The sequence below is a fragment of the Solanum dulcamara genome, chromosome 5 (genome assembly GCF_947179165.1).
Source record: "Solanum dulcamara chromosome 5, daSolDulc1.2, whole genome shotgun sequence".
In the NCBI taxonomy this organism is placed as follows: Eukaryota; Viridiplantae; Streptophyta; class Magnoliopsida; order Solanales; family Solanaceae; genus Solanum; species Solanum dulcamara.
In genome coordinates, this window is record NC_077241.1 from 16,137,794 (window position 1) to 16,209,882 (window position 72,089).

General features: G+C 34.1%; 1 protein-coding gene across 4 annotated transcripts; it reads right to left on the minus strand.

Annotated features, from left to right (window-relative positions):
- Positions 1–8,844: 8,844 nt before the first annotated feature.
- LOC129889065 (probable RNA-dependent RNA polymerase 3) lies at positions 8,845–42,078 on the minus strand. Of its 4 annotated transcripts, none has more exons than XM_055964180.1 (19): positions 41,599–42,075; positions 39,956–40,190; positions 39,744–39,882; positions 34,258–34,332; positions 33,670–33,820; positions 31,243–31,450; positions 31,080–31,167; positions 30,837–30,980; positions 28,249–28,332; positions 28,097–28,153; positions 24,727–24,833; positions 12,566–12,714; positions 12,089–12,314; positions 11,501–11,726; positions 10,666–10,808; positions 10,044–10,206; positions 9,713–9,857; positions 9,217–9,380; positions 8,845–9,139 (listed from the first exon to the last, which is right to left on the minus strand). In XM_055964180.1, exons 1-19 carry the CDS (start codon positions 42,044–42,046, stop codon positions 8,906–8,908), a joined length of 3,186 nt encoding a protein of 1,061 aa, XP_055820155.1. In that variant the 5' UTR covers positions 42,047–42,075; the 3' UTR covers positions 8,845–8,905. The 4 variants fall into 4 exon arrangements, with proteins under 4 accessions (XP_055820155.1, XP_055820153.1, XP_055820154.1 ...); XM_055964178.1 differs by having other exon boundaries at positions 28,097–28,168; positions 41,599–42,074; XM_055964179.1 differs by having other exon boundaries at positions 28,097–28,168; positions 28,249–28,323; positions 41,599–42,073.
- Between the last annotated feature and the right edge of the window lie 30,011 nt (positions 42,079–72,089).

Sequence of the window (72,089 nt, forward strand, 5' to 3'; positions counted from 1 at the left end):
TTGATATGCCTATTCTTGTGGCAATAGACACATGTAATATATTTGAATTTAGACTTTGAATTGCTTCTACTTTTATCTCAGTCATTCTGACCTCTAAACTTTCTTGTCCCCGTGTCTTCAGTAAACAAAACATCGGAGTGTAAAATCGAAGAAGATGAGCCTTGAGATCTTCTTCTCATCTCTTCATTTAATACGCCACTCTTAGCATATTTCATAGTTACAACACAACTGAGAGCAGAATTAGTCAAAGAAACCTAAAGAGTTTCAAAAGAGCCTAGTAAAGTGTTAAGAAGCCAAAGTTTTTGTATTTCTTCATCAAACTTTACACCATTTCGGAAGCTAGTCAAGGACACCTTGAAAATCATTACCATCCTTATATCTGATATTCATCAATTTTTTAGCAAGAATAACTTGTTATTGTTAGTATTCGAAGCATGAAGTATTTCAAACTTATGCCATAAGGTTCAAGCATATGTATCATTCACAATTTGATTTCTAACATTATCTGCAATCCATTATCTGATATAGCCACAAACATGTAGTGCTTAAATTTTCATTCCTCAACATTCATAAACTTAGGTTTGTTAGAAGCAAATACATGTAAATGCATTTCTTGACAAACCAAAGATATTTCATCTTGTCTATCCAAATAATTGCTACCATTCAGACACACCATCTTGATCATATTTGACTTCATCATTCAAATAAACAATCACCAACAACCCAAGGCTCTTATATCACTTTATTAATAAAGATAAGCACTAACAAAGGTGCACGACAGGAAAATAGAGAAAGGATACTCAAGTCTAAACTTTTACTTCTATTTGAATCAAGAGGAGACAAACAAATTCAAGCACAAACACTACTTGGGCAGCAAGTATATCAACAAAAGCAAAGAAGACAAAGCAAGAATAAATCAATAATACGAGACACCAAATTTACGTGGAAAACCTCTTCGATGTAAAGAGTAAAAACCACAAGATTAAAGCTCCATTATAATCAACAAGAGTTACAACAATGTTCTTCAAAATGACCACCAAAGAATTGTCAAATAATGAGTAACAACAACTACAAGATAGCACCAAAAACTAGAGAAGTAAAAGGAGTAAAATTACCAAAATGTAGCTATTGTTCACAAGCTAAAATCTGGAGCTACAAGAATTTGAATCCACCTCTGCGAGTTCTCAATCAAAGATTAAGTTGAGTAAAATAATATTTTCAAAAATTAAGTCAATCCAACAAGAAATGAAGTGGGAATTGCAATTTGGAAATGGTTGTCAGAGCTTGTGGAGAAATCTGCAGTCTCTCACTTTTTTTTCGATTGTAGTTGTTAATCTCGCTCTTGTGAATGATGAAAATAAGACCTAAAGGAGTCTTACATATGCACCATAGTATCGGGCTTATGGACAAAAATGGATTGATCCAAATTGGAGTTAAGTTTACAAATGACCCTCATAAGAGTTCGCTTGATATTTTGTCCCCAATGAGGTCATGCATTTTTTCAATGAAAATTTCTTGAACAAAATTGCCCTCCAAACCTAACAAAATATAGAAAGCTTATATTTTGATAACTAAATGGAACTAATAAAAATAAAAATTCCTTTTCTCTCTCTCTTTTTGTCTTCTTTTTTTTGGTCACATTTTTCTCCCTTTTTTTTCTCTTCCTTTCTTTTTTTTCTTACATTTTTTTCCTTCTTTTTCTTTTTCTTTTATCTTTTTCTCTTTTTTTTGCTATCTTTATTTATTTTTTCTTTCTTTCTTTTTTTTTAATTATGGAATTTTTAAAAATTATATATTTAAACATTTTGTATTTATTTTAAATAAAATAATCCCTAGATTCAAGTGTCAAGGTTCAAGATATTTTTTTATATAAAAAATTACGTCTCATGGGAAAAAGTTGACATTATCTTATTGTGTCTTGATTTATGAGATGCTCTATAAGTCTTGCCTTAGAGGAAAGACTTAGACTAAGAACCTCACAAGTTATGTCTCATTGGCAAGACTTGACAATACTACATTGTGCCTTGATTCATCGTATGCTCTATAACTCTTGCCTCTTAGCCCAATGAATTTTAAAAATGAAGTTAATTAAGCCACATGGGCAAGACTTGACTATGTCATATTGTGTCTAGATTTATGAGGTACTCTATAATTATTGCCCTAAATGTAAGACTTTGTTGTCCAAAGACTTTCAAACAAGAAGTTAAGCCCTATGGGTAAGGCTTGACACTACCACATTATGTATTAATTTATTAGATTCTCTATAACTCTTGCTTTGGAGGCGAGACTTAGCTCAAGGACTTCAAAGAACAAGTTATGCCTCATAGGCAACATTTTATACCATTTTTACTAAGTCTAACTTATGGAGAATGCAATAACTTTTGTTTTAGAGGCAAAACATAGCTTAGTGAATAAAAAATAGCATATGCCTCATGGCAATAGCTTACAATATTTCACTATATCTAGCTTATGAGAACTTCAAAATAACAAGTTACTCCCCATGGACAAAGCTTGATACTGTCACGGCGCAAAATGGGTCATGAGTGGAACCCACACTTAACCTCCTAGGTGGGAGAACCAACGATATAAACCCCAATGAATAAATATGACAATAACGCTGAAGCTCAAATAAATACGTTTTTCCCAAAACCTAAAAGTCATCACATGAAGGACATCTAAATTCTAAAACTAAGTCTGAAAATATCAACACCAGAATAAACAATTAACATAGTGTATCCGAAAACTAAGGACACCATGCCATGACAAGAGATTCCATTGCCATCTAGAAGGATAGCTCACCCTGCAATCCGATGAACTGGAGACTGACTAGAGTTGAGGTTGAGTCGAAGCCGATGAAAGACTCGCTGCACTCCACAAATAAAATAAAGAAAGATACAAGTAGGGGTCAGTACAGGATAACATGTACTGAGTAGGTATCATCGGCCGACTCAAAATAGGAATCAATATGCAATAAGTAATAGCGAAAAATCAACCGTAGCACTTAACATATAGCAACCAACAAGATCAAGATCAAGTGACAACACAATGAACAATTTCATAACCAATCAACAATATTAAGATCACACATGAGGACTCAAGCCTTCACATAACACTTTTTTAGAAAATGAGTTATTGGAGAATAGGTAGTATTAAATTATTTTAATTTGTTTTCCTTTAATATTACCATGCCGGAACGTGACACCCGATCCAAATATATTATGTCGTAATGTGACACCCGATCCAAATATACTGTGTCAGAATGTGACACCCGATCCAAATATACCATGTCGGAACGTGACACCCAATCCAAATATAATTAATTTTTCATTCTTCATAATTACATTCCACTTCATTAAAAATATTTCATCAAGTCTTCTTTATTCAAGACACTATTTTTGATAGGGCAAGTTCAAGATTATGGATTTCATGGCCTCGAAATTTCAGACCAATCACAACAACATATCAACCATCCAAACCACAATAATTAAATGCGTAGTAAAATTCACACATTACTCAATGAATATCAATCACTATTAAGAGTCTATGTATGATATTGAATAAAAATCATAACCTACCTCAACCGAAGAACCGAAGTAAAGCAAGCTAATCCACCAATGTCTTTCCTTTCTTTAATGCCTCAGACCAATTTCAATCTATCAAATATATAATATTTATAAGTAAACTAATCCGTAAACACCAATATTATATATATGTTTAACCTAGACCCAACAACTCACCCAATTCTATAAACACGTTTCTAAACTTGATGCCATTTAACATGTCAACTCCCATATTTTTTTGAATTTCAAAACTAGGGTTAAACCTCAATTAAATTAAATAATTACTTTAAAATTTGAGCCTTTTGTAATGCTTCTGAATGATCAAAATCTGTTCAAATATATAATCTTCATAAGAATACAAATCCAATGACACCCATATAGCTATATTTATTTTCGGATCAAAAATTGGGTCAAAATGTCATCCTGAGTCATTGAAGTCAAATCTGAAATTTTCTTTCCGATTATGTTCACTCATGATAAAATAAACTCACATGTCAAATTTCAGCTAAAACGGATCGTTATTCGACCCCCAAATCAAGATTTTATGTGAAAAACCATATGGTCATATTTTCTTATTTCAGCGTTATTTCTCCACCAATATACCCTAAAAATATGTTCATAATCACATAAAAATTTAATGGAAAAGATGAGAATAATTACCTTGACGCTTTGGAATGGAAATCCTTATTTTTCTCTTCTCCTTTATTTTTCTTTTTCCCTTTCTTTTCTTTCTTCCTCCGTATTTTTTTTTCTTCTAGTTTCTGCGTTTTGTCGTTACATCTGATGTCTTAATGCCATCAGATTTTTTATATATATATATTTTTTATTTTCTTTTATTATTATTTATTTTCTTCTTTTTCTTTTCTACTCAATTATGTATCAACATTAATAAATCCTATCATTTTCCTTTAATAATTGGTATAGAGTGTTAAATAAACTATCAACTTAGCCCACTAATTAAATTATTTATTTAAATTTACCCCTCAACTAAATAACTATGGTTATCGAATAATCCAAAATACTCATAAAAATATGGGATGAGTCTTTTATGAAATAAAATGCTTTATTTCTCAAAATGACATAATGGGTTGTTACAGATACTACCACATTGTGTCTTGATTTATGAGATACTCTATAACTTTTGCCTTAAAGGCAAGACTTATCCAAAGGACTTTCAAATAACAAGTTGTGCCTCATAGATAACAATTTCCATCATTTTTACTAAGTCAAACTTATGAGGAACACAATAACTTTTGTTTTAGAAGTAATGATAAAAAGACAAAGAAAATAGAATCAGAGAACAAAAGAAAAAGAAAACAAAAATGAAAATGAAAATGAAAAACAAATTAAAACAAAAGAGAAAAGAAAAAAAAATAAAAAAGAAAAAAAAATAAAAAAGAGAAAAAAATTGAAAAGAAATAAAAGAGGAGAGAAAATAATAAATAAAAGAAAATAAAGAAAGAGAAAACATGAAGAAAAAAAAAGTTGAGAGGTAATTGAGAATGGAGAAACTTAAAATATATTTAAGGTGTAGAGGATAAAAATGTACTTTGACTCAACCTAAAGTGGAAGGAAAGGTATTTTTGTAAAATTTCTCTTATGAGAAACAAAAAATCAAGACCACTACATTTAGGGACACCCTATGAAATTTCCTACGAATGAGCTTTTATTTATGGGAAAACTATACAAATTAGACCCATTAGGAAAAATATTTACCCTAATTAGACTCAATCCAATATATTTACCCTTATTGGACCCACTATCTAAATGTTTTACCAGATTGCCCTCTCTTTTTAAATTGTAGCAAAATTAATTATTTTCACCTGATTTGTGGTTTATAAATTGTGCAACTAACTTCTTTTCTTATTCTTCTATTTTTTTCCCTCTTAGTTGTTTATCTTTGGATTATTATTTATTGTAAAATTATATTCTTTTTGTTTCATCTAATTTTCTTTTTATTGTTTGGTAAGATTTTCTCTTTATTTCCTATTCCTTTCTTTTCTTTTTTCTTTGTTTTCCTTTCTTTTCTTTTCTTTTCTCTCTTTTTTCTATTATTTCAATATTCTTTATTAATTTTCTTTTTCTTTTTCTTTCATTTTTTTCCTCAAATCATAACAATTTTTTTATATTTTACCACAATTTAATCTCATATTTTCGGTCATTCTATATTTTAATTCCTATTCCTTTTATTTATTTTTTCTTTTTTTTTTTGTTTGTTTCTTTATTATTTTTCTTTCTCTTTCTTTTTCTTTTTTCTTTTATTTTTTTCCTCAAATCATAACATTCTTTATTTTTTTACCATGGTTTAATTTCATAATTTTGGCCATTCTATATTTTATTTTTAAAATTTTATTTATGATTTATTTTTTCTCATTTTATTAAAAATGTTCTTTTTTTCTTTTTTTAGTTGCTTCAGTATGTAGTGATACCATCCTATTATCTATATATTGTCATGATATTATTTTTAGTATTTATTTATTTTTGTCCCTTTTTCTTTATTTTAATAATTTATCTTCTTTTTATTTTTTCTCTTTTGATATTTTATTTTTTTTAAAAAAAACACAATGATAAAAATTTAGCTAACTTCTTTTATATTAATAAAAATAAAAAAATATTAAATTCACTAATTTATTTACAAAACTACTCATTACTCAATGATATCATTTCAGTATATGATATGTTGTGATGGTATCATTGAGAAATGATTTGGTTGGACATGAATGACGGTAGGAAATTTTAATGATACCATAGTAGTATATGAACATGTTGTTAAGAAATGAGTAGTTTTGTAAATAAATGAATAATGGAAACCTTAGTGCTACCACAACAGTATATTCATAAATTGTGATGGTATCATACATACATTATCTGAAGAGTGTTATAGATTATGTGAAATAGTCTTTAATATGCTGTGATGGTATCATTGAGAAATTATGAGTTCCTCCCTTGAAGGATTGCTCATTAGTCAATGATACCATGCTATTTATATTTAATGTATTGGTATCATTGAAAAATGAGTTGATTGTACATGAATAAATGTAGAAAACCTTAACGATATCATAACAGTATATGATATCATTAATGAATGAGTAGTATTGTGAGTAAATGAAGGAAGAAAACCTTAGTGTTACCACAATAATATATATTCATATATTGTGATGGTATCATACATGATTTGAAGAGTGTTACAGATTATATGAAATAGTCCTTAATAATACCAAGTCAGTATATGATATGTTGTGATGGTATCATTGAGAAATTATGAGTTCCTCCCTTGAATGACTGACCATTAGTCAATGACACCATGCTATTATATATATAATATGTTGGTATCATTGAAGAATGAGTTGGTTGTGCATAAATGTAGGAAACCTTAATGATATCATATATATGTATGTATATATATATGTGTGTGTGTATATATATATATATATATACACACACACACTGTTATGATATCATTAATGAATGAGTAGTACTGTGAATGAATCAAGGAAGGAAACCTTAATGCTACCACAACAATATATTCATATATTGTGATGGTATCATACATGATCTGAACACATTATATGAAATAGTACTTAATGATATCATGTCGTTATATGATATGTTGTGATTGTATCATTGAGAAATTATGAGTTCCTCCCTTGAAGGACTGCTTATTAGTCAATAATATCATGTTATTATATATATCTATATATAATATCATTGAGGAATGAGTTGGCTGTGCATGAATGAATGTTGAAAACCTTAATGATACCACACATATAGGTTGTACATGAATGAATGTAGGAATCATTAATGATATCATAGCAGTATCTGTATATAGTGTTATGGTATCATTAATGAATGAATGAATGAAACTTTAGTGCTACCTCAATAGTATATTCACATATTGTCATGGTATCATACATGATATGAGAAATGATAATGATTATATGAAAAAATTCTTAATGATACTATGCAAGTATATGATGGTATCATGGAAGTGTTGCTGAATGATTGAAGTACACATCAATGATATTATGACAATATATAAATATATTGTGGTGGTATCATTACAGACCGAAGAAAATTTTAATGATATCATATTAGTGTATAGATATACTTTGATGATATCATGGAGGTCTCACTAAAGTATTGAATTATATAAAAATAATACCATGAAAGTGTATAAATATACTGTAATAGTATCATTACAGACTGAAGCAAATAAAAAAACATAAAGAAAAAAAGAAAACAAATTAAAATAAAATGAAAAAAAAACATAGAATACCTAAAAATCTGAAATTAATTACAGTGAATAAATAAATAATATTATGATTTGAGAAAAAAATAAACGAAAAAGAAAGAAAAATAATAAAGAAATAATAATTAGAAAAAAAAAGAGAAGGAGAAAAGAAAAGGAACATAAAATAAATAAATTATAAAATAAAGAGAAGAAAATAAAAAATGAAATAAATAAAAGGAACCAATAAAGGAGAAAAATAAAATTAAAAAAGAAAATAGAGAAAATAAACGAATAAAGAAATAAATGAGAAAAAAGGAAAAATAAAAAGAAGAAAAGGAGTATATAGAATAAAAATAGAGTATGAATTAAATTATAGTGTAAAAAGAAAATAAATAATAAAATAATTTGAAAAAAATAATGAACAAAAATTCATAAAAAAATAAAAAAAGAAACGAGAAAAAAAAAGAAAAAATAAACGAATAAAGAAATAAATGAGAAAAAAATAAAAATAAATAAGTATATAAAATAGATTAAGTATAATTCTAGTGTAGAAAAAACAAAGAATAAAATAATTTGAAAATGAGTTAAATAGTTAAAGCTACAAGGAAAAGGGTAATCACTTGTAAATAGTTTTCCTAATTGGGGTACAACTGTTATTTTCCCTTTATTTATCCACATGAGAAGAATAAACGATGTAAAACCCAACAATTACTTGACGCATGATTAATTAGTAGTTAATAATTAGATACGATGTATCATTCTTGATGTTGGTTGATTCCAATTTCTCATATCCCTTGATTTTCTTTACTTTTTAAGGAGCCTGAGCACTTTTCGCACTTTCTAGTTAGTTCTTATCTTTGTTAATTGTTAAATCAAAAATCATTTATTAAATATTATTTACCCTAGCTTAATTAGTAAAAATTTCTAACTAGCTTAATTGTACTAGATATAGTTTCCTATGAGAATCAACCGAGACTCATAACTAGGCTAACTATATTGTTATGCTTGTGTACACTTTCTTATACTTGAGAAGTAAATTTGGACGTCATCACATACAATGCTAAGTAGGTATTCATTCACTTCAATGTTTGTATCCTACTAAGTTACAATACGTCTACAGTATTTCCTGCAAAACAGATGGCAAAATGGGCAAGTCTTTTTCCTTCTTATACAGTGCGTGGATCTTGCAAAGAGCAGAACCAGCTACTTTCCAAGCAAAACCACATTTGTCTATGCTGTATGTGATCCTCGCATAATCATATGTTACATGATATATTGCAAGGGCCTCGTCGAAAATGTCTTCAGTCTTTCTTACTGTTTGTTCAAACTCCACAGCACCATAGAGCAACTGCATTGCAAGAAATCAACTTCATATTTGTCAATGACAATTTCTGTGACTTAAAGTTGACATTAAGGAAAACTAACCTTCTTGTACTTCTTTATAACTTCATTGCAAGAGGTGATTCTGACTTCACAACCTAAGTTCATGGCCCTTGTCATATCCTTTTTGTACTCTTCATATCTTCCTCTCCACAATGCCATGCATGTTTGAGGGATTACAACTTCAAAGCAAGGCAATTTAGAGATCTCTACACACAACAAAGAAGCAACATAATGATCATTGAACTGCTATAATTTTCAATTTGATTAATCATCAATGAATGATTCACTTGTTATTTCTTGTCAAACAATTAATAATAAACAAAAGATGTCTGGCTAAACAAGACAGCACAAAAATTATATAACCTCATCCATCAATTAATTAGTAAGCTTGTGTTTCATGAAGCACAAAGAGAACAAAAACTATAGTCTCATGGAAAACATAAGCCCAAACATTATGCAACAATAGGTCTTCTTAAACTATAAAAAACGGTTGGAAACACAGGCCCAAATCTTATGCATGAAACAGGGGAGCTATAACCTGTTATACACAAATCTTCATCTGGATATGAGTCGACATGATCATAAATCTGACCCAGAATAGAAGTTGAATGATAACTGAAGGAGTTCCCTTTTTCCATATAGTGGGGGAACTTGTTTGCCTTCAGATCACAAGGGATGCTAACCTGTCTTGCCAGAATAACATGCAATGTGTTAAACTCTGCATTCAAGCTTGAAAGGAAGGTTGGCGGGTGGTAAAACTTTTTTGGTTCAAACATAAAGATTTTGAGGTATCATAACAGGAGAGTTAGAGAAATAGATAAATAAATACAGCCACCAAGTCGAGGGCAGAATTTAAGTTAAACTATAACCTTCTTCCCGCTTTTAGGTGCATCTAATGCATCATAGTAGATGTCAATCAGGTGGAGCATCTTCCCTTTCAAGCTATGCATCTCATCCACATCATCATCTCGCAACATCAGAAGACGATCCATAAATGCCAGCCAGCTATCAGCTGCCAGAGACATATTGGCACTGAAACAGCAGAAAGAGACTACATCAGGAACAAGAACGAAGAAAAGCTATAAACAATTTTGAACAATTAATAAATGAACATGTCAGCTATGGTTAGAAGTATCACAAAAACAAGATTGTTCAAAATATTCAGATTCAATCATGAATTTTGTGTTAAAGGATGAGCAATTGACAATAAGGGTTGCATATTCAGCAGGCCATCTAGGAGGTAGTATTACTGGTCTTGTACTTCTCTCAATTCCCATTATCGACCACCTAGAATAGTTTCTCCAATCCCAGAGAATATAACTAGAAAACATGCCAGCTTGCTGGATGTCAAAAAAACATTTCTCTGCCTGTTAAGGCATTCCTCTGAAGAGAATGACACGTCAAAAGCTCTCCGGAAACAATGATGGAGTTTAGATTACTGAATTTTTTAAATTAAACATCAGAATAAAATATGCAGACTTGTAAGCATACCCTTTAGACTTTGCTTCCAGAAATTGCCTGAAAAGCTCATATTCCAATTCATCAGCTGAAAATTCACTAGGCTTTTTGCTGATTGCCTTAGGAGTTGAATGCATGCGACTCCATGGTCTACTTGTTGTATAAGAATCTACTACCTGAAAGGTAAAAACCAAATGTTGTACAACCGTATTCCTCCAAGACAGGTAGTCAGAAATTCTAGTAAACAACCAATACCCAGCATGAAACAGATGTAAGTGATAAGAAATGGATCTTGAGCCTAACTCAACCCTAAATGCTAGCTCATGAGGGGAGGATCGCCCAAGATTGTATAAGGAGACCAATTTTTAAATATCCAACTGATATAATTTTACACCCTCCGGTATACCCAGCATCGAATAAACCAAGAAATTGAGATAAACCTTGATTCTGATACCATGATAAGAAAATGGACCTTGGGCCTAACTCAACCCCAAAAACTACCTCATGTGATGAAGATTGCCTAAGACCATACAAAGAGACCAAATTGCACCTCCCACACCAATTTGGGACTCAACACACACCACAACCCCCCCCCCCCCCCCAAAGATTAGACATCTAGAGCATAGAAAATACAATATGGGATCCCAACATCGAGTACACCTCGAAACCACGAACTGGGATGGGCCTGATTTTGATGTCATCATAAGAATTGGACATTGGACATAACCCCACTGAAAAGCTACCTCATGATTGCCCAAGACTATACAAGGAAATCCATTTTTAAATTCCAATCAATGTGGGATGTAACAATAAGTATGCTCTCTTCCTTCCAGAAAGTAACTTTGAGAAAAACAAACTGAAAACCCACCTTACGGTTTATGGAAACCCAATACATATCACCATCAAAGTCACCATTGGCAATCTCAGTGGCAGCTGACCTTGGACCTTTAGTTGAAAAAAATATGCCATATTTGGCATCACCAACAACATCTGCAAGCTCTTCCACATATTGTGCTTTCATCACATGTACATCTCCAAAGTGAAGACCAGGATTTCTATAGACCAAAACACGCCCAGATACTTGGCCATTATCTCTGCATTTGCAATGCACAAATGAAAAAGGGATCAGAAGCTGAGACATTCCCCATAAAATGAGAATATTAAAATAAGCATACTAGATCAGAATCTAAACTAATTATCATGTTTCAAAGTTTAAATTCTCTTTGAAAGAAAATAATATAATTTCGAAATAATGGTAAACGACATTTTCAGCATCTCTCTGCAGTTATCATTTTTAAACTTACAAAACAAAGAATTTAAGTTGCTACACGTTATGGCAGAAAGACAGTGTCTAAAAGATGAAGGAGGCAGACAGAAAAAAGTCATGGATGGAAGCAACAAACAAAAATACATTGGTGAAGTAGGAATTTATGATAATGACTTTCAGTCTACTTACAGAATAACACAGACTTCATTGCTTTCCAGTACACCAGTGGGGTCAGCTGTTCCCATAAGATAAAAACTGTCACTTATAGGAAGCTTTCCTCCTCTAAGCTTTGTTCTTTCAATCTTTGCAAGCCTAGACAAGCGAGCATGGAGATGAGGTTCATTGAGAGGTATCCCAGATGATATCATCCTTGCTGTTAGACAATCATCATCCATTTCTCTATAGTTGATAGCAACTATTTGAAGAGTTGAAGAAATGACTCAGCAAAAAAGTTCTGACAGGTTTCACAGATTAAATGAGAGATAGTGACAGAAATAGTTGGACACTTATTCATCCCTACCTTTCTATGACTGAGGGAGTAACCATATTACGACAAAAGAACGCTGAAGAATATAAGTGTGCAGTATGGGTGATTCCACGGTTATGTTACAATACTTATCAAAATAAGAAGCTAAATGCAATAGGAGTACCTGATTCTTCTATTACCTTTTAGAGCTGCACGTTTCCTCAAATATACTTGTTTGGTCTCTTCCAGAGCACTTCCCAAAATCTCCATAAAGAATTCTTTCTGGACTCCTCCGTAGCTCAGCAGAGAGATTAAATTCTTGGACAGATATGCCTTATTTGGTCTATGACTTCAAGGGAAAAAAGCCTAAGAATTAGGGACTGAAATGCGAAGTAGAATGTCAGGTTTAGCAATGAGTAAAATACCAAAAGTCCTCTAAGTTTGGCACATATCTCTCCCTAAAGCATCAAAAATGAACAGCACGAAATTGTCATTTTCCAAATTTGTTCCCATAAAGGAATTTACTAATAAGCCATGTAGCCTCTCAAAGGTAACAATGCTCATAACTCATAAGACCGGTGAACCTCTGATACCACTTCATCCCAACCTAAATTGTGCAACCATCGGTAACTACTTAACCTCTTATCAACAAGGTATGGTGAGGGGACCTGATTAGGCTCTTGACCCCTTGATTCTCGAGAAAATTGGTGATCTCTTAAGTTTTTCGAAGCCTGGTCAGAGTAAAACTAGTTAGGGCACTTAAGGGGGCATGTGTTTTGTAGATCTGGAATCAACACTTACATCTAGGAGAAGAAACCACATTTATGGTTCAAGATCACCCCAGCCTCACCTTTCTATCCCAAAAAAGCAAAACTTAACTGGACGTAGAACATGCTTAAGGGATTCTGTGTTCTAGTGATATAATTGAAATTGGAATGTCCACCGTGCAGAGTAGCGGTGTCAAATGGGCAAGTTGGGGTAATTTGTTCAGGTCAAGATGGTTGAACCAATAAATGGGTAAGACATTAACTTGGCCAAGGGTTACTTGGTATGGATCAAAGAATGGGCTAAACAATGGGTCATATCCCAACCCAATTCTTACCAAGTTTTTATTTCTTTTTTTTCCTTATAATTTGTTTAATTACTTAATAAAACTTCAATTTATTATGGCTATGCATAACATATAAAAAGCTCCTTTTAAAAAGTTTTTGACGAGATTTCTCGTGGTTCAATTTGGGCTACATATCAGTCCAACTTTTAGGTGGGCTAAATTAGACGGGTCAAATGGGCTAAGTTAATAATTGGGAGGGTTGGGCTGGTCATTTTTCCCTGTGCTAATTCTTCCACTCTAAATACAAAGTATTAGGATACCTATTTCATCCATTCGCTTTAATCATTGAAAATGATACACGATTCCTTATCAAGTTTGCAAGACATTGTAAAGTTGTTTATGACAATCTAATAAACTTAGACCACCTTAAAGGACATTTGGGAATTCAACGCCTTCGACACGGGGACACTTCTTGTAATAAAACACTTACAGATTTTTAGATATATAGATACGTTAGCAGCTTATCTATCTATCATGAGCTTCTAAATTTAAATGTTAAATTACCAAAATACCCTCCTTATTCAAAAACTCTCTATTTAATTGTTAAAAAAAGACATCGTGAAGAGGTGTTGTGATATTTTAAAACGTCACTACTATTACATTAGAGAAATGAATGGTTACATGTATTAGAATCTAAAATGCTTCATTTGTTCTTTGTTTTGGTTTTCCTAACATTAATTTGCTTTTCACTGTTGGCCCCGGTATGTATGAATTATCTGGCATTCACTTTTGTATTGTCTCTCACAATTTTTAAATGTTCTTAGTTTGATTTACTGCCTTTAACCATATTCTTAAAATTTCCATTTTAATTTCCTTCTATTTCCTCTTCCAATTGTATGTGTGTTTATGTAAATTGAACTCTTCTTCTCTATAGGAAATCTGTTATTAGTTCCACTCACCTACCAAACACTTAAAACTAATTTTTGAGATACTATTTGCTAAATAAAATGACTTCTATCATATCCTACCATACATACATGTGATGAATTCATCATTTCATCTTTATGCATGTTTTATTCATCTTGTATCATTGTTATTTTACTTTGTAAATTTGATTGCTTTTATTTGGAATTCAATTGAAGAGACACTGCCTTTTTAATTTTCCAATTTTCCCTCAAGTTATTATTGCGGGATACTTTAAAGTAAAATGATGGTAAAAGTAAATGTACATCACTGAAATGTCTGTGCTGATTATAATTACATCTTCCCTCATATCTTTTGTAAATAAAAGTAAGATGCAAGTTCCTTTTTTATTTCTTTTTTCCCCTATGGATAATATCCAATTATAAATGGGTAACTTTGAATATTAACATTACTTAAGCCTAAAGGTGCCATCAATGTACACAGTGAAGGAAAACATATTTAAATCATCAATTATGAAGAAGTATTTCTTGAAATAAGAGCTTAGATATTGATAGGAGTTGTGTACGTATCAAATTTTTGGTCTTTATGATTGTTCAAAAGAAAAAAATTGAACACAGGCGAAAATAAAAGGACTTGCAATGTTGGTCAACAAAATAGCCATCCAAGAATCCAATAGGCATAGGTCTTACCAAAATTGTAGAATGTTATTCTCTCCACCTCAAATTACTTGCTATTTTAGAATTCAAAAAAATAATTATTTATTATCATTTTAATTTTAGTAGTAATTGATCTTAAAAACTACAAACACCTCAACAAAGTAAAAAATATGAAGAGAGATTATATATTAAGACACAAATAAAGATAAACGAGCCAAAATTATCTCTTAACTAATATTTTTTTAGGTAGCGTGTAAAAAAGAAATATGAAAGATATTTTGAGACGGATGAAGTATTTCTAATCACTATGAATAATTCTCCTATATTAAGAATATTTGTTATCATTATACGTGTTTAAAAAAAAGTAGTCAAGCATGTGGGTAGGCTCAAAGTAAAAAGTTGATAAATCAAAATATTTATATAAGTTAAGCTTAGCAAGTTGACCTGCTACAATCATGCCTTATGAACGTGAATGGTCTGAGTAAGCGGAGGGTTAAAGTTGAGCGCGATTGCGTGGCTAGGTGTCGCGATCGAAATGAAGACCAGACCCAGGTATAAAAAAACAATGATGAAATCATATTTGGTTTTATTCTATTTTTTTTCAAAGAGAAGCTTGTGGGTGATTTCTTCTTGGATTGATTTCAATCCAAATTATTGAGGTAATGATTTTCAATCATCCATGGATTAATATACTCAAACTTTAAGAAATTTTGAGTATGCAATTATTGGATTCAAAAGATTTAATTGGGGGATTTTGACCTAGCTAATAAAGTCAAAATGAAAAGTTGATTATAGAAATGGAGTAGTGTTTTAAAGAAGTGGGCGCAAGGCAAAGCATTTTACCTGATATGGGGCAAGACATCTGCTTCAAGGGGTTGGGCGTAAGGTAGACTTACTTGATATATGGGCTTCCTAGGAGAGATATAGTCAGAAATGAAGATATTCGGGCCAAGATGGAAGTGCCTCCGTGGAGGACAAGACGCGAGAGGCAAGGATGAGATGGTTCGGCAATGAAAGACGTCCCAATGAGAAGATGAGTTGACGCCGGAGGCCCTGAGGAGAGGTAGAGGTAGGAGAAGAAGTATTGGGAGAGGTGATCGGGTAAGACATGGGCCTTTAACTTACCGAAGACATAACCCTTGATAGGAGGGTGTAGAGGTTGAGGATTCGGGTAGAAGCCTATAGTATTAGTATTATTTTTGATATTTTTATTATTTTACTATTCCCCATGTTTCTCATTCTTAGTTTTCTATTACTACTTGTCTCGTATGCCTCTATTTTCTTAGTATCTCGCTATTGCTTATGTCTTTCCAAATGTTGTGTTTTTGTTTTTTTTAAGCTGAGGGTCCTTCGGAAACAACATCTCTACCTGACAAGGTAGTAGTTAGGTCTGCATATACTCCCTAGACTCCACTTGTGGGACTCTACTGGTATGTGTTGTTGTATTTTATAAAACAAATATAGTAGGAATAGGTAATAAAAAAAGATGAAATTACATAAAACTATAGAAATTTCTAGAAAATATAAAATAAGGGGAGATGTTTATAAAACAACTTCATCTTAGTATAGTCTCATTTATGATTATATTTTTTACCATACTTACAAAAAGGAGGCAATAAGGGCATATTAGATAGTTTTCCTTCTTTTAAATTTCTCCATTATAAAACTTGAAGTAGGTATAGTGATGCTCTATGCTCTATCTTTCCTTTGCACATGACGCTGGAAACACGTTCCTTGGTCCAGTCAACAATGATGGTTGATGTTGCAGGAGGTGCAACGATGTCTTACTGGTGGGGATAGGCCTTGATATGGATCATAGCTTAGACTAAAGTCGGAGCAATGTTATAGTCAGTTAATAGACGATTAAGTCAAGAAGGTTAATAGTAACGTTAGTGAGACTACCTATGTAATAGGTATAACGTTTCCTAAAGATTTCATTGTGAAGCATGGACATAGTAAGAGGAATTTGCCTTGAATCGCAGTAACCTGGTAGAGAAGCATCCCATTACATCATTGGATCACTAGTATAGTCTTACAACATAAACATATAAGAGAATCGTTAGTAGTTCCATCTCATTAATGAACTACTAACTATTCTCTAATACGTTTATGTTTCATTTTCAAAAAACATAATGAGATGGAATGCGTTTCTTGATTCATTCATCCTTGGGTGTGAATAAACCAAGGAAGTTCAGTTAGCCACATGAAAGTTATGAAAAAATGATAATCAAAGGGGATATTCAAAACTATGTTGAAAGGTTCGATATATGTTGAGAAAAAGGTGTTTGACATGTTTAATTATGCTATGGAAACTAGAATGGGTTTTTTTGACTTTTGAGACAATTCGACAAATTACGAGTTTCCTGATAAATTGTTTTAGGATTTATTGGGTGTTTTACTTGATGAGGACAAAGATTTTAGCTTTGATTCTTTGTCAGAGGTTCATCACATTTCTATACCACTAAATAAAGTTAGTGGAGCAGATTCAGGATTTGTTTTACAAAGGCTTCATCCAGCCTAGTGTTTCACTTTCAAAGGCACCGACGTTATTTGTGAAGAAGAAAGATAGTTCTATGTGCATGTACATTGAATATAGGCAGTTGAATAAGGTGCAATGAAGGACAAGTACCTTTTGCCTCGCATTAATGACTTGTTTGACCAGTTACAGGGTGCAGTTTGTTTTTTCGAAGATTGACTTGAGGTGGGAATATCACATCACCAAGAGAATCAAAGAGGATATCTGAAAGGCTGCATTTCATACTAGATATGGTCACTGTGAGTTTATGATTTGTCTTTAAGGCTTACAAATGCCCCTGGCTTTCTTTAAGGATGGGTGGGAAGCCATATCTTGATATATTTGATCGAGTTCATTGATCAGATCTTAGTCTATTCCTGTAGCGAGATGGAACACGAGGAGCACCTAAGGATTGTCCTACATACGCTTGGGAAACGAAAGCTTTACGCCAAGTTCTCCAAGTGTGAGTTTTGGCTTGACACGACATCATTTTTGGGTAGTGTGGTAACTAGAGATAGGTTGGGGTAGATCCAAAGAAGATTGAGGCAGTTCAGAACTAGCCTAAACATACTAGTCCAACGGATATCCGCAATTTCTTAGGCCTGGCAAGTTACTACAAACGGTTTGTGGGAGAGTTTTCAATTTTGGCAACACCATTGACTAGATTGGCTCAAAGGGAGTTCAATTTCAACCGTCAGATGATTGTGAGGCAAGCTTTCAAAAGCTTAAGGTTGCCTTGACCACGACTCCATTATTGACACTTCATGCATTGTCCTTGGATGTGTCTTGATAGGAAGGTGTGCTTATGTTTCACGACTGTAAAAAATCATGAGGGAACTATCTGACTCTTGCTTAGGGGTTGTGGTGGTTACAATAAAAGAAAGACAATAATTACAATAAAAGAAGATATCTTATTCCTATAATTGCGCTAGGAAAAGGAAAAATAATATGACCTAAATCATGCTAATTAATTAACATAATCAACACTCCCTATCAAGTTGAAACATACATGTCGCATATGTCCAACTTGCAAAAGGCCATTTGTGTGCACATCTGCTAGCTATTTTTCTAACGGTACATGAAGCAAACTCAAGGAGTCACTAGTAACTTTCTCTTTGATGAAGTGACGATCAATTTCAGTATGTTTTGTTCGGGACCATATTGAAATGGATTCTGAGCTTATATTGCTTGCGGCTTTATTTTTGCAGTACAAGGAAAGTTCCCCTTTATTGAATAACCTCAGTGTTCCCGTAACATTTGTAGCCAAAGAAGCTCACAAACACCCTGGGTCATAGATCTGTATTCTACTTCCGCACTTGATCTAGCAACTGTAGTTTACTTTTGAACTTCTCCAAATAACTAAGTTCCCTTCTATAATGTTTAGTAATCAGATATAGAACTTCTATCATCTAAACATACAACCCATTCCACGTCTGTAAAAAGCTTCTATCAGGAGGTGACCATGTTTACAGAAAGGCAATCCTTTCCCTGGAGCAGACCTCAGATAACAGAAAATGCGAACGACAGGTTGCATATGAGGATCATGAATGAACTGACTTAGCAAGCTGATGAATAGGCAATGTCTGGTTTAGTGTGAGAGATAAATGAGTCTTTCAAACAACCTCTATTATCTCTCCTTATCAACTAACCCTTCCAACCCATGTTTATAACTTGTGATTGTTTTCAATAGGTGATTTTGCTGGCTCATACCAGTTTCTTTTCAGAGATCTAGAATATATTTTCTTTCAGAAATAAAGATTCCTCTTGTTGATCTAGCAACCCCAATCCACATGGAATACTGCAACCTCCCAAGATCTTTGATCTCAAATTATTGTGCTAACAACTTCATTCGCGTCATCTCCTCTTTGTCATCTCTTGTCATTACTATGTCATCAACATAAACAATGAAAAGAGAGAGTTTACCCTTTTGATGTCTTATGAAAGGGTGTGATTGCTTTATTGGTAACCAAAAGAAATCATCAGTATGGAGAATTTATCAAACAAAGCTCTAGGGGATTACTTCAGTCCGTACAAGGCTTTCTTCAATCTGAACTTCAAAAGGTACTTGCTGTGGACCCACATTCTGTTGAGATGGATAACACGAGTGGGGCACCAAGGAGAACACGCATATGAGGACTGTGCCTAAGAAATTAATTGATTATGTGATGACTCGGGCAAATCACGTGAAGGGCAACGCTGGTTCTGGGAGTTAGTATAAATAGCTAAAATGAGGATGAGTTAGAGTAGGCAACAAGTTATAGCACTTTCTTATTCTCACCCCTGTGTTCTTCTCATCCTCATCACCTTTTTATCTTTATTAATGCTTTGTATTGTTTTTGTTTCCTTCAAGTCTAAGCTATATTGTAATCAAATTGGCAGTATTTGTTTATAATATACTACTTGAGATCGTTACTGTTCCATTGGTGCTTACATCTTGTCGACTACCATGCCGCCGTATTCGACGCTCAAAGCTCCCGATGGTTCTTTCTCGGACTCTTCTGGCCTTTCTGATGATGTCCTCTCGCCGGAAGGTCGTCTCTCTAAGATGATGCAAACTTCTACTGTTGCAGACTTTCGGCGTCGTTTTGAAGCTGTTATGAAATGATGACGTTGCCTGAGGAGTTTTTGGTGGAATGCTTTCTTTCGGGCCTTCGACCCTATATTTTGACTATTGTTACCGCTCATGAGCCCACACGGTTGGACCAAGTCATTAACCTAGCCCATATTCAGGAGCAACATATTATAGTTGAGAAGGGGCCGCCCCTACCCGCCTTCGCTTGAACCCAACCCTTATTGCCTACACCAACATCCCATTCAGCCCCAATTGCGCTGGCAACGCCCTCTAATGGTCTTCCTCCCTTTAAGCGTCTATCTCAAGCTGAGATGCAGAGTCGCCGGGAGAAAGGGCTTTACTTCAATTGTGACGAGAAGTTTTCTGTCGGCCATCGTTGTAAGACTGGCCCTCAACTATTGCTTTTGTCATATGAGGCTGAGGATCCCTTGCTTATGCCATCACTTATTATTTCTGATGAGGTCCTTGCCGACGAACTTCAGTGTTTGGAGGTTCAGGCTCACTCCACTATTTCATATCATGCCTTGACTGGCGGCGTATCTGACCATGTGATTCGCCTCACCAGACATGTCACTAGTTCTCCAGTACCTGTCGACGACAGTAGCACACATAATTTCATTCAATCTCGGGTGGCCAAGTTCCAGTGACACCGGTCCCTATTTTTCTGTGGTGGTGGGAAGTGGACAACTTCTCAAGCGTGACAGTGTTTGTCGGAATGTGTCGTTGACAGTTCAGGGGTCGACCCTTCATCTAGATTTCTTTGTGTTAGCCATCCATGGAGCTGATCTGGTCATTGGGGCATCGTGGATGGCTACATTGGGTCCTGTGGTAACTGATTATGGGGCAAGTATTTTTGAATTCCAATATAGTGAGCAGCGATACCATTGACATGGTGGCCCATTGGACGCGCAACCTATTCAGTTGCATAGCCTCCGTCGTTTATCAGCTACTGATGCCATCTCTTCCTATTTCCATTTGAACCTGGTAGTTGATTTTCTCCTGATATTACTGCCTTACTAGACTCTACTCTTTTTCTTCTATATTTCAGAAACCTCAAGGCCTTCCGCCAATGCGCCCCCAAGATCACACCATCCATTTGTTACCAGGGACGGAACAAGTGAATGTCCGTTCATACCGCTATCCCTATTTCCAGAAGAATGTCATGGAGCAATTAATCAGGAATATGCTTCGTGACAGGGTTATTCGTCCCAGTACCATTCCCTTTTCTTCGCCCGTTCTTTTAGTTTGCAAAAATGATGGCACTTATCGTTTTTGTGTGGATTATCGCGCCTTGAACGTTGTCACAGTGCGCGATAGATTTCCAATTCCCACCATTGATGAGCTTTATGGTGCCCAATTTTTTTCTAAATTGGATTTATTATCGGGCTATCATCAGATTCGGGTCAGACAAGGGGACGTCGACAAGAGTGCATTTTGGACTCATGAAGGGCACTACGAGTTCCTCGTTATGCCATTTGGTCTCTCCAATGCTCCCTCCACATTTCAAGCCACCATGAATGATGTATTTCGCCCTTATTTGCGCCGCTTTGTGTTGGTTTTTTTCGATGACATTCTGGTTTATAGTCCTTCTTGGGATGCCCATCTTGAACAATTACGATTAGTCTTGCAATTACTTCAGGAGCATCAATTGGTTGCTAAGCGGTCGAGATGTGTCTTTGGCCAATGTTCTGTTGATTATTTGGGCCATGTTATCACTATCACTGGTTTAGCAGTAGACCCAGTTAAAATTACAACCATTCAACAGTGGCCTACGCCCTCTTCTGTGAAAGAAGTATGAAGCTTTTTAGGGTTGGCTGAATACTACCGTCGGTTCATTCATCATTATGCATCCATAGTTGCCCCATTGACTGACTTGTTACGTAAAGAGGCCTTAGTTTGGGCGGTACCCCAACAGGAAGCTTTTGATGCTTTAAGGCTTTGTCTCAGCTCCACCCCTGTTTTGGCACTTCCGGACATCAGCAAAGCCTTCCAATTGGAAACTGATGCCTCCGGCGTGGGCATTGGAGCTATATTATCGCAGAATGGCCATCCAGTGGCCTTTTTCAGTCAAAAACCTAGCAAACGTATGCAGCAAGCTTCAACCTATCACAGGGAAATGTTTGCCATTATTCAAGCCGTTGGCAAATGGAGGCAATATTTGTTGGGACGCCAATTTACCATCATAACTGATCAACAGTCACTCAAGAACTTGACCACCCAAACCATCCATACACCTGAGCAACAAAAATGGCTTAGCAAATTGGTTGGTTATGACTTCACCATTCTCTATCGACCTGGCCGACACAATGGTGCGGCTGATGCGCTGTCTAGAGTTCCGAAGGTTGTTCACATGGCACTCTCTGGGAGCATGCCCACTCTTCTTAGTGAATTAAGACAACTTAATACCAGCCATACAGAGTTGCTCGCTCTAAAGCAGTCCATCCTCACGAGCCCCACCTCTTTTCCAGCTTATTTTCTAAGCGATGGGTTACTATTTTATAAAGGGCACCTAGTTATTCCCTCAGCTTCTTCTCTATGCCAACAATTGCTACTGGAGTTTCATGCATCTTCTATTGGCGGGCATGCTGGAGTTGCCAGAACATACCATCGCTTGGCCTCTAATTTCTATTGGAAACACATGAAACAAAATGTGAAGGTTTTTGTCTCCGCATGCCAAATCTGCCAGCAAGTGAAAGATCTCAACCATCACCCTTCAGGTCTTCTTCAGCCACTCCCAATTCCCGAGTTGGTGTTTGAAGATATCGCCATGGATTTTATCACCTATCTTCCTAGTTCAAAAGGAAAATCCACAGTAATGACAGCAGTTGATCGCTTGTCCAAATATGGATACTTTATTTCCCTTCCATCTACTTTCACAGCCAGAAATGTAGCTGAGGCTTTTGTGGTTGACATCATCCGCTTACATGGTCCCCCACGCACAATAGTCACGGATCGCGATCCTAGGTTCATTCATGATTTTTGGCAAGAGATACACCGGCTGCAAGGGACTACTTTAGCCATGAGTACTGCCTATCACCCAAAAACCGATGGACAATCGGAGGCTTTGAACAAATGCTTGGAGCAGTACCTACGTTGCTTTGTGGTTGATGCTCCAAAAGATTGGGTTGCTATGCTTCCGTGGGCTGAATACTGGTACAACACTTCCCTCCAAACTTCAGCGGGCATGACACCTTTTGAGGCAGTCTATGGCCGCTAACCGACGTCTATAACTCGCTATGTCATGGGAGACAGTTCGAGTGATCTTGTGGAACAATTCTTGTTACAAAGGGATGAAGTTTTACAGTTGCTCAAGTTGAACTTGGCCAAGGCTCAGAAGCGTATGAAAGTTAATGCAGTTAAGGCACGCACTGACATCCAATTCCAAGTGGGAGATTGGGTCCATGCCAAACTCAAACCATATCGCCAACATTCGTTACGCTTGCAGCCTTCCCACAAACTTGGGCGCAAGTTTTTTGGACCCTTTCAGGTGCTCAAGAAAATAGGTGCAGTGGCTTACAAAATGGACCTTCCGGAGGCTGCGAAAATTCATCCTGTTTTTCATGTTTCATTGCTCAAACGTTGTATTGGACAGCCTGAGAATCAAGTGACTCCTCTACAATTGACTGACTCTAATTCTGATTTGCCACCACCATCTTTGAACCTTGAGACTGCCATCTTTGAACCTTGAGGACAAGGTTCTCAATTCGGAAGGGAGTAATGTTGTGGACCCACATTCTGTTGAGATGGATAACACGAGTGGGGCACCAAGGAGAAGCATGCGTATGAGGACTGCGCCTAAGAAATTAATTGATTATGTGGTGACTCGGGAAAATCACGTGAAGGACAACGCAGGTGCTGGGAGTTGGTATAAATAACTAAAATGAGGATGAGTTAAGAGTAGGCAACAAGTTATAGCAATTTCTTATTCTCACCCCTGTGTTCTTCTCATCCTCATCACCTTCTTTATCTTTATTAATGCTTTGTATTGTTTCTGTTTCCTTCAAGTCTCAGTTATATTGTAATCAAATTGGCAGTGTTTGTTTATAATATACTACTTGAGATCGTTACTGTTCCAGTACTCTTTCCCAAATCCAAGGAGAATTGAAAAGAAATTATTCTCTTTTGGTAAGTAAAGAGAAGAAAGAATAAATTATGAGTTCATATTTTATATTCTGAGAGAGAGCGGGAATCAGAGGGGGGGGGGGGGGGGGGGTCATCAAGTAAAAGATAATCCGTACAGGGTTGCACCCCCTTCAGCCAACTTTGCTGAATTACTTTAATATCTAAAACAAACAGACAGACATACAACACACACAACTGAATGGGGAAGCATAATATTTTCTAAGATTATTTTAGGATTAACTTTCAGAGGTTTATTAATAAGGGAACTGAGTTTGAATGAAAATTCAAAGCAGGGAACTAATGAGGATTAATGCTTAATGGAGGATTTTTAAATGGTAAGGCAAAGTTAAACATCACATAGAAGAATATATCAATCCACTCTTGTGCAAAATTTAACAGTAGTCAGCAATGTATCCAAAAGATAATGACTTTTTCCATATACAAAATTGTCCTATGTACTCAGAAAAAGTATTTTACTCAATTTTCAATGTGAATCAGTGCCCAGGAGATAAAGAGGATACCTGATTGAAACTATCTCCAATGAATTAAAAGTTGGTATACTTGAAATTGTTGAGTCTATCTCAGCCTTCACCATTGAGGGTCTAATATGAATTTTCCGTGATCCAATCTAAGAATTTGGATTGATGAAAAAGTGAGGCAATTATTGAAGACTAAATAGAAACACAAGAACCAACCAAATAAAGGGGGATAAAATTTCCACATAACAACAGTCTGATTTTTATCAATAAGAAAAAATTATCAAAAAGGTACCTAGGATTTTTATTTAGCTGGAATGTTAAAGTTCCAACACAGAAAACGTTATATATTGTAATAACTGGTCAAAGATGGAATTGCAATAGAAGATGTACAAGTCAAATGTGATTCTCCAATTAAACAAGGTAAACTAGGAGAGCCGCTTTGAAGGATAAGCTTCTAGCTAGAGGACATTAGGAAAACTGGATGAAAAACTAATAGGGCTCGCCGTAGCTTCTCTAGAAGTATTATTTTAACTAGTGCTGTCAAAAGACTATCAAAAACTTTAAGCAAGCACTTTTAAAAGTACTTTTTTTGAAAGCACTACCTGAAAAGTTCTAAACACAATGCTGACTTATTTTAAATTATCCAGCAAAATGGATTATCCAGAAAAGAAAATAACAACAATAACCAGCAAATTGCTCCACAAAGAATCAACTGCATGTGTATACTACAGTAACTTTATAAAAGCATTTATTTTACAGAACCAACTATAAGCAGAAGTTCTATTAGTTTTTTTTTTTCTTTTTTTAATAATTAAGAAATCCCGAGGACCACTGGCGCACAGTTAGGAACTCGATGGATAATGAGCCCTCCTTCTTCCGGTTTAATTTGATAGTGAAATAATTTTTTGAAGTGGTGCCTAACTTTTAGGCCTTGAGACAAACTTGAATAGCTTCAAATTGATTGTGGTCAAAACTGTTGGTCTTAACAAAAAGTTTACAACCTAAAATCAATATAAAACATTTTCTTTCAAACACTTGAAGAAGTACCATATCCTGACTAAAGCACTTATGTCTTTAGCATAACGCACTCCCAAAAGGGGCATTAGAATGAAATTAAATGGTGAAAATTTTATATCATCTATCATATTATATTGAAAGTGGGAAGCTCTCAACTTCAAAGTTGGATTATGATTTTGCCCCTAGAGTAAATCAAAATGTAATAAAACATCTAATTAAATATTAAATACTAATCATATTATCATATTATATTCATTAATTCATAATTATTTTATACTAAAAGTGGGAGCAACTAAAGTGAAAATTTAAATGAGTTAAAATATCCATATAAAACTGAAAGACATGTTTGTCATTCAATAAACTACAGTTCCAAAAACAATTTATGTAAAAAAGGGTAAATATACATCCTAATATAATTTTCAAAAATGAAAAAAGTTTTAAAAAAATTCAAATGTGAGAGATTAAGATGTCAGTTTTAGCAAGGTTGTTGATTTTCTCGAGTACACTGTATCTGAGCACTAAGCTTAATTAAAGCAATTTATTTCTTTTGAGTAATGGATACTAATGACTCTTAGCTATAATTTACTATTGTACATTAAAAATTGTAACCTTTCAAAGTGTAATGAGTAGAGCAATTAATATTCAAAACAAATTGTAACGGCAGTCATGTTAATGAACTATTTCAACGTGTAAGAAACCCAACAAATGCACAAGTTACGACTAATTTTTTAATAAATTGTCTCTCATCCGGCGAAAGAAACCCATCAGATATCCAATTATGATCAAACATCAGCTTATACAAAGAGAAGTGGAAATATAAAGTTGTAAATTCAAGAGAGGAAAGAGGCAGAGGGGAATAAGCTTTGCTTCACAACCGTTGAGTAGATGGAGTTAGAATCAGCTAAGGCCAAGCTTGAAGACAAAGAAATTTCACGAGGCAGAAGAAGCTGCATGCAGAGCAAGGATAACTAAGGTTGTAAATGTATTTATTAGAGTTTTTATATTTTTCCAACATTCTATTTTTTTCTATATTCGATTTGCAGAATTCTAAATAATATTTGGGCATATTTCATGGCATATAATAATACAATTACTTTTAAAATGATGATCCTTTGAGTATTTGATTTCTTATACACATTTATGATGCTGCCATGTGACCAGGAGGTCACGGGTTCAAGTCTTGGAAACAGCCTCTGGCAGAAATGCAAGGTAAGGCTGCGTACAATAGACCTTTGTGGTCGGGCCCTTCCCCGGACCCTGCGCATAGAGGGAGCTTAAGTGCATTGGGCTGCCCTTTTTATTTATGATGTCTAGTGACAAAAGTTGAATTGCAAAGAAGCCGGCTAGCTTTATTCCCGCCTCTACTTGAGGTATGCTCCTTACATAATTGCTCCAATCTTTTCTAACAATGATTTTGTTTTATATCACTACCTCTTTGGTATATCCGTGTCAATGCATGAAGATAATCGAGCAATTAGACGATTCTCAATTTTGTGAAACAAAATATTCCTTTGAGTAATTCATTATTGATAGATAAACAACTACATATATCAATTGATTCTTCCATCGTGTCAAATATTTCTTTAACTGCTTTGAATTATTAGAGAAGTCTGCAAGAAGATATACAATCTCTCAAGTTGGATATGTTTTTTATGTGGTGTCTTAATACTCTTAGATAAAGGGTACACGCGTAACGCATGTGGCGAGAGATTAGTTCTTATAAATGCAGCAAGTGCTCTGATAAACACATGGTTAAAGTATTTGAAAGAAAATAGGGGCATCAAATAAAATACCATGAACAACTCAATAGAAATCAAAACCTATCACATAGTCCAACCCGGGATAGGACAGAACATAAGCGTTGCACAAATGTGTGGCTAATTATAACTCGTATTCATTCTTTCAATAGTTTATCACTTCTTGGTTCAATAATAGATTTGTAATCTTCCATAACAAATTCTGAGTTTTTGATCATTATCCAATGATAAAATACAGGGATGCTACCTTTTTGATCAAATATTACTCGTAAAGAGATGATGGCAAGTTTTAAACTAAGGCAACCTCTTATTAAAACTTTCTTGGACATTTTCATGAACAATTCCTCCCTTCTCAAAGATTGCTTTTTAGATGTTGGAATTAGTTCAAACTTGATGCGCTTAGGAAATAAGAGTAACAGAGAAGAGTTTGTGGTACATCAATCAGGTATTCTTCAGTATTCGTCAAACAAATGAAATGCCCAAAGGCATATATAGGAACCTTCATATATCAAACATCCTTTCTTTGTTTTTTTTAGTGCATGATCTAGGACTTATGTGATACGACAAAGCTAAAAGAAAAAATGATCAGATACAGGATTAAACATATAGCATATCCTAATTGAAAGATGCAGAAATACCTTTCTATTAACAAGAAAAGTTCCCTTCACAGCACAACCGTTGAAGAACAAACGGCACTGCATCAACAAAGGCTTGGAGGAAGAACAATGAGATAATTAATGAAGCTTATTTTGGAAAATCAAGTATAATAGAGTATTCATAGATTAGTTACCGGTTCCCTATTCCAAGATACGCTTGCTCTTCTTTCTGCATTCACGTCATCAAGGTCCACCATATCAACAAAATTCTGAAAAAACTTATATGATTGATGAAGTTATACCAGCCCAAGAACGAAAAAATATCAGCATAGGCAAATGATGATGCACAATCCCAAAGAATTTTGAATAGTTGACATTTGCCATCTTATCCATATTCGTTTTCTTTATGTTTTGTAGTCTTAAAGTGATAATTCTAGCCAAAACTTCTGTAATATTGCCAGCTTTCAGATGTTGAAGTGTTGAAGATTCAAAAAAGCATCAAAGGAGAGGAAATAGAACAAAACCGTGCAAGATAGAAGCTTTTGGACTCAAGTGAAAGAAAGTAAGAATTTTGAAAAAGAGCAAAGGAAAGTGTGTCAGCACTTTATTGGGTTGGCCGCACTTTCTGGCAAAGAAATTGTGGAGCCAAAGCCAAGTAAAACGTGGACGCACTTGAAAGTGCAGGCCACACTTTTGGGCAAAATTTTAGATGGTGAAAATTTGACTAGCATGGAGAAATGTGGAAGACAAGAAGGAGAAAAGTGCCAGCACACTTTTAAGTGCACTCCGCACTTCTTGGTAAAAAATTTGGGAAGAAATTGGAGCAAAAAGTGTTGTCACACTTTAAAGTGGGACCGCACAAATTCATTGAAGAAAAATTCTGAAAGTGTGATCCACATTTACTTTGGCTGCAACACTTGGCACTTGAAAGGGGCATTTTTATCACAATTTTTAGACAACTATAAATAGTCTTTAGGTCATTTTCTTATGGAGCTTTTTGATCTTTTGCAGAAGCGGAGCAGTCATAGCTACTTTTGCAAGGTATTGAAGGATTTCACCGTAGAGCATCAATTTTCTTTCCTAATTACTCTTTAATTATGCCTTTCTTTTTCTTTCATCATGTATTTTTCATTTCTAGTATGAATAGCTAAACCCATTAGCTGGGTTGTATGAATACTAGTTATCTTGCTTATTATTACTTGGGTTGTGATTTATCTACTTTTTTACATGCTTATTTGTCAACTTAGTGGTTGCAAACACTAGATTAAGCTCTAAATATCTTTTCTTTGCTTGGAAGAGTGTAAATTGGATTGGGTTTTTAACAAGTAGCAAAAAATTGAATATATTAAGGAATTATTATGCTTTATTAATGGAATCGAACTAGGAATAGGGAGATACTTACTTGGTCTATCAATTGGGTCTTAATATTTTCCCTTGGGTTTGAAAGAACTTCTAGGGATTAGCTAGCTAGAGTTGGAAAATTCTAGTAAATAACTATCAATTAGATTATTTTCATTAATCCTATGTTTTTGAGCAAGATACTTGTGTTCATGAAGTAGCTATGCCATATTGAGGCTACAACCCCGGTCCATCCCTTAATTGGAAAACAAAACATTATTATTGCACTTTAACTGTTCGATTAAATTCCTAACTAAGAAAATAGTCTATTTTTAAATTTAATTACTCAACCAATCTTTTATTTGAAGAAAACTTGGGAAATTCACAAATTCACACACTCTTGGACACCTTGACATACGCGCACTCCTCATGGAATCCACCCCAACCTCTGTTGGGTTTATTATTGCTGCAGCTATACTACATTTCATTTTGAGGTGTAGGATTGGACAGGGACCAAATTTCTACTCAAATGGTCTCTTAAGTTTAAGGATGCTCCATTTTTGTCTTCCTCATATAACACTCAATAAATTTGGTTCTTGGTTTGAATCTCACCGTCACCCATATCAAAAGAAAAAAAAATTACATGCTTAGCCATGCAAACGAATTACACTCATACGTGAGGATGCATGCTGATGACATAATTAAGTAAATAAAAGTGTGATCTTTCTAATAGCTTAAATTTTTAGATGAGATGGTAACACTTTAAGAACAATGAAGAAAAATCAAAATGCTTTGGATGTAATGATAAAAATGAGCTATGATTCTTTATACTAAGATATTACCTCCTCGTTCCTAATTTATGTGGCACCATTTGACTAGGCACAAAGTTTAAGAAAGAAAGGAAGACTTGAAATTTATGGCCTAAAACAAACCTTGGACATTTGTGTGGCAATAAATGAATTTGTAAGAGTAAAATGGGAATTTTAAAGTTAATGTGTATCTGATTATAAAAAAGTGACATTCTATTAGAGACAGACTAAAAAAGGAAAGTCTGCCGCATAAATTGGTACGGGAGGAATAGATATTTGTAAGTCACCAAAGCTACAATTCATACAGAACTGCAAATTCAAATTGAAGTAGGAAAATGTTGAATCTCCACCTCTCAATGATTACAAATTAGTCATTTAGAATAAAATGCTCTTTAAACTCCTAAAAACAAAGGCTCCTCAACATTGTTTGTAGCTTATTAAAAATCAAGATTGTGCAAACATTTAAACCTTCATTTTGTAATCTTTAACCCTATTTTTGATTCAAGTATAACTTTCAAGTTTCCATTTTCTTTAGAAGATGCTCAGGGAAGCTCTGTATACGGCATTGAAACTTTAAATCTGCACACTTTCCAATTTCAGGGTTTCTATTCTATGAATAAAGAAATAATGCATACCTCATAATTTTCATCTTTTATAGATTCTGCTTTGGAAAAATCTTTGGGACAATACATAGCTAAATCTTCTGATATGAAACCAGTTCCATCAGTATGTATACACGGTTCACCATCTTCGGCATGAATAATACAACCATTTTCATCCTACAATTAATTGAAATAAAAGGATAAACGATTTGCTAGACATATTTACTAGAAAATCACAACAGGAAGTATAAATATATGAAAACAGAAAATTGCTACCCGACAAAGTATATCTTCAATTCTTTCAATGGTGACAGAAGCAAGATTCACTTGAAGCTTAATTGTCTTTGATAGAATCAATGAAAGCCTGCATATATGCATAATTTTACTATCGGCCAAGAAAGCTCAACAAATATTAAGTATGACTATCAAGGAGACCAACCTGGCTGCATATTTTGCCATATTAGAAACCATATGCACATGCATGAAATGACACCTTGCTTGACTGATTCTTTTGGTAGAAAATACATAGGATCCTCCATCATTGCAAGTATCAATGGACTCAAACCTAACAAAGTAGCATTTCAAGGAAGCTGTTTTTGTCTTCATCATAGCTGGGTTTTTCTTCTTCTCTTTATCATCTTTATACACTGCACAGGAACCATACTGTCAGAAAAGAATTAGAATGCAGCCAAAGTTTAGGATTATCAAGTGTAACAGCAATTATGACAATAATAACACTGACAATACTGAAAAGAATAATAATGGAAGTGTGACATGATGGGGACTATTGAAACTCGGGAGAAGCATTAAGAATTTCTATAGAATCATTAGAAATATTCTGTAAATGTAGTTATATTTATTAAAAAAAAATGAATAAGAGAACAATTAAAATATTGTGTGGAATATATTTAATGATTATGCCACAATAATTTGGAATATCAAGAATGATACCATTTTCCTTATTTCATAAACTCAAAGGAGTCCTCTTTTATGCGGCTAAAAATCATTTTCCACCGCAGTTCTTTTTTCATCTATTCAAGATTATAAGCTCAAGTGGAAGTCAAAAGAATCATTTAGAATATTGTGTAGAATACTCATTCCAAGAATCGGAAAACTTTCCCTATTTCATATTGCTCGAAATTCCTACATAAGCAATCTTTCTATTATGTTGATAACAATGAATTTCAAGTTTACACTAAGTTGCTTTTTCTCTTCTTTCAGAATTGCAATAATTATAGGGGTATCAAGCTAAGTCACACAATAAAAGTTTGGGAGAGGATGGTAAAGATGAGGATGAGGAGGGGTGTATCCATCACCGAGGACCAATTTGGATTCATGTCACGCGTTCGACTACAGAAGCCATACATCTCGTAAGGAGATTGATATAGTAGTATAGGGAGATGAAGAGAGACTTGCATATGGTGTTCATTGTCCTAAAAAAAACTTATGACAAAGTCTTGAATGTGATTCTCATGGCGATGTTTGGAGGTTAAAGGTGTACATAGGGCATATATTTGTGAAATTAAGGATATGTACAATGGAGCCAGGACCTGAGTGAGGATAGTGGGAGGAGACTCATATCACTTTCCAAGCGTAATGGGGTTGCACCAAAGTTCAGCTCTTAGTCTGTATCTATTAGCCTTGATGATGAATGAATTGACGCGACATATATAAGGAGAGGTGTCATAGTGTATGTTATTTGCAGATGACACAGTTTTGATTGACAAGACACACGACAAAATTATCTATAGGCTGGAGGGTTAGAGACAGACCTTGGAGTCTAAAGGGTTCTAGTTGAGCAAGACTAAAATAGAGTACTTAGAGCGCAAGTTCATCAACGTAACCCACAAGGCAGATGTAAAAGTTAGGATTGAAACTCAAGTCATCCCTAAGAAGGAAAGTTGAAGTATCTAGGGTAAATAATCCAACAAAATAGGGAGATAGATGATGATATTACACATTGTATTACAGTGGGGTGGATGAAATGGAAGTTTACATCCGATGTTTTGTAATAAGAATGTACCACCAAGCCTTAAAAATAAGTTTTATAAAGTGGTGGACAAACTAGTTATGTTGTATAGAGGTGTGTTGACCGATCAAGAACTCGCGCGTCCAAAGATGAGAGTAGCAGAAATGAGAATGTTGAGAGAGATGTGTGGCATACTAGGAGAGAGAGCATCAAGAATGAAGTTATTCAGGACTAGGTGGGAGTGGCCTATGTTTTAGACAAGATGAGAGAGGCAAGGTTGAGATGGTTTGGATGAGTGAAGAGAAGATGTGCAGATGCCCCAGACAGGAGGTGCCAGAGGTTGGCTATAGTGGTAAATGTAGATTTAGAGGTAGACCAAAGAAATCATGAGGAGAGGTGATTAGACAAGACATGAGTCACCTATATCTGACCTAGGACGTAACCCTAGATATGAAGATATGGAGGTCAGGATTAAGGTAGAAATTTTGAAGGTAGTCAAGCATTGTTTAGTTCACTTATCAGTATTTGTTGCTTCATTTGCTTCAGTTATCGTGTTATTTGTTGTTGCTACTTGTTTTGTCTTCTTAATTGTTTTCAACATGGCTTCTTCGCTATTGTATTTGCTTAACATACTTGATTTGTGACATACTTACTCGGCTCAAGGGACTATCGGAAATAGTCTCTCTACCTTCACAAGGTAAGGGTAAAGGTTGCATACACTCCACCTCCCCAGACCCCACTTGTGGGATTACACTAGGTATGTTGTTTGTTTTTTCTCTTTTGTTATTTTTAAAAGAACCAAAATGAAATTTCAAGAAAACATACCAATAACAAGTTAAAGTACAATATACAAAAAGAAGAGAATTTCATAAATCAAGGAAAAGAATAAAATGTTACCAAAAAAACGGTAACGTCTCAAGCCAACAAGAATGCCTTCCTCGACAATTAAATTGGCACAACTTGTATCTTCAACAAATTTGACAATCAGTACATTGTCATCTCCCAGGGCTCTCTGTAAGTGAGTCCTTGTTGTGTTCAAGTATGGACCCTGGATAATTCAAAGCCAAATAATTTGATTAATGTCAAACCAGGAACTAGGAAATGTAAGCTTAAGAATACAAGGACATGTGAATTAGAAACTATCATATTTTATGCTACACAGAAATCCTAAAGCCAAAACTGATTGTCACTGAATACAATAAAATCTCTTAAAAACTGAAAAGAAATAAGATAAAGGTCTTTTGTCACAAGTAAAAATAAGAAAAATATTCTAATTTGACAACAATATATAAAGAAACAAATTGCCATACTGCTAGAGAAACAATTTCTCTTTTTTATTTCTATGCTCAGTATGCAAAAGTTCTTCAAACGCTGGCAATACTCCCCCTAACAATTAATTGGAAAAGAGGATTCAGATGTAAGGCGGTAGGGATTGCAATGTAAATGATCCATGAAAAAGAGTGACCACAGATTGGCAATACAAACCTTGAAGGTACAGTATCCATTCTGCTTAATGTGGCAATAGTAGATATGTGTCTTTCTGCAATTCCAGTCTAAGTACTGCAATGACGAAGAAGATCTGTAAAACAAGGTGCTCAGCATCACCTAAGACATACTTAGGATAAGGTTACTCCACAAAATAGATGAAAGAATAAGCTGACACAATTACATATCTTTCCGCACTACCTTCACCACAGGTACAACTTATGTATGTTGTCTCTACCAATTAGCAAGTGGGAAATAGAGAGAGAGAGAGATGGTTTAGCTTATAAAGCCATGCAGATTTACAATTCCATTAGATGTGCATTTTGTCTCTAACTAGATTGACCTTGAATCTAGTTCATAAAAAACACTCTCCTCTTTCCATTTTTTGGCCTATCCTTTAATATTTTGGGCTGTCCCAAAACTATGACCGACCTAGAGTATCAAGAAGGTACTGCAAAAATAACATCAAGTGATTACAAAGATGTATACACAATTACCAATATCAGAGAATCAAAACACTTAAAAAGACGGATATGTTTTCTATCATTCTGTTCCTGCACCAAAAGTATAAATTTTGTAAGCATATGTTTTCCACAAATGATATACTTCCTCCTTTGCAATTTGTTTGTCTGGTTTGGACTTGACATGGAGTTTAAGAAAGTAAAAAAGACTTTTAAATATTGTGGTCTTAAAAGGAATATGCTGAATGTACCAAAATGCCCTTCAATCTTATGGTCTTGAACATACTATGTTGAAAGTAAGAATTAAATAGTTGCCAAAAAAGGAAAGACGCATTCTTTTTTAAACGGGCTGAAAATGAAAGTAAGATAAACAAATTGAAACAGAGGGAGTATGTAGTTTTTGATCTTTAAAGAACCCCTTATTGCTTTCAAGAAAAATAGTCCATATGATGCAAAGAGGGATGGTTCTCCAGACCTGCATACTTTAAACTTCATTCTGCCCAGTTTCTGATTTTGTCAGCTTTCTAACACTCCTTTGACAGCTTGAGGCATCAGCCATTGCACACCACATATGTTAAGAAAAGATCTCATACTTATCTTATTTGTCAGCAATATGGTGAGTTAAGCTCTTCGCATACAGAGAACATAGCAGAACCTTATGGTGTGGGAGTATGGAGATCAATTAGAAGCTTGTGGCCACAAATGGAGGCAACCTTATATATCAACGCGGGAAGTGTCACTAAAACAAAATTTTGGAAGGATTTTGGATAGAACAATCTCTCTTAGGGATCTCTTCCCAAATATTTTTCAAATTTGTGATCATCCTGATGCTAATGTAAGTGATTGCTGGACTGAAGAATGACGGGATTTAGTTTTTAGAAGACTTCTCCATGATTGGGAGGTGGAAAGGGTGGCAGAGTTATAAGGGATGCTAGGTGGAGTGATCATAAACGCAAATGCCACAGACAGGACGTTGTGGAAGCACAGCAAAGATGGCCTTTTCTCAGTCAGTAGTGTTTACAGAAGAGGCCTCCAGGTGATGGCTGGGAGACCAAAACAGCTCTGGAAATATTTGTGGAAGGACATCCCTACAAAAGTGAAATGTTTCACTTGGCTAGTGATAAAGAGAGCATGTTTAACACAGAAAGTACTTCAGAAGAAGGGTAGACTGATAGTCCAGGGTAATCACTTATTCTTGCATTGTAATTTCACTGGTCAAATCTGGAATTTAATTCTCAGCATCTCCAGTGTTAACTGGACTATGCCAGAACATACATCAGAGGTGCTAAAATATTGGTTTAGGATAGGAGGCAGCAGGAGTCAAAAGAGATGGTGGAGGTTAATACCATCATGACTATGGTGGTCAGTATGAAGGGAAAGAAATGGTAGGTGTTTTGAAGATAGATCCAGTTCCATACACAAGGTTAAATGGAATTGTATAATATCTTTACTTTTTTGGTGTATACAACTGTGTATAGTAGATATAGAGCAGATTTTACACTTCAGAGGAAGCTTGTAATTACCATTTTTTGGTGGTGGCCAGCATATCCTTATAGCTGAAGAATACAATGTTTACCAGTTTCAAAAAATAATTCTTTGGCTTCTTCACACACAAAAAAGTATTGCATTATGAAAAACAACCTCTCTACCCCACAAAGGTGGGATAAGGTCTACGTATACCCTACCCTCCCTAGACCCCACTTGTGGGATCACACTAGGTATGTTGTTGTTACATTAGGGCTTGTTTAGAAAGCCACAATGGAATTGGGATTTGGTGTAATTGGTGTAATTACACTCTTTTGACATGTTTGGTAAGCCAAGTAATTCTTTGGCATGAGAGAAATTGAGTGTAATTGAGGGAGAGTAATTACACTCTTCAATTCTCTGGGAAGGATAAGGAATTGGTGTAATTACATAATATTTTTTAATAGTACCTTTTTAAATATATTTTTATTTGGAATACCAAAACATTTTTTCTTTCTTTTTTATTTGGACATTTTCACTTCTACAAAAAAGCAAAAAAAAAAAAAAAGGAATTTGCACCTATTGTACTTGGTTTATCTTGAAAAAATGTATTTTCAATTATTTGGCTTTAATCTCTTTCTTGAATGTTTATATGTTCGCTTTTTTCTTTCCCTTTTTATTTTCGGGTGGTGTATGGGACTGCTTCTTGGTGTCTTGATTATTCCACGGGTTGGCTAATAGCTTGTAAGTCCATTTCATCAAACCTTACAAAAGTTATTTCATCAAATACTCCAAAATGCTTAATAATTATTTTAGCTTAAAAGTACTTAAATTAAATCAAAACTGACGAAGCTAAGGCACATAAGATTTGAAGTTACGAAGCTATCATGATAAGTTAAATAATATTCTTGGCACAATAAATTTCATTTATTTTGTTTGTCATTGTCTCCAGGAGAAAAGTTTGTATTCATTAATTAATTGAAGTAATAATATTAATTATTTAAAATTTGATTTTTAAAATTTAACTGTATAATTACATTTGTCCAACCAAACAGGGCAATGAAAATTACACTGTAATTACACTCTAACAAACAAACAGGTCATTGTAATTACTGAATTGTGTAATTAGCAGGCTATGTAATTACCACCTAGTAACTACACCAATTCCAATTACCAGGTGACTTTCCAAACAAACCCTTACGAAAAACCTTCCATTTGCAGCATATCCTCGGTTATAACTGCAATTCAACCAAAATAGGTGAACTTAGGTGGTGCTCTAGTTACACCCAACATTTTTCATGGTCAAGTTAAATCTCCCGTGTCCTGCTTGTTTCTGCAAAAGGATATAGCTAATCTTCATAGATAAAGTGCTATCTTTGTTAGCTGTCCAGATCTGAGAATTCCACCTGTTAACATCGATAGATACAGATTCCAAAATATGTAATAAGTGACTAATCTCATCCAGCTCCCAACCATGGGAATTCTCCTAAAGTTGAACTGCCACCTTGAGTTAGTATAACAATTAGCCACTGTACAGTATTTGTTAAAAGAAAATTGTATCAAATCTTTCTCCACCCATAACGGCACAGTAAATATCCAATATTCAACCACGGAATGTCGGAATCAATAGATGTCGGAAGCTTTATGCCCGTGAATTTAACACAGATTCTAACCCATCTCATATAGGTTCTATGTCTACTATCATCATCTATTCCAAAAAGACTCCCAAGCGATCACCTATCATCTTAAAGATACTTTGTGACCATAAATGGGTCAGGAAACTGAACAACTTGATCCAAAAATTGCTTGGTCTGTTATTCTCCAGGTGAAAGACACTGATCAGAGACCACCACACTACCACCATTCCAGGCAAAGTTCTCCTGTAGGAAAACCGTCTTCCCATTTTGATTCTCTGTGCATCCACCCTACATAGGAATTCAAACAGCAAATACCCTCCAGCTAACCCTTTAATTTCAACATCGGCAGGAACTCTCCATATTTTATCTATCCATTGCTATAATCAAATGCAACTGGGGGAACCAAATCATTGCTTTCAAAGGACCTACTCAAGCATTAATGAAGCTATTCTATTCTGTTTTTGGGAACGCTATTATCAATCTTAAACTGGTTCAACTCTAATTTTTCATCTTCAGGATTTTAGTGTTGTCTTTAGGCCATGCCTTAATTTGAGCTACCTGAGGATAATTCTTTTTCTTTTCGTGAGGTAATCATTCTCAAATTTGTTAAATACATTTTCCACAAATTTGTCATTTTTCATTACAAGATCAACCCGATATTATCATCGATTGTGTTTATTTAAGTTCTATTACATATTAAATACCACCAAAAGTTTCAAAGCCACACTTTCACATTTCTTTATATGATTATATTACTTATACTCTTAAGTTACACAAGTACTCTAGATTCTTGCGAAAGGATCTTCATGATCCACACACCCATTTGCACGTAAATGTCAAAGGAAGTGGTGAAGGATCCAAGTAACATATCTTCTTCTACACTTCTACAATTGAAAAAAACATGGCACTGCATGTTCCTCACAAATATTAACAACTAATATCATCTGCATATTGAGGTTGTTGAGTTGCTTTGATCCTTTATTTTTCAAAAAAAAATAAAAGCTTTTGAATGTATTCTTTATTGTACTCTTCAAAACACAAAAGTCAGAGTATGGCTCCTTGCTTTCTTCAACAGGTGCTAGATAATTTTATCTTTAAGCTTCCTTTTAATAACCATGGCAGATTATAAGAAGCAACCAAATTAGGATAAAATAAGTTGCTAACAGAGTAAGAAAATAAAAAGGGTAGCCCAGTGCACTAAAGCTCCCACTATGCGCAGGGTCCGGGGAAGGGCCCGACCACAAGGGTCTATTGTACGCAGCCTTACCTTGCATTTCTACCAGAGGTTGTTTCCAAGGCTTGAACCTGTGACCTCCTGGTCACATGGCAGCAACTTTACCAGTTACTCCAAGGCTCCCCTTCAAGTTGCTAATAGAGTAATTATCAAATATATAAAACCATAAAAAAAAATCCATACATAAAAGATGCACTTGAGCAATGACAAAAGAAAAAAAGATCGAAGGTTAGAAACACTGTGTTAATTAAAAAAGAAGGGAAAATTACGTGAATAAACAAACATATACTAGTTAATTAGTTAACATAGCTATAGTTGAGCTAATTTACAATTTGTCACTAACATTTAGCATTAATTACAGTACGAGTTTGTATAATTCGCATGTTTGGATAATTCGAAATTTGTATAACTTTTGTATAATGTAATTTTGTATAATATAATTTGTATAACTGTTTAAAATTCAGATGTTTGTGTTTGTATAAATTCGTTATTTTGAGTTTATACAAAATTAGCTCAACCATCCTCTAATTATACAAACCCGCGAATTATACAAACAAGGCAGCTTAAACTATAGCTACAGCCCGTAAATATACAAACTATAGCTAAGGAGCCTAATAAAGTTTATTAGAGTGATTATTTGCGAAATTTCCCTTTAAAAAAATGAATCGCCTTTGAGGAGAGGTTATGTACCTTTGATCTATCTGACTCAGCATAACATACTTTTCCAAAAGCATTCCAAATTTCTGATTCAAAATCAATCATGGGAAGATTTTTCTTTCTTACAATATCATCAGCAATTTGAGGGGATATAATATCTTCCAACTTTTTGCTGTCAACAGCAGAGATTCTAGTCATACATTAGTAAGTTATTCCAGTAAGAGTAGTAAGCTATTGGGACTAACCTTCCAATGTAGCTCAGTACCAAAAACAATTTTCTGAATTCAAGTTCATTGAGGACCATCAACTGTTGGCTGACATTAAGTGAGGTTCTTCTACAATTAGATTCAGGCTCTTGGTGAAATGATAACTGGCGAGCAACTTTCTGAGGGCTTCCACAGGCCAAGGAGCCCATCTCATGCTTTGATTTAGAAGGACTTTCACCTTTAAAAGAACTTTCACCTTGTACACGTTTACCCTCTAAGCATAGAAAATACAAACATATAATAAGAGGGTGTTTGGCTAAGCTTATAAGCTGATCAAACTAGCTTATAAGCACTTTGTAGCTGATCCATGTGTTTGGTAAACACCAAGGGGTCGTTTGGTTTGAATACGAGTTATGATGAGATTATTTCTTATTGACTGTTTGGTTTTTGTATTCAAAATAATATGCATTGCATAAATTTTAAGAACAAGTTATTTGTTTACAAAAATACATGTTACTCTATTTTTAGTTTTTTATATTTTTTTTGCAAGATTTAGTTATTCATACTTAAAATAAACTTTCATCTTGTTTAACTTAAATATTTTTGTGTGTGCATTCCCATGATGGCTACCGTATGTATTTGAAAATAAAACTTTCATCTTATTTTTCCTTAAAATACAATTTCCGTCTTAAGTCTGTAAAAGTAAAAGAGGAATTATTATTTATATTACTTCATTTAAATGCATATCACTCTTAAATTGTAAAATACTAAAATTATCTTCATTTTAATTGATATTATAAGATACAAGCTTTCAAGTGACTAAAAGAATATATAATTTAAAATATGTAATTCGGTAGTAGAGAAATCAAAATATGAATAAACATAAGAATTAGTTAAATAAATTCACAAATAAAAATTATATTTATATAGTATTATTTTTTAATAGAAAAATATGAAGAATATCATAAAAATAATGAGTAGTAAAGGTTGTGAATATTTTTATGCGTGATATTTAAAATAATGTGAATATACATGAATGTGAAAAGTGATGTATAAAAAGATTTTAAAGGAATATCTTAGTCATTTTACTTATTTTATCTAGAGATTACTATACTATCCAAGGGGAGAGATAACTTATCCCACTACTAGTTATTAATTTTGAGATAACTTATCCTGGACTTGCCGACCAAACAACAAATTAAGCAGGAGCATAATTTAATCCCAGGACTGTTTAATATTATCGTGGACACCAATCGACCCCCAAGTGTTTATAAGCCAAGTCCATATAAACCAGATCAGTCAAAAGTATGGTTTTTCAGCATCTAAGTAATTTTCATTTAACCAAATATTTTACGATTTTATCCTTAATACCTATTCCAATTATCGACATATCTTTTTCAAAACAGAACTTCTTACTTTCTCTTCCCATGTATACATTTAAATTTATAATTTATTACAAATATTTTAAGATATTTTAGTCCTTCTAACAACCAAAAACAACTTCATCAACACCTTTTTAGCAAAAACATCAACTGCATGTAAAGATTATTCACACAATCAATTTCAGCACTTAAAAATGTTTTTCAAAACTTAAAACTTATCAATTATTTACAATCAGCTAATACAAAGGGACTCTTAGTTAGTTAATGACAAAAAAAATTAAAATTAGAGAAAATTAGTACCTGGAGATGGAAAGAGAAGAGGCGAAGAAGTGCGTTTGAGTGGACTACTGAAGGGGCTAGATGAGAGACATTCCGGGTAGCGATCGATCAAGTAAACAAGAAAAGCAGAGAGAGTTTTCTTGATAGGACGAGATGATATGATTTTGAGTATTTCTAATGACCCTTTTTCGCCGATAGAACCAAGCCTCCTTCTAATGCCAGCATCCGGTGGTTTTTGGCACTGCTCGCTGCAGATTTTCTCGAGCATCGTTTCTACAGAGTATGGCAAAGGTGCTTCCAGTATACATGGAGGAACATCAATTTCTTCTTCAAATGGGTCACTCATTTTCCTAGACCCAAAAAAAAAAGTAGGAAGCCTTGGGGTGATCAAATCACTGGTGACTCTCTTAAACAAAAGATTATAATGTTTCCCGCTTTTTGGCAAAGAAAGAGTAAAGGAGAGATTCATCTTCTTTTCCTCTTTTGTATTGTCATTTCAAAACAAAAGTACTACTGTACCACCTACACTTGCAAGTTAAATGTCGTACAAGGAAAGTGGGGAAAATAAGGTAAAAGGACCTTTGATACTTAAATGAAAGATAAGGGATTTGTATTTTTTTTTATTATAAATTTTTAATTAGATGTTAATTATGAAGAGATGGGGTTGAATTAGAATATTTAAAAGTTTAGGGTAAAAATTAAAAGATCAAAAACTTTTAATAAAACCCTAATTTTCATTCATTTACTCCACTTTTTTAAACTTATGTTCTCTATTTCCTTCTTCTCTTCTCTCTTCTGTTCTTCATTTCCCTCCTCTCTTCTATTCTCTTTTTTTCATTTTTTAAACGCTCTTGTTTCTTTTTCTTTCATCTTCTTCTTCCTTAACTTCTTTACTTTTTTTCTTCTCCGTTTTTCCCTTTCTTTTTAAACTTTTTGTGTTTTCATCTTCTTTTTCTTCGGATGTTGTCATTCTCATTTACTCCGATTTGATTGTGAAAATTATATTAAAAAATTGATGAAAAGAAAAGAGAACAGAAGAGAGGATATGTTGTAAATGTTTATATAAATATGAGTTGTTCAAGCAACTAAGAAGATATTTAAACAACCAAAAGTTGTTTAGTTCAAACAACCAGAAGATATTTAAACAACCCTAAATTGTTTAGTTCAAACAACAGAAGTTGTTTAAACAACCAAAAATTATTTAAACAACCAAAAGTTGTTTAGTTCAAACAATCAGAAGATATTTAAACAACCCTAAGTTGTTTAGTTCAAACAACCAGAAGTTGTTTAAACAACCAAAAGTTGTTTAGTTCAAACAATCAGAAGATATTTAAACAACCCTAAGTTGTTTAGGTGTTTTTTACAACCCTCTTATATGTTGGACCTATTTGTAAATAACAAAACTTTGGGGTGTATAAAAATATTCTTTTTTAAATTAGCATAACTCATTAATACTTAATTATACTAGAGTCCCTTTTACCCAATTTTTAAAACTTGTGTCCTATATCCTCAAATAGATAACTCAAAAGTCTCTTTTAATTAAAATCCCCAGGAAAGTGATACTACTTGACCAAAATAACCCAAATAGTCCCGAAGCTATTGGACTAGGTTTAAGTCACTCCCTTATGCCTAAATCTAAACATTATTAAAAGTAATCCCTCGTGAAAAAATTTTGATAGAGTGTATAAGAATTTATTTATTTATATTTATTTTCTATATTATATTAAAAATATGAAGATTTTTAAAATATTAATTAATTTTTTTTTCTTCATTAAAAACTTTGCTTTAAATAAAATCGTATTTTCACTATTTTTTTCCAATTATTATATTATTATTTTAATAATATTTAGTATTGATTATAATAAATATAATAATTAAATGGAAAAGATTTTCTTATTATGATTAAATTCCTAGCTGATGTAAAAAAAGAAATTCTCCAACTAAAATAGATTTGATCCCAAAAACTTATTCAAAAAGCTTCCAAAATAATGGGCAAAAATAATTTTAAAAATGTCGAAAGAAATAGGCAAAAAAACTGTCAAAAAATGTAAAAAAAAAAAACGTCCCGGAAAAAAACAAAAAAAATAGAAAAAAAAATTCTGTCCAAAATAATAGGCAAAAAAGATTTAAAAAATAGGCCAATTTTTTAAAAAAAACGTCAAAAAACAAACAGTTATATCGGCTTTTCTATTTTCCTTCAATAGTTATATTATATTTTAATACAACAACAACAACAAACCAGTGAAATCCCACATCGTAGGGTCTGGGGATGGTAGAGTGCACGCAGACCTGACTCCTATTAATGTAGGATATTTTAATAGTATTAATTATTTATTATAATATAAATCATAAAATAATTGACCAAAATTATTTATGAATAGGTTTAACGTAACGCTATAAGAAGGTTTAACGTAATGCTAAAACAAAAGACAAAATAATATTTGACTATACCTAAAATAATGAAAAAGTTCCGTGAATATGTATTGATTAGACTCCTAAATAAGGGTAGTTTTAACTTTAAATTTGGGTAATTTTGGACTACTTTAGATTTGATTATTCTAAATCAATTAGAATTTTATTTATATAAAAAAAAGTAGAAGTAGTACAACGTTACCATAACTCCTAATTATAATTTAGGTAATTCCGTATTTGTCTTATATTTTTCTATTCTCGGTTATATATAACTTGTTTTGATAAGAACTATACTTAAAATAGAATTTTAACTAAACACTATCTCTTTAATGTTACATTCAAAAGGATACTAAGGTATCGTCAAACACGTATTCAAGGAATTCTAAGAATCCTTCATTCGTTTTCTTCTCTATTTATTTATATTTTCTTTGCACTTTGCTTTCTTTTATAAGCCGCAGACATTTTCATTTATTGCTTTTTGGGTTTTACCAAATTGTGTGATTTTTATATGTGTTTTATGGTATCGTGAGATTTTATCTTTAATTTTATTTAAATTGGTTCATACTTTTTAATTGACATAGTTTATGTTTGCTAGGTTGTGACCTCACCCAGAAAAATGCAGCGAAACTCAAAATTTCAAATCAAATTCTTAGTTTCATAAAACACTAACTATTAAGATATAACTCTAATCGATTTACTTTACGTACTTTTTTTTTGTTTGTTTGCGAAAGTTGGTCTACAAAAATCTATGCATTGTAGGTAATGAAATTAGTTGACGTTTCTTTTGTTTTGGTTAAAATTGTGATATCACTATTATAATAGTGTTGTATGCTATTACATTATTTGGAGTTCTTTTTATTTTTATAACAAGGCTGAAAAATATTTGTACGATATAGTGTATATATTATTATCTTTATAATAATATAGATGATTTTTTTTGCAGGAGCATCTCTAAATGTCAATTTAATTATTATTTTAATTCTAATATTTAAGATTTTGAAATTAATTAAAATTCTTATTTGATCTAGGTAAAAATCATAATATTTTACCATTCTTAATTAATTAAAATTTTATTCGTATAAGATAATATTGCTTTGCCTTAATAGTCGTATTTGTAAGATCTAAATTCCATGAGAAGTCCATTATGAGAGAGTGCAACAATTAACATCCAAAGGGACGTGTGCTGCTTAAGGCTTGAGGCAAATTCGTTTAATGTAGGGATACCACTCTTATTGTTGGCAATGAACTACCACTTAGATCAATCCCCGAAGGAGCTGTTATTTTCAATGTTGAGCACAAATTAAAGTTGATGACCATGGTGTTTTTCCTGGGCGTTCTTGTGATTATGCTATTATTATTAGTCATCTATACTATATTAAAAGTGTGAAACTCCTTAATAATATTGTTTGAATTTTTCGCCCATCAATATTTTATAGATATTATTATAATGTTGATAGTGTAATTTTAGTTTAATTTTTGTTTTTTGGATTAATCAATTTGGATATTTCAATTTTTTGTTTTTACTTTTGAGCCTCTACCATGAAATTAACAACCTCAATTCTCATAATAATATGTTCTTTAGAATCTATAATTTTTACCATTAACAAGAATTGAGGTCACCCTTCTACCCATATTGTACAATTCCATAATAGACTTAATAATATAATAGATGGTGGTAGGATACTAATTTATTGAACCTTTAGAAAATGAATTTATTAGTATTAATAATGTTTGATATGGGTAGGACTAAATAAAAGATATAATTATTTTGAATTTTTGAATATCCAAAAACCGATAGTACTAGATCTAATATACAACCCAATCCAAAATTCATACAATCTAAAATCCAAATATTCAAATCAAATATCCAAAAAAAATCGATTTCTACTTAATTTTCAGGTTAACCTCAAATTAAAAAAAATGGTAATCATTTAATTAGAAGAGTAATAATACATCCAAAAAAATTATAAAGTTGATATTGTGTATTCGGAGATTTGTCTTTAGACTTTACAGACCACTACACCTCCAATCAATTATTATTTATTTATTTTTGGTAGAAAATCTAAGAGGAGGTTTTCAAAATTATCCCTTTATTTTAACATCAATTGTTATTTTTTTTAATAATTTACATTTTAATATAATTTTATTGATTAACGTGATACACACGTGCAAAGCACGTACATTAAACTAGTATTAATTTAAAGGCACGAATACCCTTAAAATATTGATTGAACTTTTTGTCCTTCATTAAAAAATTTTGCTTTAGACAAAATCATCTTTTCACCAATTTTCTGCAAATAAAATTTTAATTATATGTAAACACTAATGTATTACTACACTAATAATATTATATTCCAAAAAGGAATCCAAAAATTGTCGTAAATCAATTAAATATAATAAAAGTCCTAACAAAAAAAAAACTGCTCTAGAAATTCTAAAATAGTGGTAAGAGTAATAAACGATATTATGAAAAATTAATAAAAAATATTATGGAAAAATTAATAATTAAGGAATCCTATAATATATGGCGTGTGGGGAAGTGGGTGGGGGGAGAACTCCTATTTCATGTATAAATGTAACTCCAAGTAATTTTGAGACTTGATGATGTAGCCAACTATATAAGCTTTTTTTTAGGGGAAACTTATTTCTTGTCTGAAATTATTTCATCCTTTTTTGTTTGTTTGATTTAGGTTTAGATTTTTTTTTGTCTTTATTTTTTGCAGTATTCATGAATTAATATCTCATAATAAAACCTGATAATCTTATTTATAAAAACTCTTGATAATTTTGATGTTTAACGAGATAAACTAGGTCCATGACATGTATTTTTGGTCTCAGAATCTTATTTTCGCAAGAAAGAAATAAAGTTGATTTGTTTCGATATTATATTATTCAAGAGATGAAGCAGATAATTTACTTTACTTCGAAAAAAATTGTGTGGTTTTCTTTTGGTTATTAAAAGATCCCGCTTTAAATAAAATCAATCTTTTCATTATTTTTTCTCAAATAATTATCATTAAATTACTGTCCTAATATTTAAAATTTAGAAATTGACTATACTTCTAAGAAATTCAATTCACGTTGAAAGTAAAATCCTAATACAAATCACTAACCATTAGATTTACATTAAGTTATTAAAGCAAAATTTTGAACAAGAAGTAAAATCTAATACAAGTCATTAACCATTAGATTTGCATTAACTTATTAAAAGAAAATATATGAACAAGTATCATATTGATGTTTTGTCCTGTATATTTCTCCATCTTCCTTAAAAGTTGGGAATATTTTCTGATCTCTTATTAGTTTTCTCATGGGGTAATTCTCTTCTCGAATATTTAAGTTCTTTTTAATCACACTATTTATTTACGTGTTATAATTCATTATTTTTGTCAAAATTTTATTCATCGATCTAATGGTTCATAAAGATAGTATAAGACATTAGCCTTTTCGTCTTTATTGAATTTGTTGTAATTATTAGATCAATATATTATTTGAATTTATTAATGTATTAACTATATTTTTTCTTGATTATTTTTATCTAGTGGTTTCATAAAGATGGTATAAGAACTTAGCCTTTTCGCCTCTATTGAGTTCACTCTAACTATTAGAGATCAAAATTAGAATGTTAGAATCATATTTTGTTAATTATCAATTCTTACCTTGTCACAAAGCATTTCATATGGACAAACCATCTTAATAAAATTAAATAAACCAATGCTATTATTTATAAATTAAAAATTAAAGTATCAGCATCCCCAAAAGTTATTGAAGTTAACGAAAATTCTAACTTTTAAATCAAAATAAATAAAAACCTACTTAGGTTAGAAACATATCTATAGAAAGAACCTAATAATTTATGACGCAAAGCACGCATGCAAGGCACGTACACTAAACTAGTAATATTAAATAAAGTGTATTAGTAATATTTGTATTAGTCATGCTTGCATTAATTATGAAAAGATATTTCTTATTGTAATGACCTTCAAGTTCATTTCCTCTGTTTTTCAATCATTTCAACGATTAGAGCTTTCTTATAGTGACCCCAAGTCATTTATGACTTTTTCGGACTGACAATTCGGTCATTTGGTTGTTCATTTGATTTTTATGCCATTTTTTGTATTTTGGAGCTCTTGGAGTTTGAACGATTGACTTCGGTCAAAACTCTAAGAAAATAACCTCAGAATGGAATTTTGACGATTTCATCAGCTTCGGAATGGTCATTTTAGGCTAGTAGCATGGTCGCCTTGAGTCCCGAGACTTTCGTTGCGAGTTGGAACCATTATGCGTTTTAGCCTTTAAGTTTTGGCCTAAGTTTGACTTTAGTCAACATTTTGGATAAACATACTCGGATTAAAATTCCGTCAGCGCGGTTAGCTCCGAAATGTTTAGTCTGGTGTAAAATGACCTTTTGTGTGGTTCTCAAGGCTTCCGATCTCATCCCGAGGCCCCTTTATAAAATTGGCCAAAAATGGCGATTGGATGTGGGATCCACTTTTTGTCGAGATGACCTTGGAATAAATTTTTGACTACATCATTGAGTCTGAAATGAGGTAACATAGTACATTTTCTTGTAGGGAGTTTCGAATGAATCCCGAGCACCCGTCGGAGATTTTAGAATTTTAAAACCAGCTAATGTGCATCAGTTGGTGTAGGCCAAATTCACCCTTCGCATTCGCGGGTAAGAAGCCGTGTTCGTGAAAGCCAAGTGTATTGGCCTCCGCTTCGCAAGGCTCAAGCCGCGTTCGTGGAGGCTTGGTTATTCCTCTTTCACATTCGCGATGCCAAGGGCTACGTTCGCGGAGCCCTGGCTGGTTGCCTTCCGCGATCACAGGAGACCCTCTACGTTTGTAAAGGTTAGTGGGTCTATGTCACAACCCAATTTATCGGACAGTGATGACACCTTTTATCACCCACTAGCATGTATGCCTAACCCTTAGCACAGAACAAGAGGCAACGGGTTATTCAGTAGAAGATGAATAATAAAGCGGAAAATAAATGATAATAAGAAGAGGGAAAACAACTGAAATAAATCACAAGGAACCACCCTAAGACCAGGCATCAGTCGATAATCGAGCATCTAAATCAAATACGAATGCAAGGCTTGTTAAAATACAAAATAAGTATAGGCAGTCTTCGAAATCAAGTGAAGACTAGTCCTAGGCTGTCATAGATGGAAATCGGCAACTCCAAACGCTAGGAGCTCATCGAATCTCTGAACCAAGAGTTGCTCCGCACCAGTTCAAATCAACGGCGAAAACTCGTACTATAATTTGTTGGGGGCAGAAGTGTAGTATGAATACCAAACGAATGGTACTCAGTAGACATAGGTAGATTAAACTTCACAGATAAAGCAAGTATAAATAACATATAATCAGGTAAATACTACACAAGCAACTAATCAGGAATTATCACAATAATATCAGAAAATAGAACAAAGAGACTGGAGACATAGATAAATAGTTGTAATGACCTATCCCCGTCGTTATGTATAGATCAATGGGGAAGGATTTTGGGCCAAAGGACTTTAGGAAGTAACTTCAGAAAAATTTAGCCTAAGCCAGACTTGGACGGATTCTAAGTCAGGTGAAGTCTAGGGTGACCTTGTGAATTATGGGGGATATAATCTCTGATTTGGTTGGGTAAGCTGATAGCCATGATTATACGAAGAATTCAAGGCTTTGCGGAATCGCATTCGGGTGAGTAAAACTCCCGGAACTGGACTTGGCGTGAAGGGCATAATTCTATACGTCCTTAGAAGGGGTGTGTTGTGAAATAGGAGCTCGGAGCTCAAGCTCAAAGCTCACTATTTCCACATATCCCACCATAGAGGGATTATTCCCGCCAGAGTGGGGCCATTAAAGCAGGATAGGTCCCGCTAGAGCAGGACAATCACGAATTTAGATGGGAAAAACCCTAGAAATGGTTTCATTCTGCAAAAGCTATTCCTAAAATGACAGGAGGCGACCTAGGGCGATTTTCATTAATTTTTCATGGATTTCCATGCTTAAAGTAAGGATTTTACTCCCTAAACTCATCCTTCGATTCCTAATACTCATAAACTAAGATGGGTGGTCAATATGAGAGGGTTTTGGCTTGTGGGTAAGGGTGGAAAATAGCCCTAGGGTGGGATTAGGATAATGGGTTTGGCCTAGGGTGAGAATTGTGTTATTTTTCATGATAGTTAGGCCATTTTGTTGATCCTTTATATGTATTTACTATTTTTAGAAAAATAATTAGCGGAACGAACCCGGAAAGGGAAAGCTTTTACACTTTAAAGTTGTTGAAACTCAAATTCGAGGTAGGTGATGATTTTGTTTTCTGTATGTGTCTCATGTACTTATTAAATTACTTCATGGTATGCATATGTGTATATGAATAGGGAAGTATGTTAGACTTTATGTGAAATGATCACTTGTTGGCCTGTTTGATGATAAACCTGTTCTTGGTGAAATACTATTGGCTATGGTTGTGAAATTGTGATTGCTTGTATATTTGGATTGGGTGTCATATTCCGATACATAATTGAATCGGGTGTCACGTTCTGACACACATTTGGATTGGGTATCATGTTATGACACAAACTTGAGATTATGTGTCACGTTCTGATACAAGTTAAGTGTTTGTAGGTCCCATGAGAGGATCCTTATGTAAAATTGCATGATATGGAAGACACCCAAGCTGGGGCTACTGGTCTTCCCCCTCTAGACCCCATACTAGCTTAGCAGATCATGACCTTTTTGAGTGGGTTGGCTAGCACCAGAGCTATCCCCACTATGCCCGTAACACCAGGTCTTATTGCTCATCCTTTGCTGCTGTAGCTTCGCTAGCAGATGAGGTGGTAGGCACATATGCCTTCTTTAGACCATTTATGGGTCCTGTTATGACCGGCACTGAGCATGACATGCTCACCAAGTTTAAAGCTCAAGCCTCTAGTCCTCCATGGCACTGAGAATGAGGATGCCAATGAGTTCATCCTAGACTGCTATGAGAGGTTGCACAAGTAGGGTATAGTGCACTAGCATGGATTGGAGTTTGTGATATTTCAGCTGCAGGGTGAGGCCAAACAGTGGTGAAAGGCTTATATAAAGTGTCGTTCGCCAGTGTTGCCGCCGCTTACTTAGGTTCAATTTTATGCCATGTTCTTGGAAAAGTATGTGCCCCGTACTTTGAGGGATTGAAAGAAGGATGAGCCCCGAGTTGTAGATATTGTTAGTTCATATAACTTCATCAGGCAGGAGTTTCAACGAAGTCACTAACTTTGTGAAAAAGGTAGAAGGTATTAGAAGAGATGGGCAGTCCAAAGCTTTGACTAAGAAGCCCAAGAGCATAGGTAATTTTTAGGGATCCTATTCTAGAGGGTTAGGCAGGCCGATAATTATAGCCCAACCAATTTAGTCAGCTCTGCTCGCTTCTACTGGCAATTTTTTAGGTACTCTGCAGCAGCGTCTGGCCCATGAGGGTCAGGGAGCATCATTCCCAGGTAGCAAGCCATTCTTTTATCATAGCTATTTCAATGGTGGAGAACCGGGGCATATACAGAGGGAATGTCCTCACCCCCGCAGGACAGTGTCAGCACCCCAGCAAGCCAGAATAATAGTACCCGCGGCTCGGGGAGGCAATGGTAGAGGACGTCCACAGAGTAGGCGAGAAGGAAATCAGAGAGTATGTGGGGGCTGAGGTAATGATAGTGTAGTCCAAGGAGCAATCTAGCTGGGCAGAAAGGTGGCCCGTCAGGATAACCGGGCCGAGGTAGAGGCGCCTGATGCAATTATCATAGGTACTATTCTTGTCTGTGACCCGATGGCTACTATTTTGTTTGATCCGGGTTCTACTTATTCTTATGTGTCTGTGAAATATTCCTTGGGTTTTGATGTATTATGTGATATACTAGATGCCCTTATTCATGTTTCTACCCCTGTTAGAGAGTAATTCATAGTCACCCATGTGTATCGTACTTATTCTGTGGTGTTTATGGGATACAATACTTGGGTTATCTTAGTGATTTTTAGACATGACCAATTTTGATATAATCTTAGGTATGACTTGGTTATCTCCCTATTTTGTTGTACTTAATTGTAATGCAAAAACTGTGGCTCTAGAGATCCCTGGGAGGGAAAGGTTAGAGTGGGAAGGGGTGTACAAGCCTAAGCCAGCTAAGATCATATCCTTTCTCCAAGCTAGAAGAATGATGGGGCAGGGTTGTTTGGCCTATTTGTCCCATATTCGGAATATGGATGTAGACTCTCTTTCTATTGAGCCTATTCTGGTAGTGTGTGAATTTCCAGAAGTGTTCCCTTCAAACTTGCCTGATATGCCTCCTGACTGAGATATAGATTTTTGCATTGACTTAGAGATGGACAATCATCCAATTTCCATTCCTCCCTAGCGTATGGCTCCGACAGAGTTGAGAGAGCTTAAGGCTTAGATCCAGGAACTTCTTGATAAGGGATTTATTCATCCCAGTACTTCTACGTAGGGTGCTCCAGTGTTGTCAAGAAAAAGGATAGTAGTATGAGAATGTGCATTGACTACTGACAACTAAATAAGGTTACCATCAGAAATAAATACCCTTTGCCTCGTATTGATGACCTTTTGATTAGTTGCAAAGTGCATCAGTCTTCTCAAAGATTGATCTCAGGTTTGGGTAACATCAGTTGAAAATTAGGCTTGAGGATGTGCCCAAAACTACTTTTTGAACCAGATATGGGCACTATGAATTTTTGGTGATGTCATTTGGGCTGACCAATGCACCTGCAACCTTCATGAGTTTGATGAATGAGGTGTTCAAGCCATTTCTGGATTCATTTGTGATCGTGTTTATAAATGATATCCTGGTATATTCAAAAAGTGAACAGGATCATGTAGACCATCTTCGAATTGTGTTAGGTGTTTTGGGAAGACAAAAGTTGTATGCAAAATTATGTAAATATGAATTCTGGTTGCCTTTATTTGCCTTTTTAGGACATGTTATTTTGAAGGAAGGAGTAATAGTAGACCCACAAAAGATTGAGGTAGTTAAGAATTGGCTCGGCCTAGTTCCGTGACCGAGGTTAGAAGTTTTATGGGACTAGCCAATTATTATTGCTAGTTCGGGAAAAACTTTACTTCTATCACTACTTATTTGACTAGGCTGACTAAAAGGGAGGTGTTATTCGAGTGGACTGACAAGTACGATAAGAGCTTCCATAAGCTTAAGACTCTTCTGACCACAACACCAATTTTGACCCTGCCGGTCGAAGGTATAGACTTCATTGTTTATTGTGATGCTTACATTCAGGTTTGAGTGTTGTATTGATGCAGGATAAGAACATTATAGCTTATGCTTCATGACAGTTGAAGGTGCATGAGAGGAACTACTCGACTCATGTCTTATAGTTGGCAGCGGTAGTATTTACACTGAAAATCTAGAGGCATTATTTGTATAGCGTCAAGTATGAGGTGTTTATTGATCACTGCAGCTTACAACATGTGTTCACCCAGAAGGACTTGAATTTTAGACAGTGTAGGTGGATGGAGTTGCACAAAGACTATGATGTTACTATCCAGTATCATCCAAATAAGGCTAATGTGGTATCAAACACATTTAGCTGGAAATTAGTGAGCATGAGTAGTCTAGCCTTTTTGGGTGTCCTTAAGAATCCCCTGGCTAGAGAAATTTAGGCCTTGGAGTCCAGGTTCATGAGGCTAGGCATCTTAGAGAAGGGTGGGGTAATGACCGATATTGATATAAGGCCCACTTTATAGAGGAGATCAAGGCCAAGCAGTTTGAGAATGTTAATTTAAATGAAATTAGAGGAAATGTATTGATGAGCAAGGGCCAAGATTAAACACTTGATGCAGGTGGGGTGCTCCACTTTAGGGGGAGGATTTGTGTTCCCCGGGTAGAAGGCTTAATTTAAAAAATCTTGTTTGAATTTCGTAATTCGCGATACTCTATTCACCCTATAGTAACTAAGATGTATCAATACTTGAAACTTATATATTGGTGGGTGGGTATAATGAAATACATAGTTGAATATGTAGCCAAATGTTAGAATTTCCAATAGGTGAAATATGAGCACCTAAGACCTGTTCCATTCCTGAATGGAAGTGGGAGAAAATAGCCATGGACTTTATGGTGGGACTTCCCAAGACTTTCAGAATGTATGACTCCATTTGGGTGGTGGTTGACAGGTTGAAAAAGTCAGCATACTTTATTCTGGTTAGAGTGGACTATAATGTACAACAATTGACAAGGATTTATGTGAAAGAGATAGTAAGGCTGCATGGGGTTCCCCTCTCTATCATTTCAGACCAAGGTATGCAGTTCACTTCTAAATTTTGGGGGAAGTTGCATAAAGAATTGGGAATGCAACTCACTTTCAGCACAACTTTCCATCCACAGACAGGTGGGCTCTCATAAAGGACTATCCAAGTGCTGGAGGATATATTGCGGATATGTGTGATCAACTTTAGGAGACATTGGAATAAGTTCTTTCCCTTGTGTGAGTTATCCTATAATAATAGCTACCACTCCATCATTAAGATGGCACCATTCAAAGCCCTTTATGAGAGGGGATGCAGGTCTCCCATAGGGTGGTTTGAAGCTGGAGAAGTGGAGCCATTAGGGTAGACTTAGTGAGGGATACTCAGGATAAGGTAAGGAGCATCCAAGCTAAGCTTATAGCGACCCAAAGTAGTCAAAACGATTATGTTGACTGTAAGGTCAGGGATATGAAATTCAAAACTGGTGAGCAAGTACTTCTAAAAGTGTCACGATTAAAGGGGTAATGAGGTTTAGTAAGACGGGAAAACTCAGTCCTCGCTATATTAGGCCTTTTGAGATTCTTGACTGTGTAGGGCTAGTGGCGTATAAATTAGCCTTACCACTTAGCTTGTCGGGGGTACACTCGGTGTTTCATGTATTGATATTGAAAAAGTATCATAGAGATGGGGATTACATCATTAAATGTAGCTCAGTGTTATGAGACAAGGACCTTTAATATGAGGAAGAGCCAGTTGCAATCATTGATCGTGATGTACAGAAGTTAAGGAATAAAGAGATCAATATGGTAAAAGTGTAATGGAAACATCGTTCGATGGAGGAAGCTACTTGGGAGACTGAGAAGGACATGTGACACAAGTATCCTCAACTATTCATCGAAATAGGTACTACTCTATCTCTACTTTAGCCCTATTTTCCCTAGTTGGTCACTAGGGGACGAGTGATGGGTAAATTGGTATCTATTGTAATGATATGTCTCCGTCGTTATAGATACGTCAATGGGAAAGGAGTTTAGGCCAGAAAACTTCGGATAGTAACTTCAGAAAAATTTAGCGTAGGCCAAACTTGGATGAATTCTGAGTCAGGTGAAGTCTGAGGTAATTTTGTGAAGGGTGGAGGATTGAATCTCTGATTTGGTTGAGTAAGATGATAGCCAAGACGATACTAAGCATTTACGGCTTCGTAAAATCACTTTCGGATAAGTAAAACTCCTAGAACTGGACTTAGCATGAAGGGCATAATTTTATACATCTTTGGAAGGGGTGTGTTGTGAAATGGAGCTTGGATCTCAATATCTAAGCCTACTGTTTCCACATATCCCGCCAAAGTAGGATTATTCCCGCCAGAGCGGGACAGTCACAAATTTAGATGGGAAAAAACCTAGAAATGATTTCCTTCAATAAACTATTCATAAAATGACAAGAGGCAACCTCGGGAGATTTTCATCAATTTTCCATGGATGTCCATGCTTAATGTAAGGATTTTACTCCTTAAACTTATCCTTTGATTTCTAATACTCATAAACTAGGATTGATAATCATTGTGGGAGGGTTTTGGCTAGTGGATAAGGGTGGAAAATAACCCTAGGATGGGATTAGGATCATGGGTTTGTCCTAGGGTGAGAATTGTGTTGTTTTTCATGATAGTTAGGCCATTTTGTTTATCGTTTATTCGTATTTACTGTTTTTAGACAAAAATCAAGTGGAACGAACACAAAAAGGGAAAGCTCTTGCACTTTAAGGTTGTTGAAACTCGAATCAAGGTAGGTGATGGTTTTATTTCCCGTATGTATCTCATGTACTTGTTAAATTACTTTATGGTATTCATATGTGTATATGAATAGGGAAGTATGTTAGATATTATGTGAAATGATCACTTGCTGGCCTATTTGATGATGAATCTGTTCTTGGTGAAATAATATTGGCTATGGTTGTGAAATTGTGATTGCTTGTATGTTTGGATTGGGTGTCACCTTCTGACACATAATTGGATTGGGTGTCTCATTTTAACAAATATTTGGATCGTGTGTCATGTTCCAATATAAACCTAGGATCGGGTGTCATATTCCAACACAAGTTAAGTGTTTGTAGGTCCTATGAGAGGATCGTTACGTAAAATTGCATGATATGGATTTTGTAATAACCCATTAGGTCGTTTTGATTACGAGAGTTTTTTTATTTCCTAAAAGACTCATTTATAAATTTTGGATGGAATTTTGGACTATTTGATAAATGTGGTTATTTTGTTGATGGGTATATTTAGACACTAATTTAACTAGTGGAATAAATTAATAATTTATTTAATACCATATACCATTTTATTTATTAAAATAAGTTAGTAGGTTTGACACTTTTGTCTCAGAATTTAAAAGAAAAACAAAAAAAAAGTTCGGCAAGAACTCTTGACTTAGCTTCGGCATCGACAAGGAATATTTATGTGCTTCAGGTAAATCTTCAATCTAAATGTTTATTGATTTCTAGGATAGTAGTTCACTTTATATTATTGCAAGGTGTTTGTTTGGTTGTTGAAAAAGTTAGTTAGTGGACAGTATAATTATCCAAGGTAATGATTAGGTCATTATTGGAAAAGAGAAAGATTGATATTTTGTTCCATAGTAATGTCTCAAATCTTAGATTATTTTGAATACGTTCAGGGGGTTAGGTTTAAAGGTGAGGGTTAATGGGCGGTGTTAGTTTAATGATTGTCGCCACTAGTTCTTGATCAGTTGGTTTCAATTTTTAATTATTATTTTGTTATCATAGTATAAGTTAAGTTTTGATATATTGAGATAGGTAATTAAATATTAAGTGTATTACATTATATGAATACAATTAGAATTGTGTTATTTGTATGAATTAAGACTTAACCCTATGTGTGAGATTAGAAAATTGGTTATAAATTTTGGTGAGATTTGGGTCTAGCCAGTCTCTCGTATATCAGATTTCTGGGTGAGCTATCCTCCTAGTTCGTGTTTGATTCACTTAGTCATGATATGATGTCCTTAGTTTTCGGACACAAACTAATTTATTTATCTAATTTGGTATTTGATACTCTTAGACTTGATATTCTGAGATTAGATGTTCTTGATGTGATGACTTTCAGATTTTAGGGAGCGTATGTAATAGACTTTAGTGGTTTTGTTATATCTTACTTTTATAAGTTGGGCTTTCGCATATTATCATATTTTATAAGTTGAACAACTAATATAAATTGGGGTTGTATCGTTGGTTCTCCCACCCAGGAGGTTAAGTGTGGGTGCCACTCATGACCTATTTTGGGTTGTGACAAACTTGGTATCAGAGTGTTAGGTTCGGTGATCTCATCACATAAGGATAGGTCTAGTAGAGTCTTGCGAAATGATATGGGGACACCTTTACTTTTCTTTGAGAGGCTACGGGACTTAAGAAAACTCCATTCCTTTTTTTATGCTATTACTTGAATCCAATTGGTATCTAGGTGATACAAATTAGTATCTGACCTTCATCACTCTATTTTCACAAATGATCAGAACTAGAGAAATAATAACACCTGAACCATTCGTTAGAGTTGGTACTAAAGTGGAGTATTATAAGGAGTATGTGGGATAAAGTAGCTAAAAATTAAACAGATGGAGTCAGATAAATGAAAATGTTTGATATGGGCACCATGAAATGAGTATCTTGTGTTATTCGACCTTGGTTCCGTATATTCTTATGTGACCACCTACTTCATCTCGAATATGACTTGGAGTATGATTCGCTACATATGCCCACATGTGTTTCCATATATATAAGTGATTCCTTAGTGGTGGACCAGGTGTACCGATCCTATGATTGTTATCTTGGTAGGGGACATCCTTGATCATTTGAGTTATGGCATATTTGGTGTTATTTGGGATAGTTGAAGTATACCAATGGTTCTATATGCACCACTTTGCTTATGAGAATATATAGAAGGGCTACCATGAATACTTATAGTTGTCCGACAGTCTTAAGATTTATCTAGTTGTCGGGGTCACTTCTCAGCTATGTGTGATTGAATGTGGGGGTCATTGAATTGAGTTTTGTCGCTCTTAAGGGTTGTTTACAATCATAACTACTAATCTAACATGTTTGATAGTGTTGTTAGAGGTTCTGTATGACTTGGACAGCGTCTTATGACTTATTCATAGAGAAGTATATCTCCAGACCTTAAAGGACAAGAGGGGAGATGAGTTCTTGAATATAGAGTAAAGAAATATCTGTTGCACCCTATGAGATCAGGTTTCGTGCCTTATCTAGATATGCTACTCAGCTTTACTTCAGTCTAGAAGAGTGGATTTCGCTGACTTGTGAAAGGATTGAGGTTAGAATCTCTACTGCGGTTTCATAGATTGAGCGAATATCAAAGAGGGTCATGATATAACCACTACAATGATATTTCTGCTTACTTGGTTAGAGTGATGGATTGTGTTACTTTTACTAGCGACCTAATCTACGCAAGAATACATATTATTTGCGCTAGAGATGAAACATATTGGATTTGGTAATGTTTTACAGTTATTCAATCGGTAGAAATGTGTGGACCATTTGGGTATGATATTCTCGATAGGTATAATGCATTTTAGTGGTAGTCTAATGGATTTTCATGGTATGGTACTAGTGGTATATGGAAATGGACACGTTGATTGTCAAGTGTGAATACTAACTACTTAAGGAATTGTCTATTGTATCAGATGCTTGTATAATGAGATTCGATGTTGCATTCACAGTTGTGAAGCCAACTAGTTTATTACTATAGATGCTTGGGTTAAGCATAGTTTATAAGGAAGATTTTAGTGGTAGATCTTTGATTAATGCGTTTAGGTTGTCGAGTGTATTTCGAGGATTCTAAATAAGGACCAGTGATTTCATCGTAATCTCCAAAGAAGTGGATCGATATAGGAACGGCAATATTATGGGTAAAGAAAGTCCCAAAGAGTAAACTTGGGTAAAGGCAATTGAAGATTTTAGTAAGAAAGTGCGTATAAAATTGGGTTAGTCCTTTGGATTTGTCTGGTATAGCTAGGTTTGAGGTATCTTGTCATCAGGTTGACTTGTGGTGATGGCAAGGTCTATTGAGAATGATGGTAATAAGAGTTCATGATAGATTGTGATTGTGATGCAACTATATGATAAGAAGTTTTGATTAATTAGAGATTTGGTATCGTAATAACAACTTGCGAGTATCTACATTTATGGTTTGCTACTATTTGGTGAGTAGTGTGGTCGTATAAAAAGTTATAGGATATGTTGAAACACTGCTAGAATAGAATTAAAAGGAGCTAGAGTCATAAATGGAAGGAATTAGTGGAATGTAGTTTAACCTTCAGAAGGAGGCGAGAACAAGGATAATTACTCTGATTGCAAGGCCAAAAATGTATCTTCTGAGAGAATGGAGAATTTGATTCAAAGACACATGGTTCCATCTATATTTCTCTGGTTATGATGATAGTGTTATGTGTCATTTATATGGGTTAAAAACTATTGGATAAGATTTGAGAAAGAAGTTTATAGTTGTTCGGATCGAGTGTGGTGATAAGTTCTTTTATGGTTTCGAGTTTGATAACGGGTACAATTGGATTTTTAGTGAAGGATATAGTAAGGTCGATGGAGAGGCGATCAATGATAAGCTAAGATACGGGAATTCATAAAGATCTTTAAGGTATGAGCTAATGTTAATAGATAAGGGAATTAGGTGACACAGTTGGAATTAGAATTCAAGATTTTCATTGGCAGTCTTTGTTTGTGGTAGTTTTTTTTGTAAAGGTATTGAATTGATAAGGTAAGAAATGATCGATTGCATCGGGTGTTGAGCATTTAGAAGGACTTGTGCATAGCTTGGATTTTAAATTTTATTACTTTTGATTGTTAAAGGACCTAAGGGAGGGTTTTACTTAAAATTTTGATTTAGAGGATGATATAAAATCTCATGGGTTGTTGGTCGAAGGATCACATTGGTAAACTTTTTAGCGAAAGGAAAAAGAGTCTAGTATATTAAAGAGTTCAAGGTATTTGGAATTTGAATCATGGGAAGAATCTAAGAAATTGAAGGAATAAGATATGTCATATAGATCTTTGGTTCGGAGTTGAAGGTTGTATGGATTTTTGACTTTGATTTCAGATATGACCATGCAATGTGAGCTAGTTCGACACAGACTTACTAGGGGTTTATTAGTGACTTTTATGAAATTTGGGTTTTGATTCGAGTGACAAGCAATGATTGGAAGATGTTGCATTTTTATGGTGGTTTGGATTGTTTGAATTACGTTAGATGACTTATGGGGGCGCTATGGTATGGACCCACAATTCTACATGGTTATTGAGAATTTAAGGGAATTGAAACTACTCTGTCGGTGGGACTATATAGACTGTTGTGATGAGTTACTTAGACAATTAATAGTAAATAGAGGTTTTTTGCTCATAGTATACAAAATTATTGGGCTGACCACGAATCTTTCTAAGTTTTGGCACGAGATATATGATGATTTGATTCAAACTATTCTTAAATAGGCTCATAATTTGAGGTACTCTATACACCCTAGTGCAACCAATATGTATTGTGATCTAAGACAACATTATTGATGGAGTAAAATGAAGCATGACATTATTGCTTTTGTATTGTCTGAATTGTCAATAGATAAAATATGAGCACTAGGGGTCTGGAGGGACACTTCAGTGAATACCCATTCCTGAATGAAAGTGGGAAAGAATTGCAATGGACTTTATGGTTGGTCTCCCAAAGACTTTGGGTAGTTTTGATTCGATATGGGTGATTTTTCATAGGTTAACTAAGTCTATGCACTTTATTTAGACAAACTCTATATCCTCAAGAATGTTCAATTGCATGGAGATCCAATTTCCATCATATCATATAGAGGTATGCAATTTACTTCTCTTGAGGGACCTTGCAGGCTGAGCTAGGTATTAGATTGGATCTTAGTACCACATTTCATCCTCAAATAAATGGGTAGTCCGAGCAGATAATTCAAGTGCTAGAGGATATGTTTCATGCTTGTGTGATAGATTTTGATGGTCATTGGGATCAGTTCTTACCCTTGGTAGAGTTTTTGTACAATAATAGCTATCACTCAAGTATTGATATAGCCATATTTATGGCATTGTATGGGAGGAAATATAGGTCTCCCATTGGTTGGTTTGATGCATTTGAGGTGAGACAATGGGAAACTGATCTTTATAGGGAATTATTACAGAAGGTGAGATTCATTCAGGAGAAACTTCTAGCAATTCAGAGTCGGAAGAAGGAGTATGCAGACTGAAAGGTTAGGGACATGGACCTTTTAGAGGGAGAGCAAGTGTTGTTGAATATTTCACCCATGAAGGGTGTGGTGAGGTTTGGTAAGTGAGGTAAGCTCAATTCTATGTATATTGGGTTGTTTGAAGTTCTTAAGCATGTTGGAGGAGTGGTTTATGAATTATCTTTACCTTCAGATTTGTCCGGAGTGCAACCAGTGTTTCATGTGTCTATGCTAAAGAAATATTGTGGTGATGGAAACTACATTATTCTTTGGGATTCGATCTTACTTAATGACAATTTGTCTTATGAGGACAAGCCTTAAGCTATTCTTTATGGGGAGGTCCGCAAGTTGAGGTCAAGGGAGATTGCGTCTGTGAAGGTCTAGTGGAGGAATCGTTTTGTTGAGGAGTCCACTTGGGATATTGAGGCTGATATGCATGGAAGATATCCACATTTGTTCATCGAGTCAGGTACCCTTTTCTACCCTCGCTCTTCTTTTGACTGTTCGGGGACCAACGATGGGTAAATTGGTATCTATTGTAACAACCCATTAGGTCATTTTGTGTTTGAGAGTTTTTTTATTTAATAAAAGACTCATTCCGTAAATTCTTGATGGAATTTTGGAGTATTCAATAAATGTGGTTATTTAGTTGATTGGTAAATTTAGACACTAATTAAACTAGTGGACTAAATTGATAATTTATTTAATACCCTATACCATTTTATTTATTAAAATAAGTTAGTAGGGTTGACACTTTTGGGTCAGAATTTAAAAGGAAAACAAAAAGAGAATTTGGCGATTGATACTCTTAGACTTGATATTCTGAGATTAGATGTCCTTGATATGATGACTTTCAAATTTTGGGAAACGTTTGTAATAGACTTTAGTGATTTTGTTATATCTTACTTTCATAATTTGGACTTCTGCATTATTTTCGTATTTTATAAGTTGAAAAACTACTATAAGTTGGGGTTGTCTCGTTGCTTCTCCCACATAAGAGGTTAAGTGTGGGTGTCACGCTTGTCCCATTTTGGGTCGTAACAAATTTAGATGAACTATGATCTTGTTGAGTACTGAAGTGGATAAAAATGGTTAACTTATTCTGTATATATATGTGCTTATTGTGTTTACGTGTGCATGATCCACTTATTGGCTAATCGCGTGATCCTATTAGTGTACCGTTGATTGTGTGTACTGATACTACACTTGCTCTATCTTTTGTTGAGTACAAGGCATATTTAGCCGGCTGCAAAGAGACCTCGCCTAGAGAAATAGTTGTGTTCGAGTTCAAGGGTGAATTGTTCTTCCAAGATGCCGTGTGCTCACTCTTTTATTCTAGTCTTTCTTTTGGGAATTAGATGTTCAAACAATTGTTAATTCTTAATGATTTTCTTTTGGGTATTGCATGCCCTTTTCTAAACTTCTTTGATGATTAGAGTTTTGGTGCGATTGACTTTCAGTTCCTAGGATATTTTCGCATGTTAAGTTTGATGACAAGATTGTTTTCTGAGTTTATGGGAACTCCAGTATTTCTTAATGATTAAACCTGTTTCCGCAGCTTAAATTGTTTATGTATCACAAGTGTTGCTAGCTTAGGCTGTAAGAATGGTTCTTTCACAGGAGGGTTGGTGTGGGTGCTAGTCATGGTGGGTCGGGGGCGTGATAGGATTAGGTTCAAAGAACGCACCTGAAACGCAATTCAACAACCTATTAACACGTAGAAGGCATCATAGGAGTCTACGAAACAAAAAATTAGTGCTAATAGACAACGCTAACCACGTAATCACCAAGGAACTAATCCGACTGAACGTAGCAGGAATTACCAACCACAATCCAACTCAAATACCATGTAGACCAACTCAAATACAACCAAAGGTAATGTTGACACCCAATTTTGACCAACTTATTACTTTTTGGATTGCTATCTTAATAGATAAATATTTCTCAAAAAATATTTCTTTTTTAAGTAAATGAGTTTATATTTAGTTTAACCAATAAATTGTATATTTTGACATTCATTATTTATAGTATTTTTGTTATTTATTAATATTATTACTTTTATCTTTATTATTTTTATTTTTTAATTAACAAGCTTCATACGTTCAAATATTTTTACATGACTATTTGTATATATTATGTATACGTGTGTATTTTCTTTATATAAAAAAATATTAATTAATTAATTTTATTTTATAATTTACTTATATATATATATTACATATATATTTTGATACATCTTATACACATGTGCCCATAAAAAGTTATATATATATATATATATATATATATATATATATATATATATTGATACATCTTATACACATGTGCCCATAAAAAGTTATATACATATACCTACATGGTATGTACATAGGTGTTTACTTTATATATAAATTTATTATTTGATAAAATTTGTGATTTACCTATATACATTGGTTATTAATTAAATGACAATTTATTTAATTTTTCTTTCAAATTATTTAAATCATAGTCTTGTCTATCCAATTTATTTAATTCTAATCAATCCACTTCCAATTTATTTCAATGCTAGTCTAATTGAATTCAATATGGTCTAATTTTAAATTCGAACTTTCAATCCCATACATTTTATTTATTTTGATCAATGGTCATGATTAATCCTATTATTCTTTCCTATTTTTTAATTACCCACACCCAGATCCCTAATTTTTTGGACTCTTCTTCTCTTTCCCTTTGAATCAAGCCGCACACCCTCAATTCTCTTGACACTGCCGCACCTTTATCTCCCTCACGCTGCCACCTCCATAAATGACCCCTTTCCTCTCTCCCTCTTCACCTCCGTTGTCCAGCTAACACCAGACCCACCACCCATATGATTTCACCTCTCTCGCTGAAAAACCTCCCCAACCAAATGACCCATAACGCCGTTGCTTGCTGTCCAACAACAACCACCATTAGCGAAACACATATGAACCCTCACACCTCTCACGGCTTCCCTTCTCTCCAACCACCAGCGCCATCCCTCTATTTTCTCCACCTCACCGCATCGCTGAACACCCCACCATTGCGCAAAAAATGGTGAATCACCAGTGGAGATATGATAAAACTCAATTACACCTATCGAAAGATATATAGATGATCGTTAGTAGTATATTTTAACCAACTAAGAGTCAGGGTGTAACCCACATGGAATAGGTTGAAACAAGTTCTATTAGCTATCACTATTCAGTTGTAATTACTACTTCCCGAAAATAAACTTGTATAAAGTAAAAGTGGGGTTTTAGTTTTAGTTTAGAACAAGTAACAGTGCAAAGACAAGTAAATCCTATTTACTTATCTTTGCATTGTTACTTGTTCTAAACTAAAACCAAAACCCAGACAGAATCTATAGAATTTGTGGTCAAGGAGCTAAAGAGTGATATGTCCAAAATGACCCAAGTAGTAGAGTCTCACTCAACCTCTATCAAGAAGTTGGAGCAAAAAATGGGGCAATTGTCAGTTACGATGAATCAATAGAAGAATAATGCACTACCTAGTGACACTGTTCAAAATCCAAGAATAGTGCAGTTCGAGGATGTCATGCCGCGACACTAAATTAGGCGCTTCATGGGAGGCAACCCATGTGGATACTTGATGAAGTCTGAGTAGTCAGGTAACCTACTACTGATATCTAAGGCATCGCATGTATGATCACTTTTCTTGTTTTCAATTTTGGAGTTTTTGAGTGCAGTGGAGACAATGCACAAATGTTAGTGCGGAGTAGGGCATCCTGAAACTCTTTGGAGTTTTTCTTGCCATGTTTCTTTTCTCTGAAGGTGTATTATCTAGTAGAACAAACATTTTTAAGTTGTGTGTGAATATGAGTACCTACAGAAGTTTGTAGTAACCCGTGAAAGTAAAAAATGGCCCATTTTAAAATTTTCTAAAAAACTATGTGATTGCATATCAAATGTGATAGCGGATTTGCTGGGATCTTTGTAACATTGTACATGGTGATTTTCTTTTTATGACTGTGTTGATTAGTGCTAAATAGCATAAGATCATATACATGTGTGTATGAGCTAAATTTACGTAGTTTGATTGATGCATTTGTAAGCTAGAACTTGCCTAGTTAGTCTTACTGAAACAATTGGATAGCTGGATTAAGATAGGATCATAGACCTTTGTTGATAATGAGTCACTTAGCCTAAATTTAACCAACCAAATGAAATTTTACCCATTAAACCAAAAGTTTGAGCTCTAATGAACCTTTTCTTTGATTAACCAAAATTCACCTTCCCTTGCTATCTGTGAATTCAAATTTTGGCCCTGATCCTTCCAAGGATAATGTGTACGTCAAATCAGGCTAAAATCCTACGTTGAGAGTGTCTACTATAAGGAGAATCAGTTTTGTAAATCTTTATCTTGGCCCTGGTCTCTCCTAGGAGATTATGTACTTTAAATTAGGCCAAAAGCCTAAGTTGAGGGTGGCTACCATAAGGAAAAGAATAAAGGTTAGGGTATGAAAAGAATGGTGGGATGAAAAGAAAAGAAAAACATGGGTTATGGCCGCAAGTGAAAAAGAAAATAAGTGCAAAAATGAGTCATAAAGAAAGAATAAGATTGAACAAAAGCAGAAACCACCCCCAAGAGGAAGGAATGGGAAAATAGGGGAACAACAAGAGTTGTGGGGGGGGGGGGAGAGGGGATGAAAAACTAAGTAGCTAAGCCAAAGTAGTGTTTGGAGGTGCAAAGTAGTCAAATTTATCCTAAGTGTATCCAACCTAAACCCGAGCCTACGTTACAAGCCTAAAAAGTTCTATTATGATCCTAAAAAAGTTATTTTAGAGTTGAAGTGTTGAAAATAAGGGCAAGCTTATGGTCTTTACTTTTGCATTGTTTTGAACTTTTTTTGAAAGTGCGAGTAATCTTGTTTCAGTCTCAGTTTTGCTTATATACACTATGTGAGAGACTTCTTATTAGTGAGGGCACTGTGATTGTGTTGTTTGGTTGCTACATTGATTGGTCTATGATTATTTTAATTGATTTGGTTAAGATATGGATAGTACAATGTCATGAAGTAATGCTCGTGAGTTGGTTAGAGCATATCAGCATAGCATAAGGGTAGTTGGGCATGAGGTTTATGCTGCGAGGCTGCTATATTTTTCCTATAAGTTGTTGTATTTATGCGTCATTTGGTTTATGTTTTGTTATTGCTTGAGGAAAAGCAATAATTCTAAGTTGAGGGTGTTTATGTGTCACCAAAATACGACATTTACGACACCCAAAATAAGGAGTTATTGCAAGTTCTCAAGCACATTTTGTTAGTTTGATATGTGTTTTTAGTTAATTTTCAGGAAAATTAAAGCACGCTTGGGTTGATGTATTTGGCATGGTTCATGTGGAAATTTGATTGATCTTGAAGGATTTTGGTAGCTTGGTGTTGAGGTGAGGTCAAAAGGAAAGAAAAATATGCAAGAAGTTCTAGGTTGACTTGAGTTTGGCAAGGTTTCGCATCAACTTGAAAGGAGAAAGAACAAACTTCACCGGACCTTGAGGGACATTACACTTGAAATGAGGAGGTTGAAGAATCATGTTTTGACCAAGTATGCATACCAAGAAAGCCACCACGGTCCGTGGTGTTCAATATTGGCTATGAAAGAAAGCCCCCATCCGTGAAGAATGCAGCCAGCTATTGGGCTAAGGCATGTACCACGCCCATCCACCAAAAGGTGTGGTGCTTACCACTGGCTGTGATAGGATCCGTAGTGAAGAGTAATCCATCAAAATTCCAAGGCAAGAAGTGGCAAGGACAAGGCAATCAGCAAGAGCCAAAGCAAGGAGCAATATGGTCAAGGCAACCACCAAGGGCCTCACCACGAGCCGTGGTCCTCACCACTTGCCGTGGTGGGATGGCCAGAAACAAAAGACTAAGGAAACTACCAAGGAAGGCCACCACGATCCATAGTTCCCACCATTGGCTGTGGTGGTTCCCGTACAAAGCAATCCGATGTCCATCAAGTTTCCTTTTTCTAGTTGGTTTAGGACTAGTTTTAGACTTCTATAAATACCTTATTTTGTTCTAGGTTTAATTCATTCTTACTCCCACGTTTCTCCTACTATTTGAAGGCTATTATACATGACCTAAACTATATTTTTGAGTCTTGTTTTCTTGACAACACACGCTGGGCAGTAGCTAAAGTAGCCACACGACAATTTGTGTTTCTTGTCTATCTTTGGAGAATCGAATCAAGTTTTGCTTGCTAGTTTACTTTGTTTGATTATTGAGTTAATTTCCTATCGCTTTCTAAGTATTGTTTCATGAATTATACACAAGTTCTTGTTGCTTTAATTATAATTATGCATAGCTAGTCCCACAACTAGGGTTGTGGGAACCATGACGACTTAACTAGAATTGGCAAAAGTAGGATTGATATTCTTGATTTCTTTTTGCATGTATTGTGATTTCTTTATTCAAAAGTCTTTCTTAGTGAGTGCACGCATTAAGAACTTGCCCGTATTCATTGCTTGCCCGGGAGGGAGGTAGTGATTAGGAAAAGACTATCACAACAGTAATTCAAAGAGTCTGGCTTCATAAGAAGGGATAAATTTCGTCTAAGTTACTTGAGACCAGGAGGAGGTAGTACTCTAGGATCTAGAGCGAGACTTAGTAAAGCATGCATTCTGAGACTGGAAGCAGATGAATGAGATACATCTAAGAAGGACCGGGATGTGAATTAGATGTTACTTGTTCTAAACTAAAACCAGAACCCCACTTTTACTTTATGCAAGTTTATTTTCGGGAAGTAGTAATTACAACTGAATAGTGATAGCTAATAGAACTTGTTTCAACCTATTCCCAATGGGTTCAACCCCGACTCTTAGTTGGGTAAAATATACTGTTAATGATCATCTATATCTCTTTCGAGAGGTGTAATTAGCATTATCAAGATGGCCAACCTTCACCGAGACTAGCTTAACCTGTCTCTCAAGAAGATTCAAACTATGATGAAATCTTTAGGCAGCATAGTTTGCATTTCTTGATAGTCCAAATTATTTGAATAATTTAAGGAAATAATTGTACTCTGCTGATGAATATTTTTATTCATCTCATGGAGAAAATGAACACAAAACATTAGTGATAAGAGACTTTGAAAGATTATATTTTCAAGGAGCAAGGATGTGATATTTGCTTGGTATTTCTTGCTAGTTGGAATGCACTAAGAATACACAAGGAATCATGTCAACTCTCACGCTCAAATAATTAGCGATTGGTGTCCACTAGTTTGGGGTTGTCACTGGACAATGAACGTTTGGCTTCGTCCGGTGACTCAGCATCTCTTGGGTTTGTGGGTGATGATATTGAGCGAGAATTGCAGAGACAAGATGCTGGGATTGATAGATACATCAAAGTTCAGATTATTCTATTAAAGACAGATCTTTATAGACCCTCTCCGGTATTATCGTCCTAAATTCCTTGTTTAAATTTAATTTGTTGAGATTGATTTACCTATGGATTTACTATAATTTTTTTGATGTTGTTTACTATGTGAAAATCATAAAATTGATGAATTTAGACTTATGTTGATTTCAATGATTTAATTTTAGTTGTGATATAAATCTGTGGAAATCCGACACCGATTTTGTTTTAAGCATTTATGTTAAAATTTTGTAATATTTTTATATTTTTGTTTGGATCCATACATTGAATTTGTGTACATATTGAAATCTGGAATATTATCACACTGTTGAGAGTTTTATAATTTATTTGAATATTTGAATAGTATTTTTAATGAAGTTATTTTTTTACAATTATTGATAGTGGGTCCATCTTGGCATAACTTTTTGACTTTTAAAGCATCTTTTAAAATAAAATTTGGATCAAATTTTGGAAAGAAGATGTTGCTTGATTTTGTTGACAAAATTTTGAAAATCTTGTCATATCTTTCGAAATTGATTGCTCCCTCATTGACTATTTTGGCTGAAGTTTGAATTAAGAATCTTACCAGTTATCTATGTTGATATCACTGTCTTTTATTACATTGATTTATCAATATAAAGAGAGATATACACACAGAGGAAAAGACAACAAGACATACAAAGACTAGAGAGAAAAGAAAAGAAAACATTTTTACTTTACATATTAACACCTTAAAATGAAAACAGAAACAAAAAAAAGGTTTCTTGCATACTTTGAATATTCTGTTTGTAGTTCTTGGCATCGCTGTTCAAATTTTTATTTTGCTTATTCTTCCTAATTGAAGTATCCAGGTTAGTCCAATCTTTATTTATATATTGGTTTATTATTTTTGAAATATGTTCTTACCTTGTTTGTTTGCTTTGTTGAAAAAAGTATAATCATGATATACCTCTATATTTTTTATATACTGCTTGTTTTTTCTTTATGATTTAGCAGGTTTTGAATTTTAAAGTTCAAGACATGTAGAGTTCGCTCGGATGGGAATTACATTAGAAAAAAATATTTATTTAGATATCTATATGTGTATTTCTTTTTATAAAATATTGCTCTATTTAGTTCTGTATAATTTTATAAACAACCTATATAATGAAATAACTTGGGGACTATCTAAGGGGGGAGGGAACTAAGGTGCTACTTGAATTTATTTTATTTTAATTTGTGTATGTGTGTTCGGCAATATGCTTACAAGAAGTTGATTGTTTGAACATAGTTATTCAAATCATGTCACTAATATCATGCTTAGATATAATAGTTTTTGATGAGTTAGTTTACTGATTTTGTTTTAATTAAAAGAAGATCATTATGTATATTTGTTAGAACATTGAGTCTTAATTTTACTATCATCATTGTGCAATTTAAAATTTCTCATTTAGTTTTAACTTTTTGAAATATCTTTTAATGTATATGAGAAATAATAAATTGCCTAAACTTTTACTTGGTTTGAGTTAAATCACTGATACTCATATTATTTAAATTTTAAGAGTTTAATGGCCAAATTTGTACTAAAGCATATTCTTATCCTAAAAGAATTGAATTGCAATATTTTCATGCCCAATAATCTGTTATGAAATTCAGTCTCAGCATACCTATGTGAATTGTCAATATGTTAATAGTATCCTGCCTATAAGAAGTAAGCTTGTTGCATGTTCAGTTTATTTAGATATTGTAAACAATTCTTGGCATGTCAATTCACATAGAAATCTTGTCTATAGGATTCATTTAATATTTTTTAGCATGTTAATTTAAATAGATATCATCTCTAGGATTTGATAAATATTTAACATGATACTTTAATAGATATAATGCCTATAGGTCTTTTCAATAAATATTTGTAGAATATTATGTCATATAGAAATTATGCCTATTGAATTTAATAATATTTCAAGCATATAGAAATCATGCCTTTAGGAATATTTTGAGCCTATTATGTCCACGAGATCTATTAATATTTTCAACATATTTTATCATATAACAATCATGTTTATAGGTTTTATATAATAATTCTAACATGTCAATTAAGTAGATATCATATCATTAGGCCTTTATAATTTTTTTTAAGCATAATATTATATTGAGAAATCATGTCTATAGGATTCTAATTAATATTTATCATGTTATTCTATTTTGAAACCATGCCTACAACTTTAATTAGTTTTCAGAATGTTATGTTATCTGGAAATTAGGCCTATAGTATTTAATATTGTCAGCATGTTGATATGCATAGAAATCATGTTCATAGGATTTTAATAAATGTTTATCATAAGTTTTCATATAGAGACCATGCCTATAGGATTTAATAATTTTTAGCATCTTACTAATTAGAAATCATGGTCATAGGAATTTATATTTCTCAATATATTACATATATATATTTTAATCAACAACATTTCCAACATGTCATTTAGAAATCATGTTTTGTAAGACTAATGATAATTTTTGTATGTTTAATAATAGACTTCATACTTATATAATTTCTACCAAATTTTAGCATGTTAGTTTATATAAAATTATGTCCAAACTTTAAATACATTTCAATGTGTTGTGTATTTTAAAAATTATACGTGCCGAAAATTAAAACAATTTTTAGCATCATATCATGTCATAAAATCATATCTATAAAGTTTGTTTCATTTTCAACATGATAATGCTCATAGAAATTATGCAAGGATTTAATAAATATTTTAGTACATTATTTGTGTAAGATCAATCTAGTGATGCACACACTTGTTATGTCAAGACTTTTCACTATTTATCTCTATTTTTAAGCATGCTAATTAATTAATCTAGAGGCTTACTTGAGAGTTTATGTGCTAAAACCTATCCTAATAGTACATTCAATGCCTCTTGGACATTAAGTTGGGACGTTAGACACCTTTTAGGACGTTAGTTTTTATTATTTCTTTTAGATCGCTTTAGGATTATAATAATAAATAAACCTAGGAGGGGTAGGGGTAAATAGGCCTTTCGAAAATGATGTAAGGTAACCGAAGCAGAAAACGACAAAAACTATATATTTTGTCTTCCGATTAATAAGCCGGAAGCTGATCCGAAAAACATGAGAACATAAATATTTTTATCCTGTCAACTTTTAAATATTTTCTTTTGTATATATTTGGGGTAGCTTAATGTTTTAAAAAACTGAATGA

What these genes read in the sequence shown, in the direction of transcription:
- LOC129889065 (XM_055964178.1), bottom strand. Translation starts at nt 42,046, where the DNA reads ATGAATCTCTCCTTTACTCTTTCTTTGCCAAAAAGCGGGAAACATTAT. An exon ending in ATGGATACTGTACCTTCAAG is followed by an intron (nt 33,821 to 34,257) that starts GTTTGTATTGCC and finishes TGAATTATCCAG; the next exon opens with GGTCCATACTTGAACACAAC. An exon ending in CACCTAAAAGCGGGAAGAAG is followed by an intron (nt 9,858 to 10,043) that starts GTTATAGTTTAA and finishes CTGGCAAGACAG; the next exon opens with GTTAGCATCCCTTGTGATCT.